Source organism: Camellia sinensis, chromosome 7 (genome assembly GCF_055761805.1).
Source record: "Camellia sinensis isolate YWXY chromosome 7, ASM5576180v1, whole genome shotgun sequence".
NCBI classification, from domain to species: Eukaryota; Viridiplantae; Streptophyta; class Magnoliopsida; order Ericales; family Theaceae; genus Camellia; species Camellia sinensis.
Genome location: NC_138967.1, coordinates 108,926,935 through 108,999,023, shown reverse-complemented (window position 1 = coordinate 108,999,023; position 72,089 = coordinate 108,926,935). Strand labels below are relative to the sequence as shown.

At 38.4% G+C, this 72,089-nt stretch overlaps 2 protein-coding genes, 1 long non-coding RNA gene and 2 pseudogenes across 4 annotated transcripts; all 5 read right to left on the bottom strand.

Moving 5' to 3' along the window:
• Positions 1 to 6,478: 6,478 nt before the first annotated feature.
• LOC145796022 (uncharacterized) lies at positions 6,479 to 7,657 on the bottom strand. The gene is made up of 2 exons (XM_082880995.1): positions 7,394 to 7,657; positions 6,479 to 7,324 (listed from the first exon to the last, which is right to left on the bottom strand). Exons 1-2 carry the CDS (start codon positions 7,529 to 7,531, stop codon positions 6,479 to 6,481), a joined length of 984 nt encoding a protein of 327 aa, XP_082737121.1. The 5' UTR covers positions 7,532 to 7,657.
• A 9,074-nt stretch (positions 7,658 to 16,731) lies between these two features.
• LOC114260353 (UDP-glycosyltransferase 71A16-like) lies at positions 16,732 to 29,213 on the bottom strand (annotated as a pseudogene). The gene is made up of 4 exons (XR_014335847.1): positions 28,493 to 29,213; positions 24,520 to 24,529; positions 17,251 to 17,860; positions 16,732 to 17,083 (listed from the first exon to the last, which is right to left on the bottom strand). The product of XR_014335847.1 is annotated as a UDP-glycosyltransferase 71A16-like (transcript).
• A 17,793-nt stretch (positions 29,214 to 47,006) lies between these two features.
• Positions 47,007 to 48,168, bottom strand: LOC145788684 (putative UDP-glucose flavonoid 3-O-glucosyltransferase 3 pseudogene; annotated as a pseudogene).
• Positions 48,169 to 50,633: 2,465 nt separating this feature from the next.
• Positions 50,634 to 52,606, bottom strand: LOC145795247 (UDP-glycosyltransferase 71A16-like). Its single transcript, XM_082879056.1, has one exon. The coding sequence runs from the start codon at positions 52,295 to 52,297 to the stop codon at positions 50,834 to 50,836; it is 1,464 nt and encodes a 487-aa protein (XP_082735182.1). The 5' UTR covers positions 52,298 to 52,606; the 3' UTR covers positions 50,634 to 50,833.
• Positions 52,607 to 54,037: 1,431 nt separating this feature from the next.
• Positions 54,038 to 59,003, bottom strand: LOC114287368 (uncharacterized). Its single transcript, XR_014334662.1, has 5 exons — positions 58,950 to 59,003; positions 58,606 to 58,830; positions 58,339 to 58,388; positions 58,038 to 58,214; positions 54,038 to 55,527 (listed from the first exon to the last, which is right to left on the bottom strand). It is a non-coding gene; the product is annotated as an uncharacterized LOC114287368 (long non-coding RNA).
• Between the last annotated feature and the right edge of the window lie 13,086 nt (positions 59,004 to 72,089).

The window sequence follows — 72,089 nt, the reverse complement described above, 5'->3', positions numbered from 1 at the left end:
CTTCATGATGCAGAATAATGTTATGCAGCCACCATACCCGTTGCAAGATACGCCGATGCCAGCAACCAACACCCAAAAGGGCGAAAGAAAAACAATCCCTGAGGTCCCTCAGCATACCAGGAGCGGAAGGCATTCTCACCGGCCTTCCAGGCAAGTCAGACGGGAAAAGCCGAGGCAAGAAGAGTCCCGAAGGACGCACGACATGAAGAATCCAGAGCCCAAAGAGCATCGACATGTTCAGGGACAGGTACTCCACTTTGACGAAACCCATGAAGAAAGATCCAAACGGACCCACCACGAGGCCGAAAGCAGTGTACCGAAAAGACTAAAATCCAAAGACAGCCGAGCTCCAGGGAGGAGCAAAGAAGACCTGAGGGACTACCTCAAAAGGAGGCAGCAGAATGCTGAAGCCGAGGTAAACTCCCCAGTAAAACCGAAGACAGCCTTTTCGATGGAACTGGACAAATTCAAACCACCCAAAAGATTCAGTATGCCGAGGTTTCAAATCTATGATGGTAAGTCAGATCCAAACTTTCATGTTGGGCTATTCCTGAATTCAATGGCATTATATAGCGGAAACGAGCCGTTGCGCTGCAAAGTATTCCCCTCATCCTTTGGGGAAATTGCATCTGATTGGTTCCATAAGTTACCAAAAGGAAGCATAAAGACATGGGAAGGCTTGGCCGAGATGTTTGTGGTCAGGTTCGTGACCAACAAGCTGCAACCCCTGAGGGTTGATGCTTTGATGGCTCTAAGAATCACCAAGGAAGAAGGCCTTAGGGACTATGCGAAGAGGTACTACGAGGTGTTCAACCGAATACCCGAATGCAACCAGGAAGTAGCAGTCGTGTCTTTCAAGAACGGCCTGAAAGATGACTGCCCACTACGGAAGTCTTTGGCAAAAACATTGCCAAAAAGCATGGAAGAACTCATGGCAAGAATTGAGAAATACGCCAGGGCCGAAGAAGATACATCGGGAAATAAAGAGGTAAAGCAAGAAAAGGGAAACGGCTCGCCAAAGCGAGGCCGAGTCAACAATGGGCCGACCAAACAAGAAACAGAATTGAGAAATAAACAAGCGGTAACGACGGTATTCCAGATCCCAATCCATAAAGTCTTAGATCAGATTCGAAATCAACCTTATTTCAGGGCTCCGGCAAGAGCACCAGGGGAATTCATGGGAAGGAACGTTGGTAGACGTTGTGCCTACCACAATGAAGAAGGGCACCCAACTCAAGGCTGTAGAGCCTTGAAAGCACACTTGGAGGACCTGGTAAGACAAGGCCTTCTAAGGGACCTGGTCGATGAGGCCAGGACAAGGGAAGAACAGGGAAGGTTGCCTCAAGCACCAGCAGCACCGTCTCCCCCAGCACAACTACCACAAGCAGGAGGACCGAGGGTGGTTAATGTGATCCACTCAAGGGTCAACGAAAACAAAGTCAGAGGAGAAACCCAGAGGGTAAGACATTTGCAGCAAATCTACCAAGTCGGGGAAAAGAGACATCGGCCAGAAGAATGCCAAGGCCCGATGATAGCCTTTACTGAAGCCGACCTAGAATGGGTCCAACATCCGCATAATGATGCCTTGGTAGTATCCCTCCAGGTTGGGGAATGCCAAGTGAAACGCATCCTAATAGATCAAGGCAGCTCCTGTGACATCATGTATGTCAGATGTTACAAAGAGCTGGGCCTTCACCCTGATGACTTAGAACAATCCAACGGCCCGATGGTCGGCTTTAATGGAACGCCGACATGGCCACTGGGCGCAACAAGCTTGGAGGTACAAGCCGGCACTAAGAAGATCCGGACGGAATTTCTGGTAATCGACACACCCTCACCATACAACATCATCTTGGGAAGGCCGTGGTTGCATGCAATGGGGGCAGTTCCCTCAACGTTGCATCAACTACTGTGGTTCCCAATAGAGCATGGAATTGAAGAAGTCAGAGGGGATCAACTACAAGCAAAAAATTGCTCCATGGCAGCAATAAAGTCCACCTGTAGTATACGGGAGCCAAAGAAAGCAGAAGTTGAAGATGAGGACATGGAAGTCCTAGAAGACGTCGGGAAGGAACCAGCCGAAAAGAGCGAAGAGGCGCTAAAAAAAGTTTTCATCCAAGAGGACGACGAAGAGCGTTTCTTTCTTCTCGGCTCAGGATTAAGTAGAGAAGAAGAGAAAGAACTGGAAGATTTTTTAAGGGCAAACATAGAGGTGTTCGCCTGGACACCTTATGAAATGCCAGGCATCGACCCCGAGGTCACTTGCCACAGACTGAATGTCGACAGATCGGCAAAACCTGTGATTCAACGAGCCAGAAGACCGACGTTGATGCACGTCGAAGCAGTAGAAGAAGAGGTAAACAGACTCCTGGAGGCCAGGGCCATCCGAGAAGTTCAGTACCCAACATGGCTGTCCAACACAGTAGTAGTAAAAAAGAAGAATGGCAAATGGAGGGTTTGTGTAGACTTTACCAGCCTCAACAAAGCCTGTCCCAAAAACAGCTTTCCCCTACCAAAGATCGACCAACTGGTAGATGCTACTTCAGGACATGAAAGGATAAGTTTTCTAGATGCATACAGAGGGTACCACCAGATTGCCATGTACCCTCCAGACGAGGAGAAGACCGCGTTCATCACCCCTAAAGGCTTGTACTGTTACAAGGTAATGCCTTTTGGGTTGAAAAACGCAGGAGCAACCTATCAAAGGTTAGTAAAAAAGATGTTTAAGCACCTAATTGGTAAAACAGTAGAAGTTTACATCGATGACATGGTCGTAAAGACCAAGGAATCAAAGGGTCATCTTGCCGACCTAAAAGAGGTCTTTGACATACTCAAAAAATATCGGCTCCGACTCAACGCGTCGAAGTGCGCCTTCGGAGTTGGATCGGGCAAATTTTTAGGGTATCTGGTAACAAGAAAGGGCATTAAGGCCAGCCCAGACCAAATCAAGGCCATCCTAGAACTACAGAGCCCGACATCGGCAAAGCAAGTTCAAATGCTTACTGGAAGGGCCGCAGCCCTAAACAGATTCATCGGCAGAAGCTCAGATAAATGCAGACCCTTCTTTAACCTGGTGAAGAAAGCCACAGAGTTCCTATGGACAGAAGAATGTGAAGACGCCTTAACCGACCTAAAAAAGTACTTGACCTCAACTCCGGTTCTTTCCAACACAGTTCCAGGAGAGGAGTTGTTTTTGTACTTAGCAGTCTCAGAACACGCAATCAGTGCAGTACTAATCCGAGAGGAGAAAGGGGAGCAAAAGGCCGTCTATTATGTAAGTAAAACTCTGGCCGACGCAGAAACAAGATACCTACCACTGGAAAAATTAATGCTGGCCTTAGTAATGGCTTCAAAGAAATTGAGCCATTACTTTCAGGCACACAAGATTGTGGTCCTAACAGAACACCCACTGAAGTCCTTGTTGCAACAAGGAGACTTAACAGGAAGGATAGCAAAATGGGCAGTAACCCTGGGTCAGTTTGACCTGGAGTTTAGGCCGAGAACAGCAATAAAGGACCAAGTTTTGGCCGACTTCGTCGCAGAACTCACACCTGAAGCCATCGCACATCGGGCTCCATCGAGCCAAGATGAGCATTATCCCAACAAGCAAAAAGAATCCCAGCCAAAGAATAAAAAGTAGGAGAAAGAGAAGCTCAGACCCTGCAGCATCTACATCGGCGATTCATTCAGACTATTTGTCGATGGAAGTTCAAACCGCCAGGGAGCAGTGGCAGGAGTACTGCTGATATCTCCAGATGGAGAAATAGTAGAACAGTCCATTCGTTTGGGATTCAAAGCCTCAAACAATGAAGCAGAATATGAAGCATTAATCGCAGGGCTAAAGCTGGCAGCAGCAGCAGAAGCAGATGAGGTAATTGTTTTTTGTGATTCACAACTCATTGTTAACCAGTCAACAGGAGAATTTGCAGCCAGGGACGAAAGAATGTCGGCATATGCAAAGGAAGTCATTAGACTGGCAGCCCTATTTCAAAACTGCAGATTACTCCAAGTTGGCCGAGATGACAACACCCACGCCGACGCGTTGGCTAACCTGGCCAGTTCAATTCAAACTGGAAAAACAAGGACAATTATGATCGACTACATGTCAGCCCCAAGCATAGATAAACAGAGCACCGAACAAGAAGCAATGTGCGTGGACTTGGGACCAAGCTGGATGGATGCAATCATTGCATTCCTAAAAGAGGGGAAGCTGCCAGAAGACCATAAGGAAGCACATAAAATTAGACTGAAGTCGGCCAGATACAGTCTAACAGCAGAAGGCCATCTCTACAGGAGGTCCTTCACGGGACCGCTCTTAAGGTGCGTACATCCTTTGCAGGTTGAAGATTTTCTCTACGAAATTCATGAAGGAATCTGTGGAAGCCATACTGGGGGCAGATCATTAGCCCACAGGGAAATTACCCAGGGTATTGGTGGCCCTACATGCAAAAGGATGCCGAAGCCTATGTAAAGAAGTGTGAACAATGCCAAAGGTTTGCACCTTTGATACATCAGCCAGCTACTGACCTGAACCCAGTATCCAGCCCTTGGCCGTTTGCCCAATAGGGCATGGATCTGGTTGGACAACTTCCCCAGGCAACTGGGCAGAGAAAATACTTGCTGGTAGCAACAGACTACTTTACAAAATGGATAGAGGCAGAACCTCTTGCAAAAATCCGAGATGTGGACGTCAAGAATTTCATATGGAGAAACATCATCACCAGATTTGGGATTCCAAGAGCAATAGTTGCCGACAACGGAACACAGTTTGACAGCAAGCTCATCAAGAACTTTTGTGCAAAATTCAAGATCAAGAATTATTTCTCAACACCAAGTTTTCCTCAAAGCAACGGGCAAGCAGAGGCATCCAACAAAATAATCCTGGACGGAATAAAGAAGAGGCTGCAGGCAGCAAAAGGAAAGTGGGTAGACGAGTTGCCCAACGTACTTTGGGCATACCGGACTACGCCGAGAAGATCAACGGGAGAATCCCCCTTTGCCATGGCTTATGGCACAGAAGCAGTCATCCCATTGGAAATCGGCATCCCAGGGATCAGAACCCAGGGAGTAGAAAATGGCACCAATGACATACTCTTAGCCCGAGATCTGGATTTATTGGAAGAACGAAAAGAGAAAGCTGCAATTCAGCTTGCAGTATACCAGCAACAGCTTGCCAGAACTTACAACAAGAAGGTTAATCCAAGAGATTTTCAAGTCGGCGACCTAGTACTAAGGAAAGTCGTCGGGAACAAGAAGGATCCCAGGGAAGGCAAGGTTGGCCCAAACTGGGAAGGACCCTACAGAATTACTTCAGTATTAGGCAATAGAGCTTATCGGCTTGAGGATAATGAGGGCAAAACACTACCCAGACCTTGGAATACTTGTAATTTGAAATATTTCTATCATTAAGATGTGCATCATTTTTTGACCGACGTCATCAATAAAGTCTCTTCAGAATTCTTTCAACACATATGATTGATAAAGTTATGCATTGTTGTTTATTGAAAACGTAATTAATGTGAACCCAAGTCAAACTCAAGTTCACATTGGGGGCAAAGAATAAACCGAGATTATTCCTTAATTCACTTGTTGAAATTTGTAGCAATTTACAAGTTGGAATTAAGCTGATTCCTTATCTTCACTTGTTGACATTTGTAGCAATTTACAAGTTGAAGTTAAGCCGAGATTATTCCTTAATTTACTTGTTGAAATTTGTAGCAATTTACAAGTTGGAATTAAGCTGATTCCTTACCTTCACTTGTTGACATTTGTAGCAATTTACAAGTTGAAGTTAAGCCGAGATTATTCCTTAATTCACTTGTTGAAATTTGTAGCAATTTACAAGTTGGAATTAAGCTGATTCCTTACCTTCACTTGTTGAAATTTGTAGCAATTTACAAGTTGAAGTTAAGCCGAGATTATTCCTTAATTCACTTGTTGAAATTTGTAGCAATTTACAAGTTGGAATTAAGCTGATTCCTTATCTTCACTTGTTGAAATTTGTAGCAATTTACAAGTTGAAGTTAAGCCGAGGTTATTGCTTAAGTTCTCATAGCAATATGTGGGTTGCTTAACCCTAAGGAAAATACTTAACACTTGTTGAAATTTGTAGCAACTTACAAGTTTATGATAAGCCGACATATGATCACCCGCTGAGGTATACAGAAATTTACAGTTTGCAGGTCAGTATCTTGCCGAAGTAAAAGTTTTGTAGTTATACCCGAGGTATGAAACCCCGAGAAGATTGCACAAAGGAAGCAACATGAAGAAGCATGCAAAAAAATTTCTAAGTACAAGACTATGCAGAAACAGTCAACAGAACATCACAAGATTAAAACATCCAAAGGAAGAACAGTTGCAATTACATATTGAAAAAGCCACGTCGGCCATAAGAAGGAGTTTTGCATTATCCAGAAATTAAAAGAGTACAAAATGCAAAAAACAGAAAAAGAAGGAAAAAGGTACAAAAGACATTTTTTCAAGATTCTTCAGTATTAGCCGCTGCTAGGACTGGGACCTCGGACGATTCTGGTGGAACCTCCTCGGCAACCCTTTCTGCTTCAATCTCAGCATCAATCTCAGCCAGCATATTATCCACATTTCTTTCGGCCAAAAGAAGGTCGGATGATAGTTGCCCGATGGCAATCTCCTTAGGTGCCTCCCCAACCTCATCACCCTCCTCATCCAGGGTTAGATCCATAACTTGCTCAGCAGGAGGAAGGGACTTGGCTTCAACAGCATCCTTGGGTCTCCTCACCAAGGCTTCATCTTCAGTTTTTTCTCCATCCTCATCCTCGACATCGGCCTCAGTCTCTGATTCGTTTTCAGCCTGACTTGGAGGAGGAAATGGTAAGGGGATGGCATTAGCATTCCGAAGGGGCGAGTCAACAGGAAGATCAAGCTTCTTTATCAGGGACATCCAACCAAGGGAAAATCCCCTGTTGCATGCCTGCCTGACTTGAAGCTTATAATCTTCTGCGACGTCGGCCATACCTTGGGCATAGGCCTTTTCATCGGCCTCTTTGACTTCGGCCTCCTTGGTGGCCAGAGCTTGCTGGAGTTCTTTCTCCGCTTGGGCCCTCTTAGCCTCGACCTCTCTTTTCTCAGCTTCAGCAACTTTTTTAACGACCTCAGCGGATTCGGCCTTCTCAAGAGCTAAAGTTTGGGCTTTAGTGGCAGCCTCGGCCTGATCCTCCAGTTTTTTCATTTTTGATTCAAGAGACTTTATCTCCCTCTTCAGCGAGGACGCCTCCCTCTTCATATCAACCAATCTTTGACGATTTTCAAAGGATTGCATTGAAAATGAATGGGCGTGTTGGATAGCCTGAAAGAAAACAGAAGTGTCAGAAAATTTTCTCAGTAAGGAACAGAAGGAAAAAATAGAAATGCTTACCTGAACAGAATGTTGGAGCATGAGAGCATAATTCTCATACTCACTAAGCTTAGCATTTCGCTCCAAATCATTTGGAAGCAGAAGAGCAGTGCTGAGGGCGACACCAACGTTAATATCGTCGGCACTTTCACTGGCCATGATAGGCCTATCCTCCAGAGTTAGTTCAGGAGCCCATGGAACATCGGGCTTCTTTGACGCCGAGGTCGTCGCAGACGATGACCTTGGCCTCTTTGACTGTGTAGACCCTGAGGGTTGGCTCTCAGCTGACCTCTTGGTGGAAGCAGAGGTTGATTTTCTGCTTTCTGCCAGCTTCGAAATAGGAAAAGCATCCTCAACTTCGGCATCTGTAGCCTTGGCCTTGGGCTGAGCCTTTTTAACTCTCTTTGGCTTTGGTGGGAGCATTGATTGCGATGGCGCAGCTTCGGCGTCAGTTGGAAGGTCGGCGAGAAGGTCTTGAATGACAGGCCTTGGACGAACCATCTCGGCAGTCTTTACAAGCCTTCGACGACGTTTACGTTCTGGAATTGGTATTAAGTAGGGGGCCGAAGTTGATGGAAGATCGGCTGGGTCAGATGTGGACTCTTGATCTGTTCGGGATGTAGAAGCAGTTAAAGTTGTAGCCGTGGGTGGAGAAAGGCTCTTCTTCCTTTTCTTGGGACGTCGGGTAAAGTGGATTTATATGTAGGGATGAAGTTTAGTAACAGTGGGGCTTTTCGTTTATGGATTGGAAGGTTAAGGAGTGTTTTCAGATCTGTTCCTGGGAAGAAGGATTGACGAAAATTTTTTGGTGGCTGATGAAGATCTGCAGGACAAAGAAACAGATGTCAGAAACAAAAAGTATTAAAGACTTAAGTAAAAACAACTAAGTGTTGACTCAGGGCTCTTACTCTTGCCCTCTGTAATTGTTCGAGGAAGAGGGTAGAGGTGGACATCTTCATCTGGGCCAAATTCCCAATTTCCAGAAGCAATGACAAAATCATCTCCAGCCCCCTTGTTGGAGTCTGGGAGGTCGGCTACAATTTTGTACTGGGTAGATCTCGGCTTAAGGTAATAGACAAAACCCTTATCCTTCAGGTCGAGAGGGCACATGGTATAACAATATTGAAGGTCGGCTAGGGTGATTCTGAGGTTTTCCTGCTTAGCTAGGGCTATGATACCGTTAATCACCCTATAGGAATTGATAGTAAGTTGCATGGGGTTCAGCTTGTAGAAATGAAGAACTTCGCGAAACAGGGGATCAAGCGGAAGCCGAAGTCCACATTTGGTGAAAGCTACTATAGGAAAAGGCATTGTATGATCTGTGGGCATGATAGTGTCGCTATCCCCAGCTAGCTTAAGGTGAACATCGGCTAGGATAGAGAATTCATGCCTAAAGTATTATAGTTTTGTTGGGGTATTTACCATATGCCTCCACATACCCATCACGTCAACTTAACAAAAGAAGAATGTGTTTCAGAAGATGGGCGTTTAGAGAAGGGTTGCAAGAACCTTGGTAAAGAACTAGGAATGGACTGATAGGGCTTGTTTCAATTTTCCCTAAAAATTGAAGGTTCTACACACAAATCCCAAGCTAAGGAACTATAAAGAACAAAATCGAAGGCACAGATCTAGGACAGATACGAAAAACAGAAAATAGAGACATAGTTTCAGAATCAAGAACAGTGGCAAGAAAAATGGTAAAATAGTACAAAAGTTCAAGATATAGCCACAATCCAGGATACAAGTAAATCCAAGGCTTCGAACGAAAGCAACAATGACAACAGACAGACGAAAGCTCATGAAAAAAATTTTAGAGTGAAAGGAAAGAATCTTACCAGAACAAATGAAGCCGAGGCAATGTTCGCCGAACCCAGAAATCGGTCGCAACAGTGGAGAAAGCTTCACAAGAATGGGAGATTAAGAACAGTTCCAGAAGGGAGATCGAAGCAATGACAGATCCGAAGAGGAAAGAGCTTTCGGAGAGAGAAAGAGCAAGAAGTCAGAATGAAAAAGTGAAGGAAAAATAGAGGCGAAGAAGAGTTTTGTCAAAAATTTGAAACGGCGGCAAAATTAGGACAATTATTACGCCTAGAGCAACGCACGCGTCAGACGGCGCAGACGAATGACAGACAGCTTTCAGGCGCGTCACCGACACGCTCCAATGAAGACAAAACAGGTGACGGGAACAGTTAAATATGCATGACAGCTCATGCGTGTAAAAAAGTACGATTGAAACCTTGTTCTCCGAAGAGAACACATCGGCTGAAAGTGGATTATCTCGGCTAAAATAATTTTTGAGTCATTACTCAGAAAAGGAATATCGACATATCGGTATAGGTTCCATCACCTCAGAGCGCCGAGGTAATAGAACCTAGGGGGCAGTTGTGAGGATATATTTTCTGAATACCAACACGTGGCATGGTGACGCCGACGTGTCAGCCGAGGTGCCACGTGTCCTGGTAGTTACGCCGAGGTGATCTCGGAGTTGCCGAGGTTATCTCCAAAGATATCGGAATCCGAGATAGGCGGATAGGGGACAAGAGTCCTAAGACGAAGAGGGGACTTAACCTAGATAAGGATAAAGCTCTTAGGGAGTTTATCTTTATCTCTTAAAGAGTCCAAAGTAAACATTGATATGAAGTTCATAGAAGTCATACTTCTAGTGGGACTTGGATTGAGTATATTATAAAAGAGAGGCACCCCCGTGGGTCTAAGGTATGCAATTTATGTTTTGAGTATTCAGTTTAGCACTTGATTGATCTTTGAGAGATATACTGACTTGATCGTCGGAGTGCCCCCGGGTGGAAGAACCACCGCCGGAGCTTTTTCTTTCTGTTACAGGTTGCTAAAGCCATCTATTCTGCCTGTGCTCTCCAGCTGATCACTAAACGGGCAGTGTGGTCAGATTTTCACCCATAAAATAATGATATAAATTATGTTTATGAGTGTTTTGTTTCAAAATGAAATGTCACTATTAAGTTATATCGTTGTGTTTAAAAATTCTATATAAAATTTATGTTTATATATCATCAATCAAGAAAAATATGTTCAGGTAAAATTTAATAATATAAAGTTGCAAAATATAGTCATAATGATAGGAAGAATAAATAGTAAGAAAAAAATCAAGATGGTCATTTGAAAAATTTTAGAGGATGACATCAACAATCTAGGGGCATTTTGTAATGAGGTTACAAAACTTAAAGAGGAGAATATAATTTTTTTAATATGAGGAAAAAATTTGTATTAAACAAAAATCTCGAAAGATGTCAGTCTAATTTTACTCATAATTTTAATTTAAAATATTACTCTATTTTTTCTTAAACTCAAGGTGTTAAGTTCAAGATTTTATTTATTTATTTATTTATTTATTATTATTTTTAAGATTTCACATATATAATAGAATACCTAAAATATGAAACATTTTATGTACCAACACCATCTTAATATATAATAAAATAGATAAAATAAATTTGGTCTTGTCATTAAAAACTTCAAAAGTAAAGGTTCGAGTTTTATAAATTAGAATAACGGTATTTTTTTTGTTTTTTAGAGTATCGCTTTAAAAAAAAAATTAAAAATTAGGACTCCAAACATATTTTCCGAGAAAATTCTGGGTGGGTGGATGATTATGAGGCGAAAGTTAAATTTATTTATTATGAAATTTATGTGTCGAATAAATCTGAATTACAGGATGATAATTTTGAATAATTTTGTACGCACTTAATTCTGTGTTTGTGTATTACTATTTGAAGAATATCTGAAAAGTTTAAGAACTATGAAAATGTGTCAACAAATTTATTTCCAAAGATGATGTATGATTTAGATTTAATTATTGTATAATGAAACTTTAAAAACCTAAATCATATTTAGTATGTTTAGTTTCAATTTTCTGAATTCAGTTTTTTAAAAATTGAGTTTTTTAGTTTTCATTTTTTTATTTTTAGTGAATATTTTTAAAATTTTAGCCTTTTTTTTTTTTACGTTTTTAGATGCACCTTACTTAAATATATCTAATAAGTAAAATATTTGTAAAAAAAATATTTTAACAAATTAATAAATATACAAAAATATGAAAAATATACTGAATTTTTGTATTTTTTTTATCCTTTTGGTATTTAATGAATTTTTTTAATATTTTTTTCACAAAAATTATACTTTTTAAGTGTATTTAAGTTAGGTGTGTTTAAAAATTAAAAAAATACTTAAAATATTAAATAAAATTCAATAAAAACAAAAAAATACGAAACACAAGAAAGTAAAAAATTTTAAAAAAGTATTTTCAAAAAACTGGAAATATAATTTTTTTTTTTTGTGAGTGTTTCCTTAATCCATTTTTTTTTTTGTTAATAGCAGATGAATATTTAATAATTACTTACTACTACTGGGATTATTATTTTCCGACAGGGAAAGATGATGTATTGCGCAACTTTGTTTTTATTGATTAAAATAATGAGACTCGTAAACTTTTTATTTTCTTTTAAAGTCAATTAGACCTGTATCATTCAATAAATAGTACAGAACAAGGTTCCAGGGCCATTAAAAAAAAAACAAAAATAATAAAAAAAATACTCCACTACTAATATAAGGTCTCGTTTGACAAGTAACTTTTTTAGTTAAAAAGTTATTAAAAAAATTAAAAAATTTAACAATTCATACCAAAAAGTCAAAAATTCTCTTTTCTCTCTATTTTTTGCACATCTTTTCGTAAAAATTCAAAAAATTATCCCAAACATATTAATTTTTTTACATCACATTTTAACTAAAAAACTAAAAAATTAATAAAAAATCATATTCCCAAACGAGGCCTAAGTATATAAGAACAATATTTTATGCATACAATTTTTCCTTGAAAAAAAACACAAATTAATTACTCACGCTTCTACATTCCTCTCCTCCCTTCTATGAAATTCTTCTAGCCAACCTTGCCATATTATTCGGGGTTTTGTCAAGGAGGATTTTGTAGGGATATAACACTGGTTATATGAGTGATTATTGGATACTTTTAGAGTACGGCGACGTAGTACTTCATGGCATTATAATTGGTAAAAAATGTGGAGAATTATGATTTTGTATTGAGTGATTTCCTAATATGAAAGGGTATGGTGAATGATAATTGGTGAAGGAGTACGAACACAAATTTTTTTTTTTTTTTGATTGGCAAAGAAAACTTTATTGATTATAATAATAAAGAACAAAGAGACAATCAATAAAGAGGGGAGCAGAGAGCAACAAAGCTCTCAATCTAATTCCAATACAATTGGCACTAGAGAGAGTGGCTCAAGCAGATCCCCAGGTTGGTAAGGAACCAACCAAAGAAAGAAGAAAAGAAAACAGAGAGTAGAGGAGACGGAAAGGAAAAGAAAGAAAACAATAGTCCTGTAGCAGAGTTAAGAAGAGCCTCTGATTTGACTCCACTTGAACACATAATCATCAATTAGGAAGGGGAAATCCTTTATAGATGCTTTGAGCCAAAGAGCTGTTCTGATTTTGATGAGCTCACATAGACCAGCGGAATTAGGTTGGGCCTCAATAAAGACACACTCATTCCTATATTTCCGAAGAGACCAAAGAACAACTAGGGGAGCTTTCCAGATTTTCGTTTCATGGTTCTTGAATTTTCCATCCAAGCACTAGTTAAAAGACCTTCCACTGATTCTTGAATACACCAATGAAACCCCCAATCATGAATCATAGAAGACCAAATAAACCAAGAGAAAGGGCAATGAAGTAAGAGATGGATAGCAGATTCAACTTCAAAGCTACAACATGGGCAAATGAAGGAAACACTACTGTCTAATATGCTAATTTTGTGCAAAAACTCTGTAGATTTGATTCTGTTTTTCCAAGCTAGCTAACCAAAAAAGAGAACTTCGAGGATAATGCATTATTCCAAACAAATTTGTTGATTCTGAGGTAAGGGCCAAGAAAAGAGCTACTAAATGAGTATTGGGAAAACACAGAGAAAGACCTAGAGCCTACAAATGTACTAGCCCAAACTTGACAGCCTACACGGTTATGACTCAGAGGAGGTACTGAGGATAAGATAGTAATCAATCTAATTTCTTCAACCAATTCCCAAGAATATAGCACTCTTCTATAGGGAAAATTCCAAACATCTAAGCTGGGTTTTCTGTGGAAGTAGTAATAAAGAGAACCTTCCTTGTTAGTAGAAAGATTATAAAGAAGAAGGAATTCTGACTTGAAACAAAAGCCTCCACACCACTTATCATGCCAAAATCTGATTCTATTTTCATCCCCCACTTTAATTAGATAGTTATCCAAATAGAAATTGAAGATATTCCTGCTACATGCCCTAATGGAGATAATGTCATTCCACACTCTAGAATGCTTATAATGGGACCTCACTGGAGGATGCCAACAATTTTCCTCAATTTTGTACGTACTACATATAGCTCTCCTCCAAAGTGCATTGATTCGATTCCCAAATTTCCACCACCATTTGAGTAATAAACATGTATTCACATGTAACAACTCGAAAATTTAAATTGTTCCTTAAATTTTATACTGGTATTATGGTTGTATGTAATAATATATTATTAAATAAATAATAATAAATACATAATTTAATTTGGCATTGGATTATCAAATATGGTATTAATTAAGGATTATTATTTGGGCCAAATTAACAGAAATATGGAATTATAATACTAGTTGGGTCAAATTAAAGTTAAAGATAGTAAATAAATAAATATAAAAGTAAGAGTAAATAATAATAATAATAATAATAATAGGTGTGGTAGTAAAATAAATAATTAATTTTCTGTTGGTATACGATAGAGTGTAATTTAATTAGGGATTAATTTATTTATATAGTTATATTGGAAAACTGGGCCAAAGTGTAATTATCTTAAATATTTATTAAAGATAAGTATAAATCCATATAATTTATGATCAAATCTATGGGAGGATACGTGCTGGCCACGTGTTGGCCTGATAATGTTCTTACCTCCCTATAAATAAGAAGGAGGTGATCAACTGTGTGGAAAGAAAAGGAAAAAAAGAGAGGGGGAGAGGCAGGTAAGTTGTTGGTAGTAGAAACTTATAGTAGGAAGGTTGTGATAGTGGAGTAAGGCTAAGGGTCAATATTAAGGTGAGTTATATTATACCTTGAGTTACCATAATATATTTTATGTATGTTTTGATTTACCATAATTTATTTTATATAAGTTGTATTTTATTAGTTATGTTAATATAAGTTATGTTTTATAAATATTTTAGTTACATGGATTAATTTCTGAACTCTATTTATTTAAAATGAAACTCATGGATATGTTTGTTTATATTTTAAAGAATATTTGACTATGACCTTATAAATAATTATGTTTTGTAAGTACTACCACGGGAGCCCTACGCCTTGGGGGACTCAAATAACCATTGGTCTCTGTTTAGTCACTTTGTGACCCTTTGTCTGTCATGGATCCATTGGCCCTCTGATTTCTGGTGTGAAGCAAAGTGTTGTACGGAGTTAAGTGTCACACTGTTGTAGGAGCCACCTCTAGAGTTCGTACGAGCCACTTCTTGAGTCTATGCATCTGTTCTGTTCTGTGGTTATGGTTATTTATTTATGTAATCTCAGTTTTTTTACTTAAATGATTATTTGTTCAGACTAAGTGATCTTAAATATTTTAGTTACATAACTATCCATGATTATTTTGTGTCTCTTATATTCTTGACATAATACTTCTCACTCTGCTATGTACTTATAGCTATTTATCAATTTTCAGGAAATAATACAATTCAGAGATAGCTTTTGGAAAGTCTTAGACGTGGGGCTGTGGAATAGACACACACAGCACTTTTATGATATTTTTATATGTAAATATCGGCCTTTTTGGGCAATAAATTTTGTAATAAAAATAGAAGCTCCAATGATTATTTTGGTACCCTCACTTAAATATTATTCCCGTTCGCATTTATTAATTTGTTCAAGAATTGGCCGAAGGTAACTTCAGTTACTGGCCATCACGATGCTTAATCCTTGGATACGGAGAGCGAGTCGTGACATCACATCTCTGATCGTTCTAATGCCCAGACCCCCTTGGTCGACAGTCTTTGTTACCTCCGCCCATTTCACTAGATGAACTTTCCTTTTTAGATCATTGCCACTCCACAGAAACACAGCCTCAATCTTCTCAAATTCTCTAGCCACACCTTCAGGCATCTTAAATAAAGAGAGGTAATACACAGGTAAACTAGACAAAGCGGACTTGATCAAGATTAGTCTACTTGCAAAGGATAACCATTTTCTCTTCCACCCTGCAAGCCTAGATCTGATTTTGTCAAGAACAGGTTTCCAAGTTGATTTTCTGCCTGGATTAGCTCCTAGAGGCAGCCTCAGAAATTTCAAGGGGAGGCTATGCACCTTACAATTGAGTAAATTTGCAAAAGAGGTCAGAAACTCATCAACCACACCAACACCACACACAATACTTTTATGATAGTTGATTCTAAGTCCAGAGAGAACTTTAAAGCATCTAAGAACTCTTTTGACAAGTACCAACTGGTCTCAATCTGTCTCATAGAGGAGAACTGAGTCATCAACAAATTAAAGATGTGATAAAAGAACCTCATTGGCCCCAACTATCACTCATTTAAGAATGCTAAGATTAAATGTTCTGTTCTAAAGAATGTTGAGCTTTTCAGCTACTATATTGAAGAGGAATGGTGAGAATAGATCACCCTGCCTAAGGCCTATTTGGGATGAGAACTCCTTAGTTGGTGATCCATTCACAAGAATGGAGATTCTAGTTATGGAGACACAAAATTTCATCCAGGAGATCCATTTCGGCCCAAAACCAAAGCTGGACATCATAAAGAATAAGAATTCACAATTTACAGAATCAAAAGCTTTCTCAAAATCCAACTTTAAAATCAGTCATTGTTTCTTGGTCTTTTTCTATCCATCCACCACTTCATTAGCAATGAACACCCCATCCAGGATATTTCTCTCTTCTAAAAAAGTAGTTTGAGTTTCATCAATAATTGATGGTAACACCAGCTTCAATTTATTACTCCCTCCGTCCCAAAATATTAGTTCCTTATTCATTTTTTTATTGTCCCAAAATATTAGTCTCTCTTCAAAAATCAAGTACAAAAATAATATAAATTTCTTATTTTGCCCTTCTTTTAAATTAATAAACAATATAAAAAGTACAATTATGACATTTATATTCTCAAAAAATGTATTATCAAAAGGGTAATTTTAGAAAATCAACTTTTTTCAAATGCAATAATTGTACTACCAAAAAAAGTTAGATTCCCCAAAAGGGACCATTATTTTGGTACAGGGGGAGTAGAACTTTTGTCAAACTTTTATACAGGAGCCCACAAGACTAGTATTTAAATTTAAAAATTATAAGAAAATTACTTATTAAATAAAATTAAGAAACCTAAAATAAACAGCCACATTGTAAACATCTGGGCTTCAAGCATCACACAGAAGAAGCCTACCTGCAATTTCTATCACGTTGGTACAAAACAAAATCAGAAATTATTTTACTCTATTTTATTTTGATTCACTCATTTTTCATCATCTTATTCTAATCAAAGTCTTTCATGACGTTTTCAATAAAGCATCCGAGGGAATTGTAGGATGAGCCACCCTCCATCACGGCGACCCGGCTCTTCTTGCTCATCTGTTTCACTTTCTCCCTAATTTCATTACTACCGTCCATCAACTGAGCAAGGATCCTCTAGAGTTTTTTTTTCTAAAGTTTCCTAGAGTGGTGCATTGTGTGGTTGAGATTTAATTACAAGTCACATCAATTTTTTAACATTAAATCTCAACCACACAATACACCACTCTAGGAAATTTTAGGAAAAAAATACTCTAGAGGATCTTTGGTGCCATCAACTACCTTATCCCACTACTTATCTCCTCCACCGTCACTAGAAACGTCTCCATCCCAAATTCATTCATGTAATCCATCTTTATCTCCAACGCCATTCCCAACCCTTTAACCATCTGGAATGCATTCAGTTGCTGCTCTTAATACATTGGCCACGTCGCCACTGGCACACCGTACCACAAACTCTCCAAAATCGAATTCCATTCACAGTGAGACACAAACCCTCCCACTGCCCGATGGGACAGCACCGCCACCTGCGGGGCCCACCCGATCACTTTCCCAATCCCCGCTATTGTTTCCAAGAACCCTTCTAACAGGATATCCGTCAGATTTTCGTACTCACTCGGAAGACCAACCTTTCCTTTCGCCGGAGGCTGACGTAACAAGAATAGGTGTCCGCAACACTCAAGAGCGCGCGCTATCTCCTTGACATGGTCCCCATCGAAGCCTCCAATGCTCCCAAAGCAGATGAACACCACTGATGCCAGATCCAAGCCGTCCAACCACCTCATGATGTCGGCTTCGGATTGGCTGCTTTGGGCCTCGTTTGGACCGCCTCCTCCCCCTTTTAGGTTGAGTACGGGTCCCACAGGGTAGATTTTTTGGATGGTTTTGTCTACTTTGAGGGAGTTAAGTGTCACGACCCCATTCCGCCTCTAGTAGAATGGTGCCGTGATGGCCAGTAATCCGAGATTACCAAAGGCCAACTTTCAAAATTCGCACACAATCAGAGTATAAATATATGGGGCTCACAAGCGCGGAAGCAATAATTTACAATACAAGTGGTCCATAAGAGCTGTACATAAGTCAAATGGAATGGCATACAACTTTACATAACTTTACAACTTGAATACAAATAAAACGAAGTACAAAAATACATATTACATCTTGATCAAAAGGCTTCTCAAGCTGACATGTGCAGATTACAAGTATTACAAGCTGAGAAGCATAATTTTCAAGATTGCCGACGTGAATACAAGTGAAGCCGACATAACAAAAACCCAAAATAAGCTCACGAATCACACCTAGGCGTCACCGCCTTCCTGCTCATCACCTACATATATATAGAGAGGGTGAGCTTGGATACTCAGTGAATGGTATAAATAATAAAGGGGTTAGCATGACTGGTATTCAAGATCTTTATCAAACAATACATAACATAATTAGTGCAAGTCAAGGGATGAACCAAGTCCATCTAGCAAATCTGTCAAGTTTCAAAGGATGCTTATTAGCATCATTATAATACAAGTGATGATATCTCGGCAAACAAACCCACACGGTAAACCGTCAGTGGCAAACAAGGCAAGACAAGGGAGATATCTCAATTCAATGGTGCAGTTGCATTATAGTCCCCTGGCACTAAGGACTTGTGCTACAATTGCTTAGAGTCCCCTAGCACATACGAACTTCCAAACTTTGTGCTGCAAATGCTTAGAGTCCTTCAGCACGTAAGGATTTTCAAACTTTGTGCTGCAAATGCTTAGAGTCCTCCAGCACGTAAGGACTTTCAAACTTTGTGCTGCAAATGCTTAGAGTCCTCCAGCACGTAAGGACTTTCCAAGAATGTCATCAAAACAAGATAGTACATATTTTTCAGCTAAAAATAACCATTCATGCTTACAAATACTTTTCAAAACAAAGCAAAACAAGACTTTTATCAAAGCATTATAACATAGCTTTATTAAAAATACCACTCACTTAATTCTTAAAACGTCGGGGTCAAGGCAAGTCCAAGTTCTACAAACATATGATAAAGTCTGTTGAATGCACTTTCAAACAAGTTTCACATGCATGCAGATGATCTCGGCATTCCTTAAAAACTAAGTCAAATCAAAACAAAACACAGTTTCTTATCTCTGGAAAACATGTTGGTCAACTACCAGGTCTAGGCCAAGGTCCCACACCTCCTTGCCGAGGTGTGGCCTCGATGGCCACATTCAAGGAAATGAAGTCGGAAAAATCTAGGTTTCCCTCTTTTGAAGAACATGAAGAACATGGGCGTAAGGAAGATAAATGCAAAGATCATAATTTGCTATTAAAAAATCTGAGATTTCATGCTATGAATTCAAAAACATGGACCTGGGTACCCATATTCAAGGATCTTGTGATGACAAACACAAAAACATGAATCTTAATGCAAACTTTCGGATCAAACAAGACTTTTTCTTCAAAAACACATGAATACTATTTTCTCTTTCTAAAACCAACTTTAAATCAATGCATGATGTGCAGAACAGGTTCGATCGTGCAATGCAGCTAGATGATCAATAAGAACAACAAGAGTGAATCAAGAATCTAACCTCAATACACGAATCTAACGGTTTGATCACTAGGAATCAAGCTTGAAAGCCTACTCTCTCACTCTAAAACTTCTTCTTCTTCCTAGAGCTTCTCTCTCACTACAAGGCAAAGATATAACACGAAAATGTATATTTTCTAGGTCTGTCGGCTGACTTAACCCTCTGTAGGGGTACATGGCAGTGGCTGGTTAGTTCTACTCCAAAAGTGACTGAGTGAAAAGACAAGACTATGACAAAGTGTACTCAACAAGTTAGGCGGCAAGAACACTCCGCCAAGTAACGACATCGGCTAACAACAAGACTTCGGCAAGCAAGGGACAAGGACATCGGCTAGAATGGACAACACTTAGCCTAGCTGTGCCACACCTTGGTCTAGGTCGTACCAATCCAGGAGTAAGGTTACTTGGGTTCAAGGGTAATATCTCGGCCTAGATAATACACATCTTGGCCTCGGCGATGAACACCTCGGCCTAGATAGTGACATCTCGGCCAACATGTCAGAGCGGAGGTGGAGTCAACCAAAGTAAATTCCAAAATGGTCTTAGATGTAAGAGGTTCAAAACTGACCTAGGCTCAAGGTGACCACGGCTAAACCCACACCGAGCAAGGTACAAATCATGCTGTAACACTTAAGCGAACAAGGACAAGACTTGAAATGCAAGCTTAACAAGACAAAAATCATATGAATACATATGAGTATGGTTAGGATAGTGTGAGGGTTATTACATCCTACCCCCCTTAAAGAAGTTTGGTCCCCAAACTTGAGTTACCTTCATTCGAGAATAATTCTGGATATCGGACTTTCATTTCTTCTTACATTTCCCATGTAGCATCCCTGCCGTAATGCTCTTTCCATTCAATTTTCACCATCGGTATTGCCTTATTTCTCAATTGCCTCACTTGTCTATCGATAATACGCATCGGCTTCTCTTTATAGCTTAAGTCTTCATCAACCACAATCCCAAAATGATCAATCACGTGCAGTGGATCCCGTATATACTTCCTCAACATCGAGATATAAAACACATTATGAACTTGACTTAATCTCGGTGGTAAAGCAAGTCTGTAGGCAATCGGGTTAACTTTCTCAAGAATTTCAAATGGCCCAATGTAACGGGGTGCCAATTTACCCTTCTTCCCAAATCTTGAAACTCCTTTCATCGGCGAGATCTTCAGAAATACATGATCCCCAACTTCAAACTCTAACTCCTTCCTTCTCTAGTCAGCGTAACTCTTTCGTCGACTCTGAGCAGTCCTGATTCTCTGTTGGATAAGCTTGATCTTGTCGGTTGTCCTTTGTACTAGATCAGGGCCAATCAAAGCTTTATCTCCTACCTCGGTCCAACATATCGGCGATCTGCACTTCCTTCTATACAAGGCTTCATACGACGCCATGCCAATGCTAGCTTGATAACTGTTGTTATAAGCGAATTCTACTAATGGTAAATGCACTTCCCAGCTTCCTTTGAAGTCCAATACACATAGTCTAAGCATATCTTCAAGTATTTGAATTGTTCTCTCTGTTTGGCCATCGGTCTGGGGATGAAAAGCTGTACTAAACCTCAATTCGGTCCCCAAAGCCCTTTGTAAACTCTGCCAAAATCTAGAAACAAACTTTGGATCTCGGTCTGACACAATGGACATCGGCACACCATGAAGTCTAACGATCTCATTTATATACAACACAGCAAGTCGATCAGCATTAAACGAAGTCTTAACTGGCAAGAAGTGTGCTGACTTAGTTAATCTGTCGATTATAACCCAGATCGAATCCATTCCTTTCTGTGTTTTCGGCAAACCAATCACAAAGTCCATGGAGATGTCTTCCTATTTCGACTCAAGAATCAGCAAAGGTTGGAGAAGTCCTGCTGGCCTCTGATGTTCTGCTTTCACTTGTTGACAATACGAACACTGGGACACGAACTCGGCTATCTCTCTTTTCATATTCGACCACCAAAAAGTCTGTTTTACATCTTGATACATCTTGGTGTTCCCTGGATGAACTGCAAATCTGGATCCATGAGAGTCTTGCAAAATCTTTCCTTTCAACTCTGGGACGTCGGCCACGCACAATCTTCCTTCAAACTTAAGCACTCCATCCTCAAGGGTGTAACCTGACCTCGGCCTGGTGATAATCTCGTCGGCTACCTTCTTCAGGAATTCATCTTCCATTTGCCTTGCCTTTACTTCCCCAATAGTAGTCGGCTCCACTGAAATCATGGCTAGGCATGCCAAACTTCCCACTGACTTTCTACTCAATGCGTCGACTACCGAGTTTGCTTTACCTAGGTGATACTGAATCTGCATGTCGTAATCCTTCAATAATTCAAGCCATCTTCTCTGCCTCAAATTTAGTGCCTTTTGAGTGAACAAGTACTTCAAGCTCTTGTGATCTGTAAAAACTTGGCAAGAGGCTCCATACAAGTAGTGACGCCAAATCTTCAAGGCAAACACCACGGCTGCTAGCTCTAGATCATGGGTTGGATAGTTCCTTTCATGAAGTTTCAACTGACGAGATGCATATGCTATGACTTTGCCCCCTTGCATCAATACACAACCCAAACCTTTATGTGAAGCATCACTGAAAATCTGAAATTCCTCATTACCTGATAGGAGTACAAGAACTGGTGCCGTAACTAACCTCGTCTTTAACTCTTAGAAGGCTGATTCTCTATCATCAGTCCATTCATATGTTGTTCCCTTCTTAGTTAGTTGTGTCAATGGTACTGCAATCCTTGAGAAGTCCTTCACAAACTTTCTGTAATAACCTGCCAAGCCTAGAAAACTACAAACCTCGAACACGTTGGTCGGCGTCTGCCAATTCACAATGGCTTCAATCTTACTGGGATCAACTGATATACCCTCTTCATTAATCACATGCCCTAAAAATGAAATACTGAAAAGCCAAAACTCACACTTACTCGACTTGGCGTACAGCTTCTTGTCTCTCAAGATTTGCAGGGCAAGTCTCAGATGATTCTCGTGCTCAATTGTACTCTTGGAATAGATCAATATGTCGTCAATAAAAACGACTACGAACTCATCTAGATACGGCTTAAAGACTCTGTTCATCAAGTCCATGAATGCTGCAGGAGCATTGGTCACTCCGAAAGGCATTACCAAAATTCGTAGTGGCCATACCTTGTTCGAAAAGCAGTCTTCTCAATGTCCTCGGCTTTAACTTTCAGCTGGTGGTAGCCCGACCTAAGGTCAATCTTGGAAAAGACTCGTGCTTCTTGTAGTTGATCAAGCAAATCATCAATCCTAGGCAATGGGTACTTGTTCTTAATGGTTACCTTATTAAGTTCCATGTAATCAATGCAAAAGCGAAGTGTGCCATCCTTTTTCTTAACAAATAGAATAGGTGCTCCCCATGGTGAAGTGCTCGGCCTAATGAATCCCTTATCCAACAATTCTTGTAATTGCAGTTTCAGTTCCCTAAGTTCAGTTGGGGCCATCCTATATGGTGCTTTGAAGATAGGTTGCGTTCCCGACATGATGTCCACGGTAAACTCTATTTCTCTATCGACTAAGTGGCCAGGAAACTCATTTGGAAAGACGTCGGGGAATTCCTTAATAACTGGTATGTCGGCTAACTCAACACTTCCATTCAAATCACTTAGGTGCCGTTTGGTAACACTTATGTTTTCAGTTTTTTGTTTATATTTACAAAAATTTAAAAAATTCAAATAAAAACTTGTTTGGTAAAATTTTTGATTTATAAATCAGTGGTCTCAGTTTATAAATTTGGCCAAAAAATGAAAACACAAAAAATGTGTTTCCGTTTTGAGTTTTGAGTTTTTTTTTTTTTTAATCACCCAACACTAGCCACCACCCGCCACCATTTTCCACCACCGTCTTCCGACACCACCACCCACCCCCACCACCACCTGGCACCACCACTCACCACCCACCAGCCACCACCCGCCACCACCACCCACCTACCACCCACTCGCCATCACCACCCACCCCTCACTGCCGACGCCACCACCACCACCCGCCATCCACTTGCCACCACTACCCACCACCTGCCACTACCACCGCCACAACCACCCACTCGCTACCACCTACCACCTACCACCTGCCACCGTCACCCACCCACCCACTCGCCACCACTTGCCATCCGCCACCCACCTGCCACCACCACCACCTACTTGCTACCACCCACCACTCGCCACCATCACCCACCCACCACCACCCACTCGCCATCCGCCACCTACCTGCCACCACCACCCGCCACCACCACCCGCCACTACCACCATCACCACCCATTCGCTACCACCCACTACCCGCCACCGTCACCCACCCACCCACCCACTACCACCACCCGCCATCTACTAGCCACCACCACCCACCCGCTATCCGCCACTCACTTGCCACCACCACCAACCACTCGTCACCACCACCACCACCCACTCGCTACCACCCACCACCCGCCACCGTCACCCACCCACCAGTACCACCCGCTCGCTACCACCCCCCACCACCCGCCATTCGCCACCCACCTGCCACCACCACTAACCACCACCACCACCACACCCACCCGCCACTACCCACCACCACCAGCTGCCCACCACCCACCGTCACCACTTTCCACCACCGTCTTCCGCCGCCACTTGCCATTTCTCACTCTTTTTTATATTTTAAATTTTTTAAAAATATTTTGTCAATTACCAAACGCGTTTGTAGTTTATGTTTTTTTAAAAATAAACAAAAACCAGTTTATAAAATTTTTGTAAATATAAACTGAAAACGTAAACGTTACCAAACACACCCTTAGTATACTGCACAAATAACCCTGACACCCTTTTTGGATCAACTTATAGGCTTTCATGGATGAGATTAAGTAAGGTGGGGGTACTACTCCCTTACCCTGGGAAAAGACCTCGGCTTGGTTTGGGGTCTTCAATGTGACGCTCTTAGTAACACAATTAATGGATGCATGATTCGCTACTAACCAATCGATTCCCAATATGACATCGAAGTGACTCATGCTTAATGGCATCAAATCAACTAATAATTCTACACTCTCAATCACCACAACACACGCCCTATATATGGATGCAACAATTATAGTTCCCCCAGATGGAGTAAATACAGATAGCACATAATCAAGGGGTTCTAGCGGTCTGTTCAACTTCTAGGCAAATTTAACAGATACAAATGAATGTGTAGAGCCCGAATCAATCAAGATGTATGCAACTTGAGAGCAAATTGAGAGTGTACCTGACACTACCGTTTCAGCATTCTGGGTGTCTCCTGGCACTAGAGCAAAAACTCTGCCCTGTCTCATCTGTGTCCTTTCGACGTTGCTTCCGTGTGCAGAGCCTGAGGTGCTCCCATTTTTCTTACCATCATCAGCCCTTGCCTTCGGACAGTCTTTCACGCAGTGGCCTATCTCACCACATTCAAAGCAGGCTCCTATCGCCCAATGAAAAACCCCGAGATGCGGCTTTCCACAACTCGCACACGCCGGCTTAGTATTACCATCCCGATTTGAGTTGCTAAAACTGCCCACGTTCGCCTTCTTCTTAGCATTAAACGGCATTCGACGACTTTCATAGTTCTGTCTCTTCCTCTGGCTCTCTCCTGAATTTTGATATCGGTTTAAGTTAGCTTCCGCCAGAATGGCCTTGTCTAACACCTCGGCATACGTCGGCGTATTGAGCATGTTGACTCGATCCTGTATCGGTCCACACAGTCCACTTTTCAAACTTCCTGGCTTTCCTATATTCATCACTGGCCATATGAGGCGCGTATCTCGCCAATTCGGTGAAAGCACGGTCGTATTCTGCCACTGTCCTGTTGCCTTGTGTCAGAGCCAGGAACTCTGTGGTCTTGCGATCTCGAACGCTAAGGGGAAAATGCTTGTTGTAAAACAGTTCCAAAAATTTGGCCCAAGTTAAACCAGGGTTAGCTTCCCGAATCATCATCCACCACCTTCGAGCGTCGTCGTCTAATGTGAATGCTGTCAATGTCACCTTCTGAGTGTCGGTGCTGGGAAAGATCTCAAACAGCTTCTCTATTTCCAAAACCCACGCCTCGGCCTTCATTGGCTCTATACCCCCTGAGAATCTCGGTGGGTTCATTTTCTTGAACTCTTTAATCAAAGTCATCGTTCCTTCCCCATACAAGGCTGGCTGTGGAGGCACTTGGGGCACTGAAGGAGATGGAACTGCATGTCGGCCATCCGTCTGTTCGGCCTGGGTAGATGTAGCACTAGCGTTCTGTTGCCTCATTTGCCTCAACTCACGGGGTAAACCTTCAACCAGTCTTTCTAGTCTGTCCAGTCTATCCTCTGATTGATCTCGGCCAACTGGTGGTCTACCTCTCCTCATGATGCTATGAGTATGCAAAATGCAACTTTAAAACAAACTGGACCAAGAATCATGTATGCAAATAACAAATGGTCATCTCGAGAAGATGTACACCTTGTCCAATAGCAAGCAATATGATGCGACCCTAACATTTTTCTAAGGGAAATCCTATGCTCTTTAGGACTCAAGTGTGTGAATAACGCACTATAAGAAACTTGTACTCTGATACCAATCTGTCACGAACCCATTCCGCCCCTAGTAGAATGGTGCCGTGATGGCCAGTAATCCGAGATTACCGAAGGCCAACTTTCACAATTCGCACATAATCAGAGTATAAATATATGGGGCTCACAAGCGCGGAAGCAATAATTTACAATACAAGTGGTCCATAAGAGCTGTACATAAGTCAAATGGAATGGCATACAACTTTACATAACTTTACAACTTGAATACAAATAAAACGAAGTACAAAAATACATATTACATCTTGATCAAAAGGCTTCTCAAGCCGACATGTGCAGATTACAAGTATTACAAGCCGAGAAGCATAATTTTCAAGACTGCCGACGTGAATACAAGTCAAGCCGACATAACAAAAACCCAAAACAAGCTCGCGAATCACACCTAGGCGTCACCGCCTTCCTGCTCATCACCTACATATATATAGAGAGGGTGAGCTTGGATACTCAGTGAATGGTATAAATAATAAAGGGGTTTGCATGACTAGTATTCAAGATCTTTATCAAATGATACATAACATAATTAGTGCAAGTCAAGGGATAAACCAAGTCCATCTAGCAAATCTGTCAAGTTTCAAAGGATGCTTATTAGCATCATTATAATACAAGTGATGACATCTCGGCAAACAAACCCACGCGGTAAACCGTCAGTGGCAAACAAGGCAAGACAAGGGAGATATCTCAATTCAATGGTGCAGTTGCATTATAGTCCCCTGGCACTAAGGACTTGTGCTACAATTGCTTAGAGTCCCCTAGCACGTACGGACTTCCAAACTTTGTGCTGCAAATGCTTAGAGTCCTTCAGCACATAAGGACTTTCAAACTTTGTGCTACAAATGCTTAGAGTCCTCCAGCACGTAAGGACTTTCAAACTTTGTGCTGCAAATGCTTAGAGTCCTCCAGCACGTAAGGACTTTCCAAGAATGTCATCAAAACAAGATAGTACATATTTTCCAGCTAAAAATAACCATTCATGCTTACAAATACTTTTTAAAACAAAGCAAAACAAGACTTTTATCAAAGCATTATAACATAGCTTTATTAAAAATACCACTCACTTAATTCTTCAAACGTCGGGGTCAGGGCAAGTCCAAGTCCTACAAACACATGACAAAGTCTGTTGAATGCACTTTCAAACAAGTTTCACATGCATGCAGATGATCTCGGCATTCCTTAAAAACTAAGTCAAATCAAAACAAAACACAGTTTCTTATCTCTGGAAAACATGTTGGTCAACTACCAGGTCTAGGCCGAGGTCCCACACCTCCTTGCCGAGGTGTGGCCTCGATGGCCACATTCAAGGAAATGAAGTCGGAAAAATCTGGGTTTCCCTCTCTTGAAGAACATGACGAACATGAAGAACATGGACATAAGGAAGATGAATGCAAAGATCATAATTTGCTATTACAAAATTTGAGATTTCATGTTATGAATTCAAAAACATGGACCTGGGTACCCATATTCAAGGATCTTGTGAGGACAAATACAAAAACATGAATCTTAATGCAAACTTTCGGATCAAACAAGACTTTTTCTTCAAAAACACGTGAATACTATTTTCTCTTTCTAAAACCAACTTTAAATCAATGCATGACGTGCAGAACAGGTTCGATCGTGCAATGCAGCTAGATGATCAATAAGAACAACAAGAGTGAATCAAGAATCTAACCTCAATACACGAATCTAACGGTTTGATCTCTAGGAATCAAGCTTGAAAGCCTACTCTCTCACTCTAAAACTTCTTCTTCTTCCTAGAGCTTCTCTCTCACTACAAGGCAAAGATATAACACGAAAATGTATATTTTCTGGGTCTGTCGGCTGACTTAACCCTCTGCAGGGGTACGTGGCAGCGGCTGGTTGGTTCTACTCCAAAAGTGACTGAGTGAAAAGACAAGACTATGACAAAGTGTACTCAACAAGCTAGGCGGCAAGAACACTCTGACAAGTAACGACATCGGCTAACAACAAGACTTCGGCAAGCAAGGGACAAGGACATCGGCTAGAAAGGACAACACTTGGCCTAGCTGTGCCACACCTTGGCCTAGGTCGTACCAATCCAGGAGTAAGGTTACTTGGGTTCAAGGGTAACATCTCGGCCTAGATAATACACATCTCGGCCTCGGTGATGAACACCTCGGCCTAGATAGTGACATCTCGGCCAACATGTCAGAGCGAAGGTGGAGTCAACCAAAGTAAATTCCAAAATGGTCTTAGATGTAAGAGGTTCAAAACTGACCTAGGCTCAGGGTGACCTCGGCTAAACCCACACAGAGCAAGGTACAAAGCATGCTGTAACACTTAAGCGAACAAGGACAAGACTTGAAATGCAAGCTTAACAAGACAAAAATTATATGAATGCATATGAGTATGGTTAGGATAGTGTGAGGGTTATTACATTAAGAGCATGGAAATCAAGTTCAGTGAATGTGTTGACCATAATACCTTTGGTTTCTTTGCACCACCTAGCGATATTGAGGATCGTAGTGGACCAGCCGCCTTCCTTGTCCAAGAAAACGTAAGGGAAGATCTTTACGGGGATTGGGTAGGCAAAAGCCGGAACGGTAAACTTAGCGTCCGAGTCTTTGAACTCAGTAACGTCTTTGTTGTGGTGGTCGTGGAGGGTCTAGACATGGAACATAAGCCCAAGCAAGCCTGCGTTGGACGTGAAGAAGACGTAGGTCGAGATGCCGAACTCGTTTGCTATGTCAATGATGGGCGTGCAGAACATGTCAATCACCAACCCCGCGAGTCGAGGAGTGGACTCTGACTCTGACTCAGATTTAGAGACAATGTTGGAGACAACGTCTCTGATGTGAGGCTTGTGAATTTTGATCAAGTTGGGGAAGAAAGAGCCGGGTTTGGAATTGGGATTGGCTGCGGAGGGGGTGTCATGAGAGAGTTCGACGATTCGTATACGATCGGAGGCGTGGTTGGAGAGTGATTGGGTCTTGTTTTCGAAGGAAAACTTCATAATCAGGACGGTGATGGAGAGGCGGTCATCTGGGCCGACGAGGAGCTTTGACATCTCAATTGTCGATATAAGGTGGCCGATGCCTGGAGATGGGACAAAAACCAGTTGTGCTTTTCTCATTTTTGGTTTGTGTTTTTGCTTATAATTTCTCTGTAGCCACTATTGTAATGAAGCCTGAAGCTGTAGTCTGACGGTATATATAACAGTGATCTCTCGTTACAAACCATTTGGTTTGAGTTTTTTAGATTAAATTTTTTTAAAAATTGAGTTTTTTAATTTTTATATATTTTGTTTTTAGTGAATATTTTTAAAATTTTAAATATTTTTTTTTACTTTTTTAGGTGTACCTTACTTAGACGTATTTAAAAGTAAAAAATTTGTAAAAAAATATTTTAAAAAATTAATAAATACATAAAAATAAAAAAAGTACTAAATTCTCTTCTTTTTTTTGTATTTTGGCATTTAGTGAATTTTAAAAGTTTTTTATTTTTTTTGCAATTTTTTTACTTTTTAAGTATATTTATGTTAAGTATGTCTAAAAATTAAAAAAAAATTATTTACAATATTAAAAAAATTCAATAAAAACAAAAAAAATACGAAAAATAAGAAAGTAAAATTTTCTGAAAAGTGTTTTTAAAAAACTCTAGCCAAGCAAACTGAATGCTACTTTAGCAAAGTTATTAGGTTACGTTGGTTTGCCAGATTAGGTTGAGTGGAAATGTTATTGAAGAGATGATTAATGAAGAAATTGTTAATGTAAGAATTATTAATAAGAAAATGACGTAAAAATGTATTTATTTTGATGATGGTGTTAAAAATGATTAGTGAAAAGACAAAACAAAAAATTAACAAACACACTATAATTAAAAAATTAAAAAAATAAAAAATAAAAATAAAAAATGCCTTCAACACTGTGGGTGTTTGGGAAATGGATTTTTATGTAGGTTTTTTTAGTTATATGATATTATTGGAGAAATTTTTTTTTGTATTTGAGAAGGTAGTTGAGTTTTTTTGTAGTTGGATGTGATGTTTGTGAAAGAAAAAGTGAAATGATTATGGAATTTAATGTGATATTTTATTTGGATTTATTTTTTTTGATTTTATAAAATATTTGTCTTGTAATAAAAAAAAACAAAAAAAAACCCCTAAAAACTAAGGCTCTGTTTGGTTGTGATTTGTAATCAATTTTCTACACGTGTGTTTGAGTACTTTGTTTGGTTATGGTTTTGAAATCAATTTTCCACACTCTCTGCAGAGAACTCTGATGCACAGGCCGCGTTTTTTGTCAAAATTTTGCCTGAGGAAGTCCACCCGGAAGACCACCCGGATGTCCACCCAGATGTCCTTGGGGACGTCCACCCGGATGTCCTCTGAATTCCAAATTTTTTTTTTTTTTTTTTGGCAATTGATTTACATACTCGGGAAAAATATTTTCTGAATTTTTTAAAATTTTTTATGTGTTTTAAAATAATTTTGAGTTGTATGTTTAGTTATGAGCTGTAAATTTTTGTATCACATATCAAATGTCACATCAACAATTCCCCACTCAAATCAAACCTCTTTTCCAAAACTATTTTCAAAACTCTTTACCAAACAAATTTTCTATACTCAAATCATAATTCTACAACACACAAACTCAAAATAAAACTCATACTCTCAAATCACATTTACAAAACATAACCAAACACAGGCTAAGTTCCCAAACACCACAAGTGGGATTGGTTTTTTAATACCACCTGTATTGAAGGCATCCCAATCCAACCACACTATACGACTAACATTCCCTGTGAATTGACAATCGACGAACCCATAAACCAACCAAACAAACAAGAGATATGTGGGGTCACTTCAATCCTAAACATGCCCTTAGGTTGTATTTATTTAGAGGGGTTGAGAGGTGAGATTGCACTATTAATCTATTTAGATTAATAGTTTATTATTTGGTTTAAAATTTTGACATTGAATTATTAATTCTAATCTATCAGATTATTGTGTCCCATGATGGGTGGGACACAAATGGAGAGATAAGGGATATGAGATTAAGTGATGAAATGACTATTTTGATCATCTACTATTTAATTATGTATTATATTTAATAAAATTTAATAAAATTTAAATATCTCAATTTAAAAATAAAATAATTTTATTTAATTTTTATTGATGTTTTATTTTAATTTTTTTTTCATATATTTTATTTAATTTCATTATTTAAATTTTAATAGATGTTTTATTTAATTTCAGTGTTTAATTATTATTATTTTTGAAAATAAATTTATTTAAAATTTTAATTAAAAATTATTGATATTTTATTTATTTAATTTATTTAATTTTTTAAAAATAAATTTATTTAATTGTGTAAAAAATAAAATAAAAATAAATTTTTATTTAATCTAGTTAAAAATAATTAAAATATTAAAAATATGTTTAATATTACTATTACTTAGTAAATAATTGAAAATGGTAAAATAGTCATTTGAACATTTATCTTTCTCCATAGTATCCCAAACAAACGTCGGATTCATATCCTATCCAACTAAATAGTCATTTTCTAACATCTAATCTCATGACTAAAAAAAACATGGGATACAAATCTAATCCAACCAAATAGTCCAGGGACAATGTATCCCAAGACTAATAGTTCGGTGGATTCCAATCCCTTCTTATCCAGTCCGCCCAAACACACCCTTAGATGCTTTGTAAGTCACCAATGTCTATAGTTAAATTTATAAAATATAAATTTTAATTTTAATTTTATGATAAATTACACTGACAATCTTTGAGATTTCTACTTAGTACAAATTTCTTCTCACATTTGAAAAATTGCACTTATTCCTATCAGATTAAAATAGCATATTTTTTTTTAGCTTTTATACATATAAAATAAGAACATAATGCAGATATTTTGTTCATGCCATTTTAAGAGAATTCTTTGGTTTAACTCATATAAAAAATTGAGTTTTTTATTTTTTCGTATTTTTTTTAAATTTTTATTGAATTTTTTTAATATTTTAAATAATTTATTTATATATTTTAGATACACTTAATCTAGATATACTTAAAAAGTATAATATTTTGTATTTTTTTAAATTCACCAAATATAAAATAAAATAAAAATCAATACATTATCTTATTTTGTTATATTGAATAAATTTTTAAAAAATTATTTTTACAAATTTTATGCTTTTTATATATATTTAGGCATTATTTGTCAACTATATATTTTAGTTAAAAAGTCAAAAGGTTATTAAAATAGTCTGTTCCCAAACGAGGCCTTAGATTAAATTCATCTAATCTAAATATAATGGTGGAAATAAAAATAAAAAATTATATTTATATATAATAATTTATACAAAAAAATATTATAAAAATATTGTGATAATGATATAAATCATGTTTATAAGTGTTTTGTTTTAAAATGAAAGATCACTATTAAGTTATATCATTGTGTTTGAAAATTCTATATAAAATTTATGTTTGTATATGTTAGCTTTTTTGGCTTTCGAAGGTTAATATTGTAATTTCAAGCGTGTCAATAAGGATCAATCAGTCCTTACAGAAGATTAATTGACAACCAATTATCAGACTATTGTATTTTAGTTTTTTCAACCTCAATGAATAGGACTTTTACTGGTGACTTGTTTAGGAGAATTTAGTAAATAACAATTAAATGAAGAACAATTGCAGTATTTCATTAAGTAAAAATGAAAAACTTAAAACGATCTAATCCAGCCTCGTAGAGGTTTACTACAGCAAGCTATTCAAAACTACTCCTATGAATAAAGTGCAATACAAGAATTTGAAGCACAGAAATGTAAAGAACAAGAAATGTAAAAACTGGAAGGAAAATAAAGTAGATAAAAATTGATTCCTGGATTTGAGTCTGGGTCTTCTTTTTGACGCCTTCTCTACTATTTATACCTCTCAATGATAACCGTTGAAATGAGTTTCTAACCATCGAAACATCCCTTCATGATCGCTGATCATGCTTTCTCACAGTTAGCTCCACTACGCCATGTCTGCAGTTAGGTTTCCCTCTTGATTTTGAATTTGAACTTGGTGAGTAACCGTTAGGTCACATCACTTTATATCCCTTGATCATTCCAGTGCTATGCAGACTCATTATTACCAGTATGGGTTAACACGTGTCTAACTATAGTTGGCGATTTATATTACCTTTCCAAATTGCCCTTCTCATATCATGTATTGAATCGTGATTGGCTTATACAATTTATATAGCCAACATTACCCTCCGCACTAATATACCCAATACTTGGTGATATTAGTGGATCAAAACACTTCACCCACGTCCTAGGACGTGCATGGATTTCACATCTTCTTAGAACTGCAACCGCCTGCATTAAATTCTTTTCTACACCTTGAACATTTCCAATTATCTAAGCATTCGAAAGGACTGATACAACTCGCATGGACAAACAAACTTTCTTTGACATAAATCAAGCATACGAGGAGTTGTTAGATAATAATGTTTGCCCTTGAAAGAATTTTCATGCATTTATTAGCCACTCCTATCCATCTCTCTCAATATTCAAGTCATGGAAGCTTTTGCAAACTATCGACTTTTGGATTACGAACCTACTGTTCATAATTCTCTATCCCAAAACTTTGCAAACATGGATATTGGAAGCTCTTCTTTTAACCAAAAACCTTCTGCGTGGGATGAGGCTGCAGTTTCTTCTTTTTCTTCTAAGACTTCTGGCTGGGGAGGCTGGCTAGAACCTGAGGAACCCAAGCTGAGAGAGCGCATTAATCATCACTTCGTCAAATTCACTAATCTTCCATTTTTCCCTTATTTCGTTCAAAGCTCGGTGGTTTACCCATATGTATCTACCGATCGCCAATGTAGTTTGGAAGACAATTTACTCATAGCATGGTACACGTCCTCCATGCCTACGAAGATTTTGCAAGCCACTTGTCGTCCAGAGGAAGCACAAGGGTACTGCCCGTCATTCTTAGCCCAGAGGGAAAAATTTTGCTCTTCTGACTGGCTTGACTGCGTAAACAACCTCCAGTTCCTTCATTCTTTTGAGATGGATCCTCCTGCGCCTCCTATTCCACAAAACCCTCATTGGGTAGAAGAACTGAGACTTACTCTCTTTGAGAATCAGTTTCTTCCTTCCTATGAACCTCCAACTTCCCCCACTATATTTGAGCGATATCAAGCTCAGCTTCTACTTGTGGTTTTTTCTCACTTGCCCTTCAATGTTTTTGAGGATGATATTCCTCTTAAGAACCTTCAATGGGCTTGTGACGTTATGACTCGAAGTCATGTCCTCAATCCTATTGCCTAAGCAGAGCTTCAGATGTTTTTGGATCAACTCCCACTGCTTCTTCATTGACACCAAACTTCTGTGGCCACCACTCAATCTTTGGACAACATCTCAGCCCGTCGAATTCACACCCAGTATGAAGCAGAGAACCTTATCGATGAATATAACGACTTCAAGAATAAAGACTCTACATATTGGGATGACTTGGATATGGATGAGATAGAACAAGGATTGAAGGAAACAGAATTCGAAATAAAAGCCGAACAACTTTTTCATCAAATAAGAGCATATCAGCTTCAGTAACCTAGCTTGGAGAAAATAGAAGACAGAATAAAAAAGGAATAGAAATTCATTGACCACTGTTGGAACAAGTTCCATGACCTTATCATTTTCTCTATTCCTTATTTTTATGAAATTGAATATGTAACCAAAAAGGCTTTCTGATGTAATCACTTTTACCTTAATAAAGCTAGGCTTTCCTTTCTTTATTCGGCATGGTCTGATTTCATTCTATTTATCAAAAATAAAGAAAATCAGAGCTTTGAATTCACTAATTTTGTCCTTCGAAACCTGATTTAAACATATCCAACGGAATACTAGAGACCTAATTTGAACTTCACCAACATATGGAATGTAATTGACAACCTCTACCTTAGGTCTTCTTTTCCCAATCATATGGTTAACACAATAAACAGTTTCGAATCAACTATTTCTGCTTCGAACAAACAATCTACATTTATTTTCGAAGCCTAGAACAAACAAATTCTAGTCGCAGAGTATTTCAAACTTTACTTCGAAGGATTTTACTTTCAACAAGAAACCTAAAAGCAGGTCTTTAATACTCTTGAAGTAAACAAATACCTGGGCACTCCTGTACTCTTAGGTGTGAAATGTGCTTCGAAGTTAATTTCCTGCTTTTGACGCTTTAGCTGAATGTTTGTCACCTGATTTTGGCGCCAAAGCTTGGCTTTGAAGCCAAACATTTGATTTTGAAGCCAATATTAGTATTTGAGATACGTTTTCCTCCCAAATTATCAGCATTGAGAGAAACTTTTCGCACCCGTACCTTTAGTACTTCTTTATGAATTCTACCCACTTAGAATGATTTGGGTATTTTTCAGACAGAAAGGTTTAAAAACCCTTTTATTTCGTGCTTCTAATTCACTTGTTTGCCTAACACACAAACCCTTCATCTCCATTGACTTCTCCTTTCCCTTACCCTCTTTCTTAACTTCTTCTTCTGAAAAAACTCCTGTCAACGGCTTCTTCCTCCTTGAAAATACCGATTGTGGAACATTTGAGTCCATCCGTAGCCTTAAAAAGGATCATTGATGAAGAGTGTGAGAAATACAAGGCTGGTGAGAAAAGTGCCATCGACGGGCGCATCTTCATTCCCCGTCGCCATGAACAACAAGAATACGTGCTTGGGCCCATTTTTAAGGAGATTTTCACTGAGCTTCTAGCTCCGTATTCGCGTCTGGAAGATCATTGCCTCCTTTTATAAAGGCGATCTTGATTGGAGAAACTGGAGGATGAACAGACCCCATTGTTGCTGGCCCACAATAAGACCAGAGTGGGAGGAATGGTATGATCGGGTCGTCCCTGCTAGGACACTAGATCTTCAGGAGCTTTGCCTCTTCGACGCCCTTCAATTGTCCAGGTTCACCATTTCAGAGGACCCATTTTTAATACCTACTGCTCTTTGTTTTTGGAATTCTTCTTTCAATTTCTTCCAATTTAGATGTGGGATGATGGCTCCTACTGTCCTTGACATCTGCCATTTGTTAGGATTATCCCCTATTGGTACCCCCATCGGTCCAGACTATCCTAACCTCAAAACCCCTTTCTCTCTTCCCCCTCTGAACTCATCTTATAGTGACTTTGTCAAGGTTGAGAACAAAAGAGAAGGCCCTGTGACTGATAGGGAATTTTTCTCTTTTTTATTGTATTGGCTTTGCAAATTCCTCTTCTATACTTCTTCTCAGAGGATCATGCCTGAGTTTGCCCTTCTTGCCAAAGCCTTTGTTTTATAAAGAAAGGTGGCCTTAACCATAGATGCCAATCAAGGAGGCCCATTTTGGATACTCTAACTTTGGCTTCTTGCATACTTCACTGACTTGCAGTCTAAATGCTTAAAGTTCTTGGAGCCAAACCCTACCACTCATGGTATGAAGTTAGCTAATGTTTCACTTTATCCTTCCAGCTTCGCCTTCTATTTTTGTTTCTTTCACCAACTTCTAGCTTCCCATTCTTCTCATACATTCTACCCCTTCGAAGCGACCAATATTGGCCTAGCCTAGCTGAGGACCTTTTTAATGATAGGTCATGTTCTACGCCTCAGCACAAAAACATGTGGGCTTCTATTTTGATCTCTAGGGAACTATTCATTGGTACTATAAACCCCAGAGCTTATAAGTGCATCTCTAAGCCCTATTGTCCTGCCCAATTTGCTAGACAATTTGGACTCTCACAATGGGTCCCTATCCCTCTCTGTAGTCAGTCTAATTTAAACCTTTCCATCAGAGATTTGAAGGTTCCAAGATCCAGATTGGAAGAAGCAACTTCCAAATTTATCCAAGATCTAATTGACTTTGATTGCTTACTCTTCATACCTGAAAGCAATATATTGAAAAGGTACCAGAACTAGTGGATGGCCAACATGGAGGTGCACTTGGCCATTTCTCCTCAAAATCTATTAATGGTACTAGACGTGCCTCAAGCCAAGTCTAAAGGGACTGGAGTAGTTACTTCCTCCACTGCTCATACTGCCCCAATTCCTACCCTGGCTACTACAAAGTCTGCTTTTACTGCTTCAACTCCTCCTAGAGTTACTCGAGCTACTTTGAAGAAAAGTATGCACTGTTGCTTCTTTTCTTTTCTCCTTTTTATGATACTTTTGCCTTTTACTTATAGTTCCTTCTTTGGTGCAAGTGGCGTAGGCGCTCCATAGGGAGACTCTCCTCAAAGAGCTCAAGCTTTAAATCTCTTTAAGAGCAAGCAGAAGCAACAAAGGAAAAGAAAGCTTTTGCTTGATCCTGAAGAAATGGTACCTGAGGCCCACATGAAGGAAGAGAAAGCAGAAAAAGAGCATGAGGAACCATTAAAAAGAAAGAAGAAAATGACAGTCTCTCTCTCTCTGATTTCACTAGGGACCCCATTCATGAAGCATCTGTTAAAGTAGTGGAAGCGGAACACTCTAAAAAAATCATTGTGCTCCAGAAGGCTGAGAAGAGGAGACAACAACAAATACTCAAGGATGAAGCTGCTGTTGCTAATGAACTCCAAAGAGAAACTACAAGGAAACAGCAAACTGCTGAACATTATACCCTTCGCAGCTCTCCAACCATTGCTACCACTTCTGAAACTGGTAACTTCCTTTTGTGTCTCTAATTTCCTTTCTCAAGTTCTTAATATTGAAACTTAACATTGCTTCGTATTGTTTCTTTTACACCAACAACTACTCTACCTTCTCCTTCAATAAGGACTTCTTCAGTTTCATCTGAAGTTGTAAGACTATCAGAAATAATGCCTCGAAATGTGGAGCCCATTCAAGCAATACTCCAACTCCCTGGTTCTACACTTTTCATACCTTCTTTGAAGCAAAGCATTCCTGTATCCTTATCCTTTGGCTTAACTTCATACCTTCCTTTTCTATCCTTTAACTCAGCCCAATTTATTCTTCCTTCAAACCTTGCTACTCCTTCCCCTCCTGAGAAAATTTCAGTTATGATTTCATCTCCATTGATAGCTAATTCCCTTAGAGAAGACATTGGTAGCTCACCAGTTCCTTCTCCACTATCCCTATCTAGCTCCAGCCCCACTTCTCTTGACCTACTGGTAACCAAGACTATGGAAACTGCTAGGGATACTTCATCTTCCTCTCCTATCCCTATGCAGCCATCTCTTCCTTTTACCAAAGCCCTTTCTGTACCAACCATGTCGATGGAGGAGGTGGACATTTTCAAAGCTAGACTAGCTAGCCTTTTTGATATGCCTTCTACCATTCTAATGGCTAGCAATGAAACTGAGACATTGGTTCTGGCTGATTCTCTTTTGGAAATTTTTGAGAGCTCTTCTACCACGAGTAGGACTTCTCGCCTTCATTGGATTTAGACAGCTGTTTGGAGTTGCGACATTGTTCTCGAGGATCCCCTTCGAAGCCTTGCAAAGACCTATTATCAAGAATGGTTTCCTCCAATGCTGCAAGGTTATTGATCAATCCAACATGGCTATTTCAAGTCATTTATCTAAGACAGCAGCTACCATTAACTTTTATATCAACATCTGCCATGTTGCCAAGGCTACAAAGGAGAAATTGTTAAGAGACCAGAAATTTGTTTCCCAAACACATGTTGAAGTGTCTAAATTGAAAGAACAACATTTCTCTTTCTCCCAATTTCAAACTCAACTGTTGGAGAAGAAAGCTCAACTAAAAGAAGAGTTATCAGCAGTCAACCTGGCTTTGAATCGAACTACCACTAAGCTGCAAATCATCAACCAAGGACTGGCTGATCAGAAGCAGGAGATGACTACGGCCATTTAGTTGTTCCCATCTCTTAAGAGTAGAGAGTCCATTGTAAAGGAACAACTGAAACATTGTACTGACTTTTGGGACAATCTATGGTTGTATGTATTCAACTCCTTATGAAATAAAATCTTTGTTTACTATTTGAGTGTTTTCTTGCTTATTTTGTTTAGCACTTACTAATTTTGTTTCCCACACAGTTGGATAATAAGGCTTCAAATACCTACCATTAATTTTCTTAGAGTGTACATATTCATTCAAATTTCTCAAATGACATGTTCCCCAAGGCAAAACTCTATAGACTTGATATGGTCCTTCCCAATTAGGTGACCATTTGCCAAACTTATGACTTTTAATCCCTATTGGGAGTATTATCTTCCATACCAAATCTCCTTTATCAAAGCTAATGTGCTTGACTTTCTTATTATAGTTTTTGGCTGCTTTCTTCTTTTTGAAAAGAATGCTATTTAATGCCAAAATTTTAGCTTCATCCACATTCTCTAATTCCAAGCACATACTCTAATTGTACTACTCAGGAATTAACTGATCTTGGCATCTCATCATTAAGGACTTGATGTTAATTTCTACAGGTAGCACTGCGTCATGCCCATATACTAAGGTATAAGGAGTAACTCCTGTACTTGATCTTGGAGAAATTCTATAAGCCCATAATACATCTAACAGTAAGTTATGCCAATCTCTGGGATTGTCTTCCACAACTCTTTGTATTCATTTTTTCAAGGATTTATTGGATGATTCTACCTGACCATTTGCCTGTGCATAATACGGGATAGAATTGACAAGGTTAATTCCAAACTCTACCACAAAAGACTTTACCATCTTCCCATCAAATACAGTCCCATTATCAATAGTTATGGTTTGTGGGATGCCAAATCTATGGATCAGATCTTTAATAAATCCAATAGCTTCAGTCTGGTCTACAGCTTTATATGGTTTAGCTTTGACCCATTTAGTGAAGTAATCTGTGGCTACTAAAGATGAAACAATGATGCTTCGAAAAGGGTAGATGTATTTTTCCTATCATATCCATAGTCCAGCCTTTAAATTGCCAAGGTTTCACAACTGCATGTAAATCAGTTATTGGCACATGTCTTACCACGCCCTGCTTTTGGCATGCCTAGCAACCTCTAGCATTCTCTATACAATTGTAGACTGCCCGAACTCGCTCCGCGCGCCCCCCTTTTGGAGAGGGCGTGAATTGGGTTCTAGCTACTACAGTTCGGACTTCTGTCACGATTTTGAATCTAATCTCACAAAGTGCAATGTAAGACTGATAAATCACCAAAGAGTCCAGATCTGGCAAATCGTTTTGGAAAATCAATTTTTATCAAAAAATGCCAAACATGGACTGCTTTGTCAGATGCAGAGTCGCCACCTAAATATTTTATTTTGGGAAATTTAGGAAACCCTGACTCGTGCCTAAGGCCACGTGTCCGTCATCACCAAAGTTGCCTCAGCTTGGGAACTTGGGTACGAGAGGGGAAGGCCCTAAAATGAGCACCCTCGCTCGCCCGATCAAAGGATCGACATCTACTAAACATGATATGTTGTTTTTGAAAACACATATGTTCTTATTCCGATTTATTTAGCTAGTCTTACTATTTGATGCACACAGCATACAAGTATAGACTAGATCACCTAAATTGGAACAAAACAATTCAATGTTTGTTTTCGAAAATGGTTTGAAGTTGCTACCCTCAAGTAGGCTAAAGTGCGGATTTGCCACCCTCAAGTGGGCTTAAAACATTATGATTTGCCACAAACAAGTGGGCTTAAAACTCACATTTTGATGAATTGTTCCAATTCAAGTAACGAAGCCTTCATCCACATGCATTCATGCAGTTAAAGCAGTTAAGCAAATAGCCTCATGGCAAGCATGTTATCATGGCAATTATTTACACACATGCAAGTATTCTAAAGCATAAACACTTACAATGTACTCCAAGCCAAAACAAGAAACCAGTTAGAAATCATGCATGAGCCTAACTGTGTTAAGTGCCTAATGCAACACATGAAAAATGTAACTAAATTAGGCTCAGCTATCTAGGATGGCATATGAATGTAACAATTTGATACACGTATTCAAATAGGTATTGAAATACAATACAGTTTGAATGATGCGCCAAGCTCGGTGCATGCAAGACAGAATGAATGAAGCATGCATGCTAAGCATAAGGTATGCTAAATGAAATATGCGCTAATCTAACCATTGAAAGCGAGTAAATAAAATGGAGAAAGACGTGGGGTTAGAAGACATTCACATACTCACGCACACTTATTACAACATTTGCCCTCTCAACGGAGGGTCCGAATGAATTAGCTAAGTTATACCAAACTGAGCTAACTAACTAAATAATTTAATTAACCTAATTAGACTAATTATTACAAATAAATCGAATAACTAATAAACTAATTACTAATTATTACAAAAACTCTAATTAATTAACAAATTAACTAATTATGACAACTAACTAAGCATGTAAGATATGTAAACCAGGCTGCCTTAGCTCCGCCTTAAATAATGAAGGATGCATGCTCCCGGTTGCCGCCTCGAAACGCCTTCCGGTTTGCTCTTTGAAAGGCTCTGTTTGCAGGGTGTCTTTATGAAGTTTCTGCTCCACCTTACCAAACCAACTCTAAGGAATCCACAAGTGGCCTGCCGGCCATGAAGGCTTGCTACGGCCACCTGTCGGCCAATGATGTGCACTGCCAGCCAATGATGAAGCAGTGCCGGCCATCTGCAAGGCACTGCCGACCACTAATGTGTTGCACCACCATTCTACAACAGAACACAAACTATGCCACTCCATATCACCTCAAGGATATGTACGTACTATGCCACTCCATATCACCTCAAAACATCAAGGAAGAAGCATCACTGGATTCAAGACCATCAATCAAGCATCGCAATGCATGATAGCCAAAGATCCAACTTGCACAAATTCTATAAATGCACAACAAACAAAACACTAAGACCACGGCCTTATCATGAGTGATCAAAGGCAATGGAGACAAAGGGGATTGGATCACTTTCACCACTTTGAGTATGAAGTGGACCAATCCACCTTGCGTTCAACATAACGTTTGGTTGAACACGATGCAATGCAAACAACATGCTATACAAACAACAAGCTAAGGTGGCATACACAAGATTCAATAATGTAAGCAATGCATGCAAGATATGTTAAAGGGGACCAAGAGCACTTAAAGAAAATGAAGAACATTACACATGAGGCATGCACTATCAATCTCAAATGGTCAAACCAGTCGTGGACAGACCTAAGATGCTCCAAAATAGTGGCGAAAACGCACTAAAACTTAGGCACAAGAAAACAAGAAATGCATGCTCATTTGTTTGCTCGTAAGCAAGGCACGAAGCTCAACTCTCAAACACATTGAAAGAGTGAAATATATGAGAGCATGGGAGAGATATAAGCACTGAAATCACATGTCAAATGATGCAATATCATGCAAACATCACATACACAATATGTTAAAGGCCCAAAAATTCAAAACTAGTCAAGGCCCTTTACACTACAACCATATCAAGCAATGCTCAAATGACCCTAATCATTCAAAATAGATCTAAGGCAGGTCAAAATAGTGGCAAAAACATGCTAGACTTATAGCATAGATGGCAAGGAAGATATGCTCATGTATTAACTTACAAACAAGGCATAAATGCACAACTCTTAAACACAATGAAAGGGTGATAAACATGAGAGTATGACAGAAGTTTATGCTCTGAATTTACATACAAAATGATGCTATATCATGCACACATCACAAATATAGCATGCTAATGGTCTCAAAACTCAAGACTAGTGAAGCCATCTATGCCATAGCTATACAAAGCAAACCCCAAAAGGCCAAGAACACTCAAAACAGTCCTAAAGCATGTCAAAATAATGCCAAAACATGCATGGAGTATAGCCAAGACAAGCTAGAATGAAAGGCCAAAACACCAAGTACACTAGGTTAAGGAGCATGATTATACTACAAGTGCAAGAACCAAACAAGAGGTGACCCAACCAACTAAAATCAGAGTTGAAGCATGTTAAATAATGGCCAAAAATATGCTGGAGTGGAGCCAAAACATGCTAGAATAATAGGCTAACACATGAAGCATGTTAGGCTAGCAAGTAGGATCACACTACAAGTGTGTGAAGCATGCATGAGATGAGTCAACCAAGCCAAAACAAAGCTACAACATACTGAAATAAGACCAGAAATAGGCTGAGATCAAGCCAACACATGCTAGAAAAACATGCTCAAGTATGAGGCCAACAAGACATAGAACTAAGAAGCAAGGAGGGGATGCCACCCCTTCCTACTTTAAACCTCAAAACATGGTTTCTACCACTGAAATTCCTTTGAGTTTCAGTGGTAGAAAGGCCATGCAAAGGGTGCCTCTATGGCTTTAAAAGATGGCACCAAACCTAAGCAAATAAGGCACACAAGAGGGTAAAACACCCCCAACACCAAAGGGGCCTCAAACAACCATTTTAAACACCTAAAAACAAAGGTTTTATAGTTGCAAGCAAGGCCTAAAATAGCATGCAAAGGTGGCCAAATAAGCAATTAGAATAAAGCTTTAAAGAGGATATAGGCCTCATCCTTGAAGCACAGCAATAACAGCAAGTTCTTGAGCCCAAAGTCAACTTTTAGAACTCAAATGTGACCTCCAAGAACCTCAGCTCAATGATGGTGGTGTTTGACTAGGTGTTCCTTTGCAAAAATGTGAAGAAAACACACTTTAAGGCACTATAGAGCATAATATATATATATATATATATAGAGAGAGAGAGAGAGAGAGAGAAAATTCTAGAGAGAGAGGGAAATTTCAGCTCTGAAATTTTTGTGAACCCTTGAAAGGGGAGAGGCGCTTCCCCTTATAGAAGCAATGCAAGTAAAAGCTTGCTTGACAAGCTCAAACTTGCCTTCATCCCTCTATAGTGTATGGAGGATGGCTTAGTGACCCACAGCTGGCTCAAAAGATCTAAAATAAAATCTGTTGAAACAAGGTGGCCAGGCCGTCATCAGTGGTGGTCGGTAGTGCCACATTGATGGCTGGCAGGGCTTAACCCATGGCCGGCAACCCTTGATCATGGCCGGCAGGCCATCACAAACATCAATATGGAAGGACCAAAGCATGGTCCAAAAACGAGACAAAATGGAAATAGGGTTTGGAGAGATCAAACCTGGAGCATTCTGTCGCGAAAGTCAAACACTAGATGAGCAGTCCAACTTGTTGCCGGATGAACCTACAAGAACATCCAAGACTTGAGGACGGTCAAAAATGAGGTGTCTACAACAATCTTTAAGAATAGTAGGTCAAAAGAAGGAATGCCTTTGAAGCAACCATCTCTTCTTCACACCAGGATGATGAGCACCACAAATACCTTCATGAACTTTAGCCATGGCTGTCAATGCTTCTTTCGGCCCTAGACATTCCAATAACAATCCATCTGCTCCCTTTTTGTAAAGAGCATTACCATATACTATGTATTGCATGGATTGTAATTTGATCTTTCTGCTAGCTTTCGAATATGGGCCAGTTAGATACTGCATTATTGGATGCCTCCAATCTTGATCTTGTAAATCATTATGATTGACTTCTAACACCACATTCCTTTTGACTAAATGTGGTATTAATTGTTGATATGTTGCTTGACTTATGTTCATTTGAGTGTCATTCCTTCTTCTGAAATTTGAAACTTTCTGAGCTACATCATTGGCTTTGTTATTCATGAATCTTGGGATATAAGTCACATTCTCTATCTGAAACTGATAAAGCAAATGTAATGCAACAACAAATGGAAACATGCTTGCACTTTGACATTTGAAAATTCCTTTCACTTGGTTCACCACCAATTGAGAATCCCCAAATATATCAACTGCATGGGCTTGTAATCCAATCAACATTTCCAGTCCCATTATTAAAGGTTCATATTCAGCTTGATTATTGGAACAAGTACTTTCATCAACTCTGAAACTATGTGTGGTTTCTTCCCCCTGTGGTGACTTATTACCACACCAATTCTAGTTAGACCATTGGCTTTTGATCCATCAAACCACATTTGCCATGGCTCACCAAGGTCCATTATCTCTTGGCTTTCTGTCTAGCATGGATGATCTGCCAAGAAATTAGCTAGAACTTGCTTTTTTACTGCCTTTTAGAGGACATATTCTAGATGAAATTCTGATAAGGCTAGTATCCATTTGTCAATTCTTCCCCTTAACATAGGTCTAGATAACATATATTTTACCAAATCTGTGGTTTCAATTACCAAGACAAATTGTAAGCAAAAGATAATATCTTAATTTCATCGCTGCAAAGTACAATGCAAGGCACAACTTTTCTACAGCTGAATATTTACATTCACAAGAATTCAAAAACCTACTAAGGTAATAAACTCTTTGCTCATTGCCTTCTTCATTGTCCTGGGCTAGGAAAACTCCCAAGGAATCTTCTGCTACAGCAATGTATAACTTTAATGGCTTGTCACTCTTTGGTGTCATCAGTACTGGAGGTTTGGCCAAGTAGGCTTTGATTCCTATGAAAGCAATTTGATGCTTTGCTGTCCACACAAACTCTTCTTCATCTTTCAACTTTAATAGAGAAGAAAATACTTTAGTTTTTCCAGCAGTGTTAGAAATAAATTTTCGAAGAAAATTAACCTGACTAAGGAATTTTTGTACTTCTTTCTTACTTGATGGAGGCTTGGCCTCAATGATGGCTTTGACTTTATTTTGATCAATATGTATTCCTTTCTTTTGTACTATATACCCCAAGAAGTTTCCAACTAATACACCAAAAACACATTTGAGAGGATTAAGCTTCAACTTGAACTTTCTCATTCTTTCGAAAGCTACTTCCAAGTGAAACAAGTGTTCCTCCATGGACTGGGATTTTACTACAATGTCATCAATGTAACATTCTAAATATCCTCTAATGAGATCATGGAAGATAGTGTTCATTGCTCTTTGATATGTAGCCTCAGCATTCTTTAGGCCAAATGGTATTTTAACCCATTCGAATATGCCAATGTTTCCAAGACATCTGAATGCTGTCTTATGGACATCCTCCTCTGCAATGCAGATTTGGTTATAACCAGAATGTCTATTCATCATAGATAAAATTTGGTGCCCTGCTGAACTGTCCACCAATAAGTCTACTGTGGGCATAGGGTACTTATCTTTTGCAATTGCCAAATTCAGATTTTTAAAATTAATGCACACTCTCATTTTACCATTCTTTTTAATCACAGGCATAACATTGGATAGCCATTCAACATACCTGGTTGTTCTAATAAAGCCTACCTTAAGGAGCCTAAGAATTTCCTCCTTGACCTTTTGAATCACTTCAAGACTCATCCTTCTTGGCTTTTGCTTGTATGGCTTGAAATTAGGCCTTATAGGGAGCATATGTTCCACTAATGACCTATCCAATCCTGACAGTTCATTATAAGACCAAGTAAAACAATCTTTATATCTCTTTAAGACTACTAATAATTGGTCTCTATCAAGAGCACTTAACCAAGCACTGATGTAAGTGGGTTGTTGTGCAGAACCTTTCCCTAAATTAACTTCTTCCAAGAGGTCTTGTACTTGAGAACTTACTGATGTTTCTCCTTTGATTTCTTCTGGCTTTGAAGCAATTTCTTTGCTTTGTTTTGCATCTACTTTTCCCGGTTCAACATCTTTGTCTTCTTCCTCATAGACAAAGTTTGTCCATAAGGCTTCTTCTTCTTGTATCTTCTGGACTATTGTTTTGATGTCCAAAGCACCGTATTTATCAAAGGCCAAAAACCTGACCTGTTGTTGCTCCTGCTTACAGTCAACTACCATGGCTTCTTTCACTTGCTCTTGAACCCTCTAGACTATCGATTTTATGTCCAATACTGAAAACTTAACTAAAGCCAAAGATCTGGCCTCCTGGGTTTCATCTTTTTGCCTATAACCAGACATCATTGTCATCTTTGGCGACAAATTCTTCATCAGTAGTTTCTTCGACTAAGTGCTTCAGGTGTGCTAATTCCTCATTAGCCATACTCCGACGGATCCATCAGGTTTTCTTCGTATACTGAGTGGTGTCACTCCTTCAGTATACAAGCTCTCCAATGTCGAATGCCATTGCCATTGGCACACCGTACCACAAGCTCTCCAACGTCGAATTCTATCCGCAGTGTGACACGAACCCTCCCACTGCCCGATAAGAGAGCACTGCCACCTGCGGGGCCCACCTTATCACTTTCCCAATCCCCGCCGTTGTTTCCAAGAACCCTTCTGGCAGGATATCCGTCAGATTTTCGTACTCACTCGGAAGACTAACCTTTCCTTTCACCGGAGGCTGACGTAGGGACCACAAGAACGGGTGTCCGTAACTCTCAAGAGCACGCGCTATCTCCTTGACCTAGTCCACATCGAAGCCTCCCATGCTCTCGAAGCAGATGAACACCACCGATGCTGGATCCTGGTCGTCCAACCACCTTATGATGTCGGCTTCGGATTGGCTGCTTTGGACCTCGTTTGGACCGCCTCCTCCCCTTTTAAGGTTACGTACGGGTCCCACAGGGTAGATTTTTTGAATGGTTTTGTCTACTTCGAGGGACTTAAGAGCATGGAAATCAAGTTCAGTGAAAGTGTTGACCATAATACCTTTGGTTTCTCTGCACGTCTAGCGATATTGAGGATCGTGGTGGACCAGCCGCCTTCCTTGTCCAAGAAAACGCAAGGTAAGACCTTTACGGGGACTGGGTAGGCAAAAGCCGTAAAGGACAACTCAGCGTCTGAGTCTTTGAACTCAGTAAAGTCTTGGTTGTGGTGGTCGTGGAGGTTCTGGAAATGGAAAATGAACCCAAGCAAGCCGGCGTTGGACATGAAGAAGACGTAGGTCGGGATGCCGAACTCGTTTGTTATGTCAATGATGGGTGTGCAGAACATGTCAATCACCAACCCAACGAGTCGAGGAGTGGACTCAGACTTTGGCTCAGATGCAGACTCGGATTTAGAGACTATATTGGAGACAACGTCATGCGAGGCTTGTGAATTTCGATCAAGTCGATGAATAAAGAATCGGGTTTGGAATTGGGATCGGTTGCAAAGGGGGTGTCATGAGAGAGTTCAACGATTCTTATACGATTGGAGGCATGGTTGGAGAGTGATTGGGTGTTGTTTTCGAAGGAAAACTTCATGATGAGGACGGTGATGGAGAGGCAATCATCTCGGCTGGCGAGGAGCTTTGCCATCTTAACTGTTGATATGAGGTGGCCGATGCCTGGAAATGGGATTAACACCCATTGTGCTTTTTCTCAATTTTGGTTTGTCTTTTTGTTTATAATTTCTCTGTAGCCACTAATGTAATGAAGCCTGAAGCTATAGTCTAAGGCTCGTTTGTTTTCAGAGGTAGAATGGAGGGATTGACAGTGAGGGGATTAAGTAAAATTGTGTTTGTTTTAATAATAGTTGTTTGTGTAGGAATTGTTAAATTATTTATATATAAAATAATAAAACAAATAAAAAAAATATAAAAAATTAAACATTAATGTTTAAAAAAAATTCTCAATATGTAAAAAATAAAAAAAAAATAAAAAAATTTCTAATCCCCTTACTATTTTTCTAATATTACCTCCACCTCCTCCATTCCAATCCCCTTCTAACCTCCATCTTAATCTCCTCCTCCATCCTAATCCTTTCTCCAACTCTATAAATAAATACAATACTAAATAACTCTACCTCTATCCTAATTTCCTCCCATCCATCACACCCCAAAATAAATGGGGGCTAATGGTATATATAACAGTGAGCTCTCGTTATAATACTACTTTACGAAAGTTATTAGATGCTTCTCAAGTCAACAATGTCTACAGTTAAATTTATAATATATAAATTTTAATTTTAGAATAAATTACAATGATATCCCTTGAGATTTCTATTTAGTATAAATATTCTCTCATATTTGAAAAATTGCGCTAAATTTTCTCTCATATTTGAAAAATTGTACTTACTCCTATCAGATTAAAATAACATATTTTTTCCTTACCTTTATCCATATAAAATAATAACATAATACAAATATTTTGTTCCTGTTATTTTAAGAGAAATAACAATTATCTTCTTTGATCTAACTCATATAAAAAATTCAATTTTTTTTTATTTTTTGTATTTTTATTTTTACTGAATTTTTTTTAATATCTTAATAATTTTTTTTTAATTTTTTAATTACACTTAATCTAGATATACTTAAAAAGTATAATATTTTGTATTTTTTTTAAAATTCACCAAATAGAAAAAAAAATCAATACATTATCTCATTTTGTTATATTCAATGATTTTTTTAAAAATTATTTTTACAAATTTTATACTTTTTAAATATATTTAGGCCCATTTGTCAATTATATATTTTAGTCAAAAAGTTAAAAAATTACTAATATAGTCTGTTCCCAAATGAGGTCTTGGATTAAATTGATCTAATCTAAATATAATGGTGGAAATAAAAATGAAAAATTATATTCATATATAAAAATTTATATAAAAAAATATCATAAAAATATTGTGATAATGATATAAATCATGTTTATGAGTGTTTTGTTTTAAAATGAAATGCCACTATTAAGTTATATCGTTGTGTTTGAAAATTCTATATAAAATTTATGTTTATATATCATCACTGAAGAAAAATATGTTCAGGTAAAATTTAAACAAATAGTTGCAAAATATAGTCATTATGATAGGACGAAGAAATAGTAAGAAAAAAAAATCAAGATGGTCATTTGAAAAATTTTAGAGTATGACATCAACAATCTGGGGGCATTTTGTAATGAGGTTACAAAACTTAAAGAGGAGAATGTAATTTTTTAAATATGAAGGAAAAATTTGTATTAAACAAAAATCTCAAGAGGTGTCAGTGAAATTTATCCATAATTTTAATTTAAAATATTACTCTATTTTTTCTTAAACCCAAGGGGTTGAGTTTAAGATTTTATTTATTTTTATTATTATTGTTATTATTATTATTATTAAGATTTCGCATATATAATAGAATACCAAAAATATGAGCCATTTTATGTACCAACACCATCTAATAAAATAGATAAAATAAATTTGGTCTTGTCATTAAAAACTTCAAAAAGTAAAGGTTTGAATTTTATAAATTACAATAACAGTATTTATTTATTTTTTTAGGGTATCGCTTTAAAAAAAATAATTTAAAAAAAAATTAGGACCTCAAACATATTTTCCTAGAAAATTCTGGGTGGGTGGATGATTGTGTGGTGAAAGTTAAATTTATTTAATATGAAAGTTATATGTAGAATAAATCTAAATCACAAGATGATAATTTTAAATAATTTTTACGTACTTAATTCTGTGTTTGTAGTATTTCTTTTTGAAGAATATCTAAAAAGTTTAGGAATTATGAGAACTCCTTAATTGGTAATCCATTCACAAGAATGAAGATTCTAGCTATGGTGAAACAGAGACATCATAGAGAATAAGTATTTTCAATTTACAGAATCAAAAGTTTTTTCAAAATCTAACTTTAAAATCAAACCCTTGTTTCTTGCTCTTCTTCCATTCATCCATCACTTTATTAACAATGAACACTCCATCCACGATATTTCTCTCTCCTAAAAAAGTAGTTTGACTTCATCAATAATTGAGGGTAGCACTAGCTTGAATTTATTAGAGCTTTTGTCAAACTTTTGTACGGGAGCCCACAAGACTAGTATTTAAATTTAAAAATTATAAGAAAATTACTTATTAAATAAAATTAAGAAACCTAAAATAAACATTCATATTGTAAACATCTGGGCTTCAAAATCACACAGAAGAAACCTACATGCAATTTCCATCCCTTTGGTACAAAACAAAATCAGAAATTATTTTATTTTATTTTATTTTGATTCACTCATTTTTCATCATTGTATTCTAATCAAAGTCTTTCATGACGTCTTCAATAAAGCATCCGAGGGAATTATAGGATGAGCCACCCTCCATCACGACGGCCCGGCTCTTCTCGCTCATCTGCTTCACTTTCTCCCTAATTTCATTACTACCGTCCATCAACTGCCTTATCCCACTACTTATCTCCTCCACCGTCACCAGAAACGGCTCCACCACAAATTCATTCCTGTAATCCATCTTTATCTCCACCGCCATTCCCAACCCTTTAACCATCTGGAATGCGTTCAGTTGCTGCTCCGCATACATTGGCCACGTCGCCACTGGCACACCGTACCACAAGCTCTCCAACGTAGAATTCCATCCACAGTGAGACACGAACCCTCCAACTGCCTGATGAGAAAGCACCGCCACCTGCGGGGCCCACCCGATCACTTTCCCAATACCCGCCGTTCTTTCCAAGAACCCTTCTGGCAGGATATCCGTCAGATTTTCGTACTCACTCGGAAGACCAACCTTTCCTTTCGCCGGAGGCTGACGTAGGGACCACAAGAACGGGTGTCCGCAACTCTCAAGAGCACGTGCTATCTCCTTAACCTGGTCCACATCGAAGACTCCCATGCTCCCGAAGCAGAGGAACACCACCGATGCCGGATCTTGGTCGTCCAACCACCTCATGATGTCGGCTTCGGATTGGCTGCTTTGGGCCTCGTTTGGACCGCCTCCTCCCCCTTTTAGGTTGAGTACGGGTCCCACAGGGTAGACTTTTGGGATGGTTTTGTCTTCTTCGAGGGAGTTAAGAGCATGGAAATCAAGTTCAGTGAATGAATTGACCAAAATACCTTTGGTTTCTCTGAACCGCCTAGCGATATTGAGGAACGTGGTGGACCAGCCGCCTTCCTTGTCCAAGAAAACGTAAGGCAAGACCTTTGCGGGGACTGGGTAGGCAAAAGCCGGAACGGTCAACTCAGCGTCCGAGTCTTTGAACTCAGTAACGTCTTTGTTGTGGTGGTCGTGGAGGGTCTGGAAATGGAACATGAGCCCAAGCAAGCCTGCGTTGCACGTGAAGAAGACGTAGGTCGGGATGCCGAACTCGTTTGCTATGTCAATGATGGGCGTGCAGAACATGTCAATCACCAACCCAGCGAGTCGGGGAGTGGACTCAGACGCAGACTCAGATTTGGAGACTATGTTGGAGATACTGTCTCTGATGTGAGGCTTGTGAATTTCGATCAAGTCGGGGAAGAAAGAGCCGGGTTTGGAATTGGGATCGGCTGCGGGGGGGGTGTCATGAGAGAGTTCGACGATTCGTATGCGATCGGAGGCGTGGGAGGAGAGTGATTGGGTCTTGTTTTCGAAGGGAAACTTCATGATGAGGACGGTGATGGAGAGGCGGTCATCTCGGCCGACGAGGAGCTTTGCCATCTCAACTGTCGATATGAGGTGGCCGATGCCTGGAGATGGGACAAACACCAGTTGTGCTTTTCTCATTTTTGGTTTGTCTTTTTGCTTATAATTTCTCTTCCCTCTAGCCACTAATGTAATGAAGCCTGAAGCTGTAGTCCAACGCTATATATAACAGTGAGCTCTGGTTATAATTCTACTTTATGAAAGTTATTCGATGCTTCGTAAGTCACCAATGTCTACAGTTAAATTTATAAAATATAAATTTCAATTTTAGGATAAATTACATCTCTTATGATTTTTATTTAGTACAATTTTCTTCTGACATTTGAAAAATTGTTTGGGTGTTTGGTTTGGTTTTAGGAGATGAATTTTTTAAAAGAAACTTTGAAGGATGGAATTTAGAAAAAAAATTTTGGTTTGTTTGATTATATATTTTGAAAATAGTTTTGGTGTATGTGAGTTTAGAATAATTTGATATTTTATTATAGTCGAGTAGATATGTATGAGAAAAAAAGTGATTGAGAAGGAGAAATAGGAGTAAAAAAATGATTGATTGATGTGTAAGTGAGAGAAAGTAATTTTGAAAAAAAAAATTTAAAATCACTAAACCAAACAAAATTATAAAAAATTTCCTCTAAAATTACTCCCTAAAAAATAAACCAAACAAGGCCTCTACTTCTATGAGATAAAAATAACATATTTTTCTCTTAACTTTTATACATATAAAATAATAATATAATATAGATATTTTGTTCATGTCATTTTATGATAAATAACAATCATCTTTTTTTATTTAACTCATATAACAATTAAGTTTTTTATTTTTCGTATTTTTTTATTTTTAATATTTTAAATAATTTTTTATTTTTTAGATACACTTAATCTAGATATACTTAAAAAGTATAATATTTTGTATTTTTTTAGTCACAAATATTAAAAAAAAAAATTAAATTCAATAAATTATCTTATTTTGTTATATTCAATGAACTTTTTTAAAATTATTTTTACAAATTTTATACTTTTTAAATATATTTAGGCCTCATTTGTTAATTATATATTTCAGTCAAAAAGTTAAAAAGTTACTATAAGTTGTCACATCACTTTCTCTACTTTTTTGCATATTTTTTCGTAAAAAGTCAAAAAATTACTAAAATAATATGTTCCCAAACGAGACCTTAGATTAAATTAATCTAATCTAAATATAATGATGGAAATAAAAAAGAAAAATTATATTCATATATAAAAATTTATACAAAAAAATATCATAAAAATATTGTAATAATGATATAAATCAAGTTTATGAGTGTTTTGTTTTAAAGTAAAAGGTCATTACACTACAGGAAAATTGAGATTTACCGGCATTTGTAAAACGCCGCAATAGGCCTAAAAAACGCCGCAAAAATATAAAGTTACGTTTACAAAATTCGTCGCAGATATGGCCGCCGTCATATCTTCGTCGCAGATATGGCCACTGATTCTTAACCTCGGTTAACAGTGTCCGTTAGAAGGGTTAGCTATGACGTAATCATGACGATATTTTGCGACGTTTTTACGAAAATGCCACCTTTTCTCTTTTTTTTTTAAAAAAAAATTCATAATTAATTATGCTTTTACTTTGGTTCAAAGCAAACCTATTATCCATCACCATTTTCAAAATATATGCCGTAATGTGGGTCAATATCCATTTTTCAATTTTCCACAACTTATAAATTAAAAAAAAAAACCCATAAAACACAATATGTTAAATAAATACAAAAAAAATAAAAATAAAAATTACTAATACTTTTACAATTTAATAATAATAAAAAAATATGGAGTGTGCCCTCCAAACTTTGAAAAGAAGTTCATCTTTTAGTCATCCAATCCTCTTCAGCAAAATGATAATATATACCTGAATCATCCTTCCATTCTTTGTCATTCTCAATATCATAAAAGCTTTTTCACTGTAATCAAAAGGAAAAATAGACAAACTCAATCTGATTGAAAAGAAGTTAGAGGCAGATAAAAAATAGACTTGATAGTTAGATTCTTACAGCAACCATTGACTATCAACCCAAAAATATCAGCCATTGAGCATGCCATTATCGATTGAAGACTAAAAAATGATGATCTTAAAAGTGCTATTGCACAAAAATGATTCGTCATGCAACCCAGTAAGTAAATTTGCAAAATCTATCACTAACGCATTTGCAACCTAGCAATTAATATATATATATATATATATGCATTATCCATCATTAACCCATTTCCCTCAACGTCAAGCACAACAAAGCATTACTAAACATCTAACATAAATAAATTTATAACTGCAAAAATACACAATCTTATTGTATGCATAAGTAATCAGACAATATAGTTCTAAAATAAGGGCTCAATGCGTGATAACCTAGGAGAAAGAATTCAATAATAGTTTAAAACTGGCAAATGTACACTATTCTACCACAATGCAGCAAAGGATCTCATTGATTGATTGTAGATAATATTTGGTGAACAAAAATGTAACATGGAGAACTAAGTGATGAGCATAGTAGAGAACTCATTGCAAGCACTCTGCTGCATCATATATGTCCATGGTTTCTGTACTTGTGTCATCAATTTTCAGATAACATCTCCAGACAAAATGCCAGCCTTGTGTGAACATTGAGTCCTATGGCCACGACACTGCCATATCTGAAAATGGTAAGGACTGTGATTATGTTGCTCTAAGATTCTTAATTCTTTGAAATGTGCAGCAGTGTTTTAGTATTTTGCAGTAAGCAAATAACAGGAAAATTAGGCAAATGACGGACACGAAAGTGACTAAAACAAAACATGTCGATAAATACAATAAATGCATTTGATCGTGCATGTTGGGTCAGGAGATTGAAGAAGTTCGACGATCAAAACAATGTGATTCTGAGGTTGGTGACAATTTTTAGGACATAACTAACCAGTTGCGTCATTCAAATCTAAAACATATGTCTTTTTTTCTTTTTCCTGATAAATTTAAATTTTGTGATAAGGTTAGCAAAGATTCATCCAAATTGCATTTGTTTTGTTGATTACAACAGAGATCAGAATTTGTGTCTAGCACTAATCCTTAATAAGAATTCATAACAAATCGTTAAAAAGTTTTTAAAAAAATTGCATTAAAGATGAGCATCTTACACATTCGTTAAGATGGCTGCTTCCATCACTATGTCCTGTAGCAGATTGAAAACAGAAGTTTCATGAATACATAAAGGCTGGCATCTATGAGGACTTAATGCTTACATTTACTACAGTAGTGGGCTATTAGAGGAGATCCGCAGTTGTAACAAAAAGAATGTCCGCATCTGTGATCATCCACAAAAACAAAATATACACATAAGTAAGCAAATGATTGGGACTAAAAAATAAATAAACTGAAGAGACATGCTTGCTAAAAAAGATCAATCAAACACTACAAACGATTTTTATGTTCTCAACTTGAAGACCAAGATCATATGACATAGGAAGTAGAAATGCAGGAAAAAAAAATGAAAGGAAGTTTGACAGAGTTGAGAACTACAACAAGAACAGTACTGGTTATACACCAAAAAACCAAGCAAGGAAGTAAAAATGCAGAAAAAAAAATGAAAGGAAGTTTGACAGAGTTGAGTTGGTTCACAATCTTGATTGTATCAGAACAAATGAGGACAATTTGGCACTATATAATTTGTGTTCAAACAAGAGACCAAAAGCCCTCCAGCTCAAGAGCAAGCATTTTTTATATTTCGTTTTTCTTATTTTTGAAAATTAACTGTTATCTTTATTTCAAGATTTTAAAAGAAGAAGAAGAAGAAGAAGATACCACAAACTATGAAACCAAAATCAAGTAAAATTATCTTCACAAAAGAAACCAAGATACCACATAGCAAATACCAGAAATTATATCAGGAAGTGGAACCAAAACCATAAGGACAATAATATGCAAAAAGTCACAAGATCCTTCGACAAAATAAAAAGTCACAAGTCAGCTTAATTGATGAAACAGAAAACCAGTAAGAAAAAGAACAATTTAAATATTACAATCAAGCATCAAAAGGTTCCAATAGGTCCCATAGATCACATAATGGCCGAGTTTGTCATTGTGTTGAGGATTTAGCATGTTCAGTTCAGCTGGTGTTGTGAATATGGGACCTTCTAGTCTTCTTTTTGTTTTTTTGTTTTTTTTTTTAAAGGAACAGCCATCATCAGTATACAGGACAGGACTATATGTCCAAGTTTATTTGTTGATCATAAAGGTAAAATTTATGTGGTTATTTCATTGATGAACTTGTCCTCATACATTAAGATGTAGGTATGGTGAATGGAGATGATTTTCTTATGTTTTCATAGGCTAGCCTGTCATTAAAATAGAAAACTTGTTTATCTTCTTTTGATGATTCTAGTACACCACCCTGACATGCCTTTAATTTTTGATGTTGTACACAATTCAGACCATTGTGGCATCTTATGTTGTTGATAAGATGCCTGATTGTCTAAGACCTCAGTTACTGCTGATAAAAAAGAATACCTCCTTACATCTTTTATATGCTTCAGTCAGTGAATAAATTTGGCCTCTTCAATTTGCCAGCTCTGTTGAGCTTGCGGGAATTTTAGGCAATCATTAAATTTCTTATTCTTTGAATGGTCTTAGTATTTTAGATACTTACATTTGTTGGAGCCTCCAGAAAGATCACTTATCATGGAATTGTATCTGTCTATAACACAAATATAGTTGTACGTAGCTATGGTGAAGAAGTGGTTACTGTAAAGTTTGAGGGAAATGGTTCTTTCATCAATCTGTTACGCCTAGTTCTATTCTATTTCCTTCTTAGTGCCTTTCTCACATGCAAGAAAAAATTCTTTCCAGTACCTCTGAGTTTGATTCCTTGAATTCATTGTAATGATTCCAACAATTTTAAAAAATCATGCATTTTAGTATAATCTGTCTTAGTCATAATTACAATATAATTATAGTAGTTATAATTTCTTATTTCCATTTTTATTGGAATCGGTAGTCAGTAATAGTGTTCTTGGTCCTTTAATATATAAGGGAGGAAGAAAACTGAAGCATGTATTCACAAAGAAATAATAGGGACAAACTTCCAAAAGTAGTCTCTCACTGGTACAGACTAAGAGGAAATAATGCCACTTGTCGTTTTTCCATCCAAAATATTAATGGCAGCCAACAAAAGGACCACATTAAAATGAAATTGAAAGTTTAAGGTTTACATTGATGAAATTGAAACAAGGACCAAAGTGAATTACACTCAAATTAAAGGGACCAAGCACGAATGGTATATTTTACCCTAACAAATAAATTATGAATTTCACTTTGATTTCTCTAGTTTCACATGTGTTGTTTTTCCATTCAAAATGTTCGCTGCAACTGACGGAGGGATCACATTAAAACAACATTCACATGTAAGGTTTAAATTGATGAAATTGGGACAACTAGGACCAAGGTGAAATTCACTGAAATTAGAGGGATCAATGGTACAATTTATGCTAATAACTAAACTCTGAATTTTGCTTTAGTTTCTCTAGTTTCACATGTGTTGTCTTTCCATCCAAAATGATAACGGCAACTAATGGAGGGATGACTTTGAAATGAAATTGAAAGTGTGAAGTTTAAATTAATAAAATTGAAACACCAGGAACTAAAGTGAAATTTCACTCAAATTAGAAGAACCAGTGGTGCAATTTACCCTAATAATGAAAAACAATAAACTCCTACTCTAATTAGTAATCAAGTCAAGCAGAATTACTAGAGGGGTGAAATTTCACAATATATCAAAAAACAGATTGCGTGGAAGGCTTAAATTCAGAATTTACTCACGTTTGCCAGCATTTCGTAATAATATTTGCAATAACAGGATCCATATCATCGGGAATGTCAAGACGACGATGCTGAAAACCCACTGCACCGACAACTTGCATTGGGTTCATTCCCCCCCACGGCTACTGCAATGTACAGAGCTCCCATAAAATAACACCAAAGCTATAAACATCACACCTGAATCGCATCCAGTAATAATTCAGCACTGGTGAACAATTCACAAAGATAAATATACAAATAAATAAATATTTAAAAACATAAATGATTTACGTAGGGAAAAAAATGAAAAAGAACAACCTACTTTTCATCTGAAGGTTCATTTCTGAGCACTTCTGGGGCAATCCACTCAGCCTGAAGAAGAGTATAGTGCAGAGCAGCATTATTAAAGCACCCTTGATTATGTTAACATAAGTACAGATAGATAATAATAGATGATGCCTTATCTTTTTAAATACGTGAAGATAGTAAATCACGTGTTTGAGATCAGATCTGAGAGAGAGAGAGAGAGAGAGAGAGAGAGAGAGAGAGGGGACAAGACCAGAGGGGCGGTAGCGACGAGAGGACAAACCTTAGGAGGAGCTTTGCCCTTTGATCCATAAATTAGAATCCCTTCGCTACCATAACAACTCAATTACTAGAAACCCAGTATTCATGATCTCGTCTTCTCCTCTTGCTTCGATTCGACCAGTCTCAGTCCCGATCCTTGTCTCGATCCCGATCCATGATCTCGATCCTTTTTCACTCCTCGGTCTCGTAACCTCGCATTCGTGCAACTCAATCTGTCCATCTTCCTCTGTAAAATTATCAGAATCAGAATCAAGAAAAACAAAAAATAGTCAAGAAATTTTAACCAAATCGATTAAGGAATCGATGGATTTAGAATTAGCACTGAACCAGTAATCGAAATCGAACCTGATGAATCTCTCAAGGAGCACAAGGAGAGAGAGAGAGAGAGAGAGAGAGAGAGAGAGAGAGAGAGAGAGAGAGAGAAAACCCTAGATCTAGGACGGACGGAGAAAACGATAGAGAGAGAATGATAGAGACGGAAAGAGAAATGAAGACGGAGCACAGTGTAACGCGTGCTTATAAGAGGAAAACGCGTGTTTTTAGTTTAACTTTATGCCTTCCACAGCGTTGGTCAAAAAACGTTGTCTAAAAAACGTGGTGATAGGCAATTTTTGTTGTAGTGTTATTAAGTTATATCGTTGTATTTGAAAATTCTATAAAAAATTTATGTTTGTATATCAATAAAAATATGTTTAGGTAAAATTTAATAATAGAAAGTTATAGAATGTAGTCATGATAATTGGAAGAAGAAATAGTAAGAAAAAATATCAAGATGATCATTTGAAAAATTTTAGAATATGACATCAACAATCTAAGGGACATTTTTGTAATGAGGTTACAAACTTTAGAGAGAAGAATGTAATTTTTTAAATATGAAAGAGAAATTTGTATTAAACATAAATCTTAAAAGGTGTCAGTGTAATTTATTTATAATTATAATTTAAAATATTACTTTATTTTTTCTTAAACTCAAGGTGTCGAGTTCAAGATTTTTTTTTATTATTATTATTTAAAATTTCAGATGTATAATAGAATACCTAAAATATGAGACATTTTATGTATCAACACCATCTTAATATATAACAAAATAGATAAAATAAATTTGGTCTTGTCATTAAAAACTTGAAAAGTAAAGGTTTGAATTTTATAAGGGAGTTTTTTTGATAAATCCATTTCCTAAGAGCTTTATTCCATCCAACCCATATTCTTTTTGACTATTCCATTAGGTCCAATTTGATATAAGAAGACCAAAATACCCTTTTCATCTACTTATGTTTCATTTAGTTCACATTATTTTCTTATATTTTAATAAGTCCTATGGGTGATATAATTACCAAAATACCCTTAATGTGAATGTTCACACCGTCAACGTAAATGTTCATATCGTCAATGTGTAGGGGCCCGGCCCATGTCGATCCTCGTGGGTGCCCGGAAAAATTCGAGTCGGGCCGGGCCGGCCCACAGGCCAAAAAAATAGGCCCGGCTCGGCCTGTTGATAATATGAATATTCACATTGACAAGTTAACATTCACATTGATAGCAGTGTAAAATTGGCCTGCGGCCCGTGGGCGGCCCGAAACTAGCCCGCCGCCCGGGGCGGGCCGGACCGGCCCGTTCACAATGTGAATATTCACATTGACATATTAACATTAACAATAACATTGACAAGAGTGTAAAATTGGCCCATGACCCGTGGGCAGCCCGAAGCCCGGACCTGGGTCGGGTCGGGCCCGGCCTGGCCCGGCTCGTTGACAATGTGAATATTCACATTGATATGTTAACATTCACATTGATAGGAGCGTAAAATTAGCCCGCGGCCTGTGGCCGGCCCGAAACCCGCCCGCGACTCGTGGGCTGCCCTAGGCGGGCCCGACCCGACCCGTTGATAATGTGAATATTCACATTGACATGTTAACATTCACATTGATAAGAGTATAAAATTAGCCCGCGCCCTGTGGCCGCTCGAAACTAGCCCACGGCCCGTGGGCGGCCCGGGGTGGGCCCGGCCCGGCCTGTTGACAATGTGAATATTCACATTGACATGTTAACATTCACATTGATAAGAGTGTAAAATTGACTCGCGTCTCATGGGCGGCACGAAGCCCGTGGGCGGCGCGAGGCGAGCCCGGTCCGGCCCGTTGATAATGTGAATATTCACATTGACATATTAACATTCACATTGATAGGAGTGTAAAATTGGCCCGTGGCCCGTGGGCGGCCTGAAACCCGCCCGTTGCCCAAGGCGGGCCCGGCCCGGCTCGTTGACAATGTGAATATTCACATTGACATATTAACATTAACATTGATAAGAGTGTAAAATTGGCCCGTGAGCAGCCCGAAGCCCGGCCCCGGGTCGGGGCGGGCCCGACCCGTTGACAACGTGAATATTCACATTGACAAATTAACATTCACATTGATAAGATTGTAACATTAGCCCGTGCCCCGTGGCTGCCCGAAATATGCCCATGGCCCGTAGGCGGCCCGAGGCGGGCCCGGCCCGGCCTGTTGACAATGTGAATATTCACATTGACATGTTAACATTCACATTGATAAGAGTGTAAAATTGACTCGCGTCCCACGGGCGGCCTGAAGCCCGTGGGCGGCCCGGGTTTGGGTCCACGCCTACCCCGGGCCGCGGGCGAGCTTCGGGCAGCGGACAAATTTTATACTCCTATCAATGTTAATGTTAACATGTCAATGTGAATATTCACATTGTCACGGGTCGGGTCAAGCTCGCCTCGGGCTGCGATCAGGCTTCGAGCCGCCCACGGGCTGCGGGCCAATTTTACACTCCTATCAATGTGAATGTTAACATGTCAATGTGAATATTCACATTGCCAACGAGCTAGGCCCACCCCGGCCTGAGGTCAGGCTTCGGGCTGCACACGGGTCACGGGCCAATTGTACACACTTATCAATGTGAATGTTAACATGTCAATGTGAATATTCACATTGTCAACAGGCCGGGCTGGGCCCGCCCCGGGCCACCCACGGGCCGTGGGCCGGTTTCGGGCAGCCACGGGACGCGGGCTAATTTTACACTCCTATCAATGTGCATGTTAACATGTCAATATGAATATTCACATTGTCACGAGTCGAGCCAAGCCCGCCTCAGGTTGCGGTCGGGCTTCGGGCCGCCCACGGGCTGCGGGCCAATTTTACACTCTTATCAATGTGAATGTTAACATGTCAATGTGAATATTCACATTGTCAACAGGCCGGGCCGGGCCGGGCCCGCTCCGGGCAGCGGGCGGGCTTTTGGCCGTCCATGGACCGCGAGCCAATTTTATACTCTTATCAATGTGAATGTTAACATGTCAATGTGAATATTCACATTGTCAACGGGCCGAACCGGGCCCGCCCCAGGCCGCCCATGGGCCGTGGGCGGGTTTCACGCCACCACGGGACGGGGGCCAATTTTACACTCCTATTAATGTGAATGTTAACATGTCAATGTGAATATTCACATTGTCAACGGGCCGGGCCGGGTCGCCCTGGCCTGGACTGCTGTCCAGTTTTATACTCTTATCAATGTATATGTTAACATGTCAATGTGAACATTCACATTGTCAACAGGCAGGGCCGGGCCCGCCCACGGCCCGTGGGCGGGTTTCGGGCAGCCATGAGGTGCGAGCTAATTTTACACTCCTATCAATGTGAATGTTAACATGTCAATGTGAATATTCACATTGTCAACGGGCCGGGCCCGCCCCGGGCCGCGGGCGGGCTTTTGGCCGCCCATAGGCCGCGGCCCAATTTTATACTCTTATCAATGTGAATGTTAACATGTCAATGTGAATATTCACATTGTCAATGGGCTGGACCGGGCCAGCCCCGGGCCGCCCATGGGCCGCGGGCGAGTTTCGTGCCGTCACGAGACGGGGGCCAATTTTACACTCCTATTAATGTGAATGTTAACATGTCAATGTGAATATTCACATTGTCAACGGGCCGGGCCGGGTCGGGCCCGCCCTGGGCCGCTGTCCAGTTTTATACTCTTATCAATGTGAATGTTAACATGTCAATGTGAACATTCACATTGTCAACAGGCCGAGCCGGGCCCGCCCACGGGCCGTGGGCGGGTTTTAGGCAGCCACGAGGCGCGGGCTAATTTTATACTCCTATCAATGTGAATATTAACATGTCAATGTGAATATTCACATTGTCAACGGGCCGGGTCGGGCCCGCCCCGAGCCGCGGGCGGGCTTTTGGCCGCCCATGAGCCGCGGCCCAATTTTATGCTCTTATCAATGTGAATGTTAACATGTCAATGTAAATATTCACATTATCGACGGGCCGGACCGGGACCGCCCCGGGCCGGCCATGGGTCGCGGGCGGGTTTCGCGCCGCCACGGGACTGGGGTCAATTTTACACTTCTATTAATGTGAATGTTAATATGTCAATGTGAATATTCACATTGTCAACGGGCCGGGCCCGCCCCGGCTCGCGGCCGGGTTTCGGGCCGCCCACGAGCCAATTTTACATTCCTACCAATGCGAATTTTAAAATATGAATGTTCACATCATTAAATTGCTAATCGTTCAAAAAATATTTATAAGGGTAACAAAATTAAATATAAGGGCATAAGTGTCCAAGAAAATAGTGTAAATCAAGAAAATGGACTTTATGGAATAAAACTATACATACATGGGACTAAATGGGTTAAAAAATTCCTTCATGGACTTCTTGGGTTAAAACACTTCTAAATTGGACTTATCAATAAAAATCTCATTTTATAAATTAGAATAACATTGTTTTTTGTTTTTTTAAGAGTATCACTTAAAAACAAGGAGAAGAAAAAAAAATTTAGGACCCCAGACATATTTACCCACAAAATTCTGAGTGAGTGGGTGAATGATTGTGTGGTGAAAGTTAAAATTTATTTAGTATAAAATTTATGTGTAGAATAAATCTGAATCACAAGATGATAATTTTAAATAATTTTCACGTACTTAATTCTGGGTTAATTTGTAGTATTACTATTTGAATAATATCTGAAAAGTTTAGGAATTATGAAAAAGCGTCGACAAATTTATTTCAAAAGATGATGTATGATTTAAATTTAATTATTGTATGATGAAACTTTAAAAACCTAAATCATATCACCTTTTTTTTCTTTTTTCTTTTTTCTTTTTTCTTTTTTGAGTGTTTTCTTAATCCATTTTTTTTGTGTTAATAGCAGATGAATATTTAATAATTGCTTACTACTACTGGGATTATTATTTTTTGACTGGGCAAGATGATGCATTTCTTAACTTGTTTTTTATTGATTAAAATAATGAGACTTGTTATCTTTTTATTTTCTTTAATGAGTCAATTAGACATGCATCATTCAATAAATAAGAATAGAACAAGTCAATTAGACATGTATCATTCAACAATAAATAAGAATAGAACAAGGCAATTAGACATGTATCATTCAATAAATAGTATAGAACAAGGTTCCAGGACCATTAAATATATATATATATATATAATAAAAAAAATCTCCACTACTAATATAAGAACAATATTTTATGCACACAATTTTTCTTTGGAGAAAAAGACAAATTATTGACTCACGCTTCTGTACTCCTCTCCTCTCTTCTATGAAAATCTTCTTGCCAATCTTGTCACATTATTTAGGGTTTTGTCAGGGAGGATTTTGTAGGGATATAACACTTGTTATATGGGTGATTATTGGATACTCTTCGAGCACGGCTACATAGTACTCCATGGCATTATAATTGGTGGAGAATGCGGAGTTTATGATTTAGTATTGAGTGATTGAGGAGCATGAAAGGATATGGTGAATGATAATTGGTGAAGGAGTATGAATACATTTTTTTTTTTTGATAGGCAAAGAAAATTTTATTGATTATAACAATGAAGAACAAAGAGACAATCAATAAAGAGGGGAGCAAAGAGCAACAAAGCTCTCAATCTAACTCCAATACACTCCAATACAATTGGCACCAGAGAGAGTGGCTCAAGCACATCCCTCGGTTGGCAAGGAACCAACCAAAGAAAGAAGAAAAGAAAACAAAGAGTAGAGGAGAAGGAAAGGAAAAGAAAGAAAATAGTAGCCTTGTAGCAGAGTTAAGAACAGCCTCTGATTTGACTCCACTTGAACACGTAATCATCAGCTGAAAAGGGGAAATCCTTTATAGATGCTTTGAGTCAAAGAGTTGTTCTGATTTTGATGAGCTCACATAGACCAGAGGAATTGGGTTGGGCCTCAGTAAAGACACATTCATTCCTATGTTTCCAAAGAGATCAAAGAACAACTAGGGGGATAGCTTTCCAGATTTTCCTTTCAAGGTTCTTGAATTTTCCACCCAACCACCAATTGAAAAGACCTTCCACTGATTCTTGAATACACCAATGAAACCCCCAATCATGAATCACAGAAGACCAAATAAACTAGAAGAAAGGGCAATGGAGTAAGACATAGATAGCAAATTCAACTTCAGAGCTACAAAATGGGCAAAGGAAGGAAACACTGTTGTCTAATATGCCAATTCTGTGCAAAAACTCTGCAGATTTGATTATGTTTTTCTAGGCCAGCTAACCAAAAAAGAGAACTTTGGAGGGTAATGCATTATTCCAAACAAACTTGCTGATTCTGAGGTGAGGGCCAAGAAGAGAGCTACTAAATAAGTATAGGGCAGGCACAGAGAAAGAACCAAAGCCTGTAGATGTACTAGCCTAAACTTAACAGTTCACATTGTCATGACTCAGAGGAGGTGCTGAGGATAAGATAATAATCAATCTAATTTCTTCAACCAATTCCCAAGCATATAGAACCCTTCTATAGGGAAAATTCCAAACATCTGAGTTGGATTTTCTGTGGAAGAAGTGATAAAGAGAACCTTCCTTGTCAGTAGAAAGATTATAAAGAAGAAAGAATTCTAACTTGAAACAAAAGCCTCCACACCACTTGTCATGCCAAAATCTGATTCTATTCCCATCCTCCACTTTAATTAGACAGTTATCCAAATAGAAATTGAAGATATTCCTGCTATATGCCCCAATGGAGATAATGTCACTCCACACTCTAGAATGCTTATAATGGGACTCACTGGAGGATGCCAACAATTTTTCTCAATTTTGTGCTTACTACATATAGCTCTCCTCCAGAGTGCATTGATTTGATTCCTAAATTTCCACCACCATTTGAGTAGTAAACATGTATTCATATCTCTGATCCTTCTGATGCCCAGACCCCCTTGGTCAACACTCTTTGTTACCTCCACCCATTTCACCATATGAACTTTCCTTTTTAGATCATTACCACCCCATAGAAACACAGCCGCAATCTTCTCAAATTCTCTTTCCACACCTTCAAGCATCTTAAATAAAGAGAGGTAATTCATAGGTAAACTGGATAAAATAGACTTGATCAAGATTAGTCTACCTGCAAAGAATAACAATTTTCTCTTCCACCTTGCAAGTCTAGATCTGATTTTGTCAAGAATAGGTTTCCAAGTTGATTTTTTACCTAGATTAGCTCATAGAGGCAACCTCAGAAATTTCATAGGGAGGTTATGCACCTTACAATTAAGTAAATTTGCAAAAAAAGTCAAAAACTCATCAACCACACTAACACCACACACAACACTTTTGTGATAGTTGATTCTAAGTCCAAAGAGAACTTCAAAGCATCTAAGAACTCTTTTTACAAGTACCAACTGGTCCTAATCTGTTTCACTTAAGAGCACTAAGTCGTCAGCAAATTGAAGATGTGATAAAAGAACCTCATTGGCCCTAATTTTCACTCCTTTAACAATTCTAAGATTAAGTGCTATGTTGAAAAAAACGTTGAGCCCTTCAGCTACTATATTGAAGAGGAATGGTGGGAGTGGATCACCCTGCCTAAGGCCTCTTTCGGGTGAGTACTCCTTAGTTCGTGATCCATTCACAAGAATGGAGATTCTAGCTATGGAGACCCAAACTTTCATCCAGGAGATCCATTTAGGCCCAAAACCAAAGCTGGACATCATAGAGAATAAGAATTCCTAATTTATAGAATCAAAAGCTTTCTCAAAATCTAACTTTAAAATCAGTCCTTGTTTTTTGGTCTTCTTCTATCCATCCACCACTTCATTAGAAATGAACACCCCATCCAGGATATTTCTCCCTCCTAGAAAAGCAGTCTGAGTTTCTCCAATAATTGAGGGTATAATTAGCTTCAATCTACTTGTTAGAACTTTTGCCAAAATTTTGTATAGGGAGCCCACAAGACTGATGGGTCTATAGTCAGTTAGGCCAATGGGATTTTCCACCTTGGGGATGAGAGTAATGAAAGTACTATTAATGCCAGAAGTAAGCTTCTTGTGAGTGTGAAAATCTTTATAAAAAAAAATTGCATGATCTCTTGCTTCATAACCTTCTAATATTTCTGGTAGCACAACAAGTTATACCCATCAGGGCCTGGTGCTTTGTTGTTATTGCAATCTTCAATTGTTTCCAATACCTCAGATTCACATAAATCTGGTACAAGATGATGGGAAACAAAGCTTACCTCAATTGATTTGAACTTCCCTCCCAAGACAGGCCTTTTTGCCCAATTTTCAATGAGTTGCCTCTTAATCCAAAGTAGGAGCACATAATACTTAGGATTATCTAATAATCTTCCTTGGCAATAATGCTACGCATACAGAGATGGAACACAAAAACCAAACACAGAAACTATTCACTGAACAACCGGAAGATACCATGATAGCCGCGATCGACAAACTTGACAGCCGCGGTCGACACCTTGACAACCGCGGTCAACAAGCTTTGGCCGGTCATCTAGGCAGTTATCCGGCCGATCATTCGGGCAGACGACCGATGAACAGTTTCTGTATTTGATTTATATGTTTCATTTTCTGTGCTCCTAGCACTACAAGAAATTGCATTTTTCACAACGCAACAAAATATGTTGTTAAAAGGAAAAATTTGTTGGCAAAGAGTTTTGCCGACACACAAAGCTACGTTGGTAACCCGTAAGCAAAAGTGAGTCAGCAAAAGTGAGTCGACAAAAGTTTTTGCCGACGAAATTATCATTGCGTTAGTAAAAGTAATGCCTTTGGCGACGAACATAGTCGTCGATAAAAGCCTTCATCCATCGTCGGCAATTTACCTTGCGTTGGTAAAAGTCATTCAAATATAATGATTGTGTGGCACTTTTCGCGACACAAATTTGCATGGGCAAAAAATATACATTTAGCAACAAAATATGCGTCGGCAAAAGTAAACTTTTGGCGACACATTTACGTCGGTAAATGTTGCCATTTGCCGACGATTTGTTTGTCACTAAAGCTTTACTTTTGGCAATGACAAATTGGCATTGGCAAAAAATACACTTCTAGCAACACAATATGAGTGGACAAAAGTAAACTTTTAGCGACACATACATCGATAAATGTTGCCATTTGCTAATGATTTGTTTGTCAATAAAGCATTACTTTTGGCAACGACAAATTGACATTGGCAAAAGATATACTTATAGCAACAGATTATGAGTGGACAAAAATAAACTTTTAGCAACACATTTATCGACAAGTTGTTTGTCGAGAAAGCTTTACTTTTTAACAACGACAAATTTGCAGCGGCAAAAATAATTGAAACTCATTTATAATTTTATATAAGATTTGCAGATTTACAAGAGGCATCCCTCAGGTACCACTATAACAAACTAATAACATTGATATGAAATCACACAAAATACCCCCTCCATACCCCCTCCATACCCTTCCAGCCAAAACACCAGCAGTTGCCCGAACTTACACCTAATGACAACCCCCATTAATGAAAACCTGATCTATTATAGATTGGACAAAAAGTCCTACACCCTTCCAAACATCAACAACACCAGCAAACATCCAACAACAACACAGCAACACCTCATCGTAACAAACACTATCACAGCAGCATCACCACAGCATCTCAGCAACAGCAGCAACATCATAGCAGCACCAGAAGAATAGCAGATTAATATAGCAGATCAACAAACAGATTCAACACAGATCATCACCAGTTCAGAAAACCATTTCAACTCAGCAACCCAAACAAAATCATATAACCAAATCAGAATTGACGCAGTAGTTTACCTCATTTACCAGAACAGTCAGAAAATAAATCAAACAAAACCAGCAACAAAACAACTCAACCAAATCAGAAATCAGGACAAACAGATCGCATCAATCAAAAGCCCCAGCATCAGAGGCAGAGCACACAGAACAGAGCCAATCAGCACCAGATTCAACGCAACACAGCATCATGGCACAAAAGTATCCACCAAACAAGCTTGAATAATCACCAACCATTTCCATACCTTAGAGATTTTGACTCACCCATTTTATATTTGAGACAATCTCATGAATGGAGTAGAAACACCCCATATAATAAGACTTCAACCATTGTAATTGTCACTTTACTGGGACTATGTTGGTCAAGAAGGGTTTCCCATGTATGAACAAAGTACTGATGATGATAGCCATAGTAATTGTCAATCATTTTCTGATGATAATTGTAGAAGTGATGATATCTTATCAGATTCTGAATCCGATAATAGTGATGGATCTCAATCTATTGGTAAGGGTAAGGGAAAGGGTAAAGGTAAGAAAAGACAGTTCGAGGTTGGCATGTTATTTCCTAGTATTGACATGTTTAGAGATGCCTTACGGGCCTATATTGTTCAAGAAGGGTTTCAGCTTGTATGGGAGAAGAATGAGAGAACAAGGATTTCTGCTCACTGTGGTAGCCAAGGCTGTCCGTGGAGAATTCATGCCTTTCTATTTCCTGATGGCATCACTTTTAAGATCAAGACAAATGCTGTAAAATTTTAAAAAGACCAATCACAAAGCTATGTATCTCAAAACATCAGTCATTAAATGTGTGTATCCCAACCTCTACAAAAACCATTAAAGAAAAGTTATGCACTTGTACCTTGAGCCGATTATCAAATTTGGAGACGACAATTAATGTCTGTCTAAATGTTGGTTCACTTTCTGTCAGTCCTCAATCTGTAAGGACCAAGTTTTACATATGAATCAGCCAATCCTGAAAAACAGTTCCAGACTTCCAGTTATTATGCATATACTTAGAATATTCGCTATGGTTTATAAAGGTAAATATTGTAGCTTGAACCAACCATTTAAATCTGAAGGCTTGAGGTCAGCTGCTGAGATAACTTCCACCAAGGCATAAGCAACAACTGACGGTTTTTCTAACATATAAAATAATTTAAAGATTAGAAAACCTTCAAGCATCTAGAAAAGGAAGAAATGACAACATAGAATTATCAAACTCATGTAATAAGCGACAACAACACCAGAACGTTCAAATTTCAATGAAACTTGCACAAATAAAGTAATTTGTTGCAATAGCAAAAGAAACTATGAACTATGCTCATCCAACCCCTAAAAAAAGGAGAGAGAGAGAGAGAGAGAGAGAGAAAAGAATACCAAGATCTATCCTTTTCTGAATCCTCTACTGTTAATGTAAAAAGTCATATTTTGAGAATTGAACATCCCCCTAAAAATGTTTGAAGGTCAAATGAATATACCACAGTCTAGTCTAAAAATAAGAACATACTAGTTGTTACCTTCCCTTCAACATGCATGCCCAACAGGTGCAACTTCACCCACATTCTGAGACCCATTCTCTTCCTTAGTTTCACAGCAAGTATTGCACTCATATCATCTGAAGTGTATTAGAGATCCAGTGCCCATGATAGGCAGAAAAACAAATGACATTGAACTATATCAGTCCTCATATTGGTCACTATCCAATAATTCAAACCGATAGAATGCTTAACCATATATAGGCAACAAAATATTGTAAGAACTAATATTGAATCAAAACAAGCCTTTAATTGGAAACTAGGGAGTTCTTAAAAGAAATTCACCAGTGGAGCTGAGAAGTATCATGAAACCTGCCTAACCAGAATAGCAGGATCTAAGAACAATAGGAATTTCCATCACCATGTTTGTCATCCATCAATTGTTCAAACAGCCCTCAAAACTATATAATTCTTAGTAACTTTTAAGCCATCAGGTTAACAGAAGTGAAGTTGAGTAAAAATTCAAACTAATTCACTGGCTATCATGTTTACGCTAGGAGAGTAAGTTATACAAAAACACTCAATTCTCAAAATTTCAAACAGAATTTAAAACATGTTCTACCATAAAAGAACTATTAGTCTATTATGAAGCATACCTTTGTACAATCTGCCACAGCCTTTTTATACTCCCCAATTTCTTTGTAACATGAAGCCCTGCTTGATAAGACCTCCATGGTAGCAGCATCATTGGCAGCCTTCTCATGAAGAATCACAGCCCAGGAAAGCCACTTTATGGCATCAGGATACTGACCCTATTTGTAATGATCCATCCCTGATTTTTTGCAGCCGAGGCTAAAACACCAGCAGGTGGTGGAGGAAGCCCTTCAAGCTCAGTCGTCCCACCCATTTCATTCCCTCCTCCAAACTCTAAATCCATCCCCCAATCATCAGCACCCGCAAATTGCTGACTTCCAAGTCCCTCAAGCTCTGTTTTGTGAATGACTGCTAATCTAGGTAGTTGGTCTGTGTTACAAGGAGATTGGTACTTTTGGATAGATGATTGCTGCTTGTTAGCTTGTTTGGTACAAGAGGCTTTATCTTGTTAAATGCTGTTTTATGTAAAGGTAAAGTCAAGAAGTACTATGTGTATGAGGGAGTAGGTGGTGTTTGCAACTGATGGTGTGTTTTTCTAATATTAGTCAATTGGTTTGTGTTGCTTTGGATTGCTAGTTGTTTGTTTTCTTTTCTCTGTTGGTTTCTCACTAACTATTGAGACTTGTGATGAGATTGTAAAGTCATATAGTAATGTTGTTTGCACTATCCTCTTCTTTATTGATGTTCTCCGTACGTACATGTATGTTTACTCTTCCTGGTCTAATGTTTACATCGAATTCAAACTAGTAGCAGCTTTAGCTCAGCTAACTATAAAAGCTGAAAGTGGAGTCTAACACTATGGCATCAACATAAGACTCCATATAACTTGCTTTAGTCCATTGAAAAATAAATCCATCAAATGATTAACATTTTCACCTCATCAAATTATGTATTGACAAATGCCAAATAAAGAAATAAAGAAATAAATAAAAAGATTACAGAGCAAACCTTGATAGTAAAAAGGAAATAAGTCAAATAACTCACATCAATTGCCCAATCAGGTTGATCAATATGAGCAGGTACTATATGCTTTTTTGATATGGGATATGGTCTTAGTGACCTGTGTAATAACAGCATGTGTTTCAGTTTCATGAAATCAAGAAATAAGTTAACCCAAGCTTCAAAAGATGCCAGAACAATACAACATAAAACATGCCATATAGTAACAAAAACAAGAATTATAATTTCCAAGTGAAATTGAGCTCAAATTGCCTCATGTACCATTGTATGAACCATTTAAGAGGGGGGCAAAAAACACAACACTTCCATGAAGGTGCCATGATCGTGTTTGACACTTGTT

What these genes read in the sequence shown, in the direction of transcription:
- LOC145796022 (XM_082880995.1), bottom strand. Translation starts at nt 7,531, where the DNA reads ATGGCCAGTGAAAGTGCCGACGATATTAACGTTGGTGTCGCCCTCAGC. An exon ending in TGCTCCAACATTCTGTTCAG is followed by an intron (nt 7,325 to 7,393) that starts GTAAGCATTTCT and finishes GTTTTCTTTCAG; the next exon opens with GCTATCCAACACGCCCATTC.
- LOC145795247 (XM_082879056.1), bottom strand. Translation starts at nt 52,297, where the DNA reads ATGAGAAAAGCACAACTGGTGTTTGTCCCATCTCCAGGCATCGGCCAC.